Source organism: Thamnophis sirtalis, unplaced genomic scaffold, assembly GCF_051295495.1.
Source record: "Thamnophis sirtalis isolate CommonGarterSnake01/CBP01778 unplaced genomic scaffold, rThaSir2_p1.2 scaffold_12, whole genome shotgun sequence".
Classification (NCBI taxonomy): domain Eukaryota; kingdom Metazoa; phylum Chordata; class Lepidosauria; order Squamata; family Natricidae; genus Thamnophis; species Thamnophis sirtalis.
This window is the reverse complement of record NW_028261392.1, coordinates 34243894-34315982: the sequence shown is the minus strand read 5'-3', so window position 1 is coordinate 34315982 and position 72089 is coordinate 34243894. Positions and strand designations below refer to the sequence as shown.

The 72089-nt window shown below is 39.6% G+C and overlaps 1 protein-coding gene and 1 pseudogene across 2 annotated transcripts; both read left to right on the top strand.

Moving 5' to 3' along the window:
* Positions 1-15570: 15570 nt before the first annotated feature.
* On the top strand, positions 15571-37906 carry LOC148043291 (acetylserotonin O-methyltransferase-like; annotated as a pseudogene).
* An 8791-nt stretch (positions 37907-46697) lies between these two features.
* On the top strand, positions 46698-57742 carry LOC148043290 (acetylserotonin O-methyltransferase-like). Of its 2 annotated transcripts, none has more exons than XM_087726798.1 (8): positions 46698-46805; positions 49281-49455; positions 49842-49971; positions 51670-51738; positions 52439-52557; positions 55250-55390; positions 55556-55678; positions 57534-57742. In XM_087726798.1, the coding sequence occupies exons 1-8, from the start codon at positions 46698-46700 to the stop codon at positions 57740-57742; spliced, it is 1074 nt and encodes a 357-aa protein (XP_087582924.1). The 2 variants fall into 2 exon arrangements, with proteins under 2 accessions (XP_087582924.1, XP_087582923.1); XM_087726797.1 differs by having other exon boundaries at positions 46734-46805; positions 52439-52561; positions 55254-55390.
* Positions 57743-72089: the final 14347 nt, after the last annotated feature.

Sequence of the window (72089 nt, the reverse complement as noted above, 5' to 3'; positions counted from 1 at the left end):
ATTGAGGGAGAGCCTCTTATCAAAAAATATTTGAAAAATGAATCCAATTTCCTCTGAAGATGTAGAGTTAACCTGCAACTTTAAAAGCTTTGTCTCTATACAAGACATGCTTGCAATTCTTCTTTGGATTCCAGTGTACAGAGAAAAAGGATCAGGACCATCCAAGTAAATGGCAGTGTCTCACTTGGGATGGGAAGAGATGAAAAGGACCTGAGAAAGGCTGACAAAGAGTTTGGAAATGAACATGTAATAATATGACTGAGGAGACTCAGATTCATGAGGCCAGGGGGAAGAAAGTGCTATCTATGCTGTCTTGAAGAGATAGATGAACTAGAAATCTAACAATATGAAGAAATAAATATGAGTCTGTCTGAATTTTAATGAAGAAATTCACACTATCATGGAAGGCTATGTTACCAGTTCCTTCAATTAGTGCATTAAATCGCTTCTCTGACATCTCTGATTTTATTTATTTATCGGAATCTTTCACTCCTCTTTATCAAGTATTTCATCAAGTACAAAGTAACTCAGAGCAATGAACATACATAATAGCAATAGCACACACACACACACACACACACACACACACATTTAGTGTCACAACCCCTGGTATGCCCCAATTATGGGAGGAAGCTAACTGCTTCTATTATCTGTCCATCGGCTCGTCACAAGAGTCCATCACGACAGAAACCCAATATTTTTACTGTTGCCTTTGTTATATTTGTGTTATATTTGTGCTGATAAATAAATAAAGGGAGACTAGTATAGATCTATTTCAAGCTATTTAGCTCTCATTAGCTAGCCATACCCTTATTGGGATTCGAACCTGTGGTGTATTGCACCTTAGGCAGATGTCTTAGCCATTAAGCTATGGCTAGTCTCCCTTTATTTATTTATCAGCAGAAATATAACACACACACACACACACACACACACACACACACACATATATATATATATATATATATATATCTGCACAGCTCCCTCTAAGTGGTTTACAGAGTCAGCATAAAATGCATCTTTCTCCTCCTATTTTCTGCACAACAATAATCTCTGAGATGAATTGTACTGAAAAAGAGGACATACCAAATAATTGCCTTAAAGTTGACAGCTAAATATTAATATGATACATATAAGGTAATTGGGGGTCTGATAAATGTGGATCGGACGAGCTTTTCATTAATAAAATATATTTTGGAGGATCTCTGTATATAAACACTCTAGACAGTATCAATGGATACAGGTTGAGCAGCTACTCTATTCTTTCTTTTTCTCCATAACAGATTTTTCTTTTCTAACAAGGAGAAAGCTGCAGCAGATTTATTTCTAATGGGTGGAATTCCAGTGTTGTTTACTACTTGTAAAATATTATTTTTAATGGTAATTGTGCAGTACTGCATTCAGGAGGAGAACATGAATATCCATGGTCTCAGAATGAGTCAAGATCAACTCATGTCTGAAGAACACCATAATTAGTTCACATTGAAATCTTCCTGATTAATATTTTTATTAGATCCCTCCCCCTTTGCTACATTTATCATTGCAGTCTAGGGATCTAGGAGAAGAAAAAGGCAATAGCTTGGCTTGCAGACTGATTTCATTTGAAAAGACAAATGTATTCTAAATAGTTAAACAAGCCTTTTCTAAATTCTATGATTAAAACTCGTCTAATTTTCAGAAATATGTAATTAAATTTCTTCTTAGGGTATTTTATTTTTAAGAACATTCTTAGAATCAATGAGAATATTTTCTTACATCCTTACTTGTCTTTCTGTGAATAGTGGTGATTCTCATTGCCATATATTTAATGAAATATATTGCAGAACTTCCTAAGAACACAATGCATTCCTCTGAAGAAACTGAAAAAATAAAAATGTTCTTTCATCACTAGCATTCATTTATAATTTCACAGGTAAGATATGCAATACTTGCAAATAATGTATCAGATATTCAAACTTACAAAAACATATTCCTTGTCTGTGTAAAATTTCAATGGCTATAAAATATCAATTTAATTTTTTTGGAATTATATACAGGCAATTCTCATCTTATGATCATTATGGAGCCTTGAAATATGGTTGTAAGTCATTAGGGTTGCAAATGAAACTAACTTGCATGACTGGAAGTAAAGTTAGGGCCTTTTTTATGGCAGTTAAGCAAACATCACAGTTATTAATTCAGTGCCACAGATATTAAATGAATGCCCAAAGGCATTAAGTAAATCAGGGGTGGTATTCACTTACCTTCCCTACTGATTCGCAAATATGAGTGTGGGCGCACATGTCAGCATGTCCACACATGTGCACCGCCTTCTGCGCATGTGCCTTGCCTAAAATGGGCCTAAATGGGATGCCCTAGAGCCACGGCAGGTGCGCATGGCCACTCGCTATTTCCACTACTGGTTTGGGTGAACCAATTGCCTTTGGGACAACCATGACCTGGATGACTGAGAATCTCCATAGACATTTTACAGTCCTACACTTACCAAATTTTGGGAGAAAGTAGTGAATTATATAAATATGTACAACAAAAGCTAAAACTTTCACAGAATATTATTTTGAAGCACAAAACTGATAAATAGAATTTGTGAAAAGGACACACAACCCCCCCCCCTAATGCACAGCATTGGGAAGATACAGTAAATGTATGGCTTCATTTATCAGTGAATTGAAGACTTGATAGTACTCTCCACTTATTGAAGATTGAAGAAGACATGGATTTTGCATGGACAAGTATAATGAAATATGGGAGAAATTAATTCAAAATAATATATATTATTTTGAGGTTTAGTATGTAGGTCTCTAGTTATTCGGGTTTTCTCCCGCGTAAAATTGGAGATGTCTTGGCGACGTTTCGACAAAGTCTCATTTGTCATCTTCAGGCTACTTCAGGCTTGGTGCTTCCAGGACCAATGTGAGATCTTGGCTGTTTCTTCCTTTTAACTGCCAGTGGGGGTTTGAACTGATTGGGTGGGATCTTGGCTGTGTCCTGATTGGGTGGAGGTGTGTCCTGATTGGGTGGAGGTGTGTTCTGATTGTTTGGGGGTTTGTGTTTCATGTAAGGATAGGAGGGGTTTAAAGAGGCTAATTGTGCATTTGCATTCTGGCTTCTGGTCCTCGGTCGTGCCTCCTCATCAGTTTGTGTTTTTGTCTGTTTTCTTTGTGGATGTTTGGTGGTGATATTCTGTGTGGCTCTTGTGAGTGTGGGCCTGGTGTCATTCATCATGTTCGGGACTCGTTTATCAATAAGGGCAGGCTTCCAAATGGCTGGCAGGCGGGAGGTATCGTCCCGCCTGTTCATGCTGTGTGGGCGTTTTTCTATTTCAATGGCTTCTCTGATTATTCGGTTGTTGAAATGTTCAGCCTTGGCGATAGTTCTAGTCTTATTAAAATCAATTTTATGTCCTGTGGCTTTAAGGTTTGGACCAGGGAAGAAGTTGGTTCCTCTTTTCTGATTGCGTTTTTGTGTTCTTCAATGCGTGCACTTATTCTTCTGTTGGTTTGTCCGATGTATGTGGTGGGGCAGGTGGTGCATGGGATTTCATATACTCCTTGATTTTCTAACTCAATTTTGTCTTTGGGGTTTCTTAGGATGGTGGATATTTTTCGGTTTGTGCAGAATGCTGTCTTGATGTTGTGTTTGCGGAGAATTTTGCTGATTCTGTCTGTGGTGCCTTTTATGTATGGGAGGAGGGCTTTTCCGTTTTCTTGTTCTCTGTCCTGGATTTTAGTGGGGGTTTCTTTTTGGATTAGGTTGGTGATCTTATTTCTTTGGAATCCATTGGATGTCAGTACGTTAGTGAGAGTGTAGTTCGGTTTTTAGGTGTTGTTCATCAGCTAGGCGTTTTGTTCTAGAGATGTGTGTCTTGGCTACGGAGTTGATCTGGGCTGGGTGGTGGTGTGAGAGTGCGTGCAGATAGCGGTTAGTGTGTGTTTTCTTCAGGTAGATGGTATGTCCTAGGGAGCCATTAGATTTCTTGTAGACTAAAACCCTGCATAGCTGTTTCATGTGCTAACAACAAGCTTTGGCAATATACAAGTACTATGGTTCAGAATTTTGATTGTAGGTGGTTGAAGTCATTAAGCCATACATCACATGACTGCTTCGCTCAACAACTACAATTCCCGTCTCCTTCCCTGAAAGTAAGAGCTCCCTGGATAATAAGCCTAATTGGGCTTTTGCGCGCATGTGCTAAAATAAGCCCTCCCCTGAAAATAAACCCTCCCTGAAAATATTGCAACACAGCAGCAGCCATGAGGTGACCATGCTTGATGCCTTCTGCACATAAAAAATAATAAGACCTCCCCGAAAATAAGGCCAAGTGCTTATTTTGGGGGTCAAAAGAAAATAAGAACCCTGTATTATTTTTGGGGAAACACGGCATTTGTGGCTGTTAAGCAATTGTAGGGGTCATTAAATAGACAGACTGAAAAACTGCCTGCAGGAAGGCAATCTACCCTCTTCCATGCACTGGGCTGGAGAAAAGAAGCTAGAACCCTAAAGGTTTATTTAGTTTACTTTACTTTATTGTCATTGCACCTCATACAACGAAATTAAATGCCATCTTCAGTGTACATTATAACTATAAAAGTAAAAATCAAACATCCTTCACATTCTATACAATTGAATTGAAAATTCGACATTGCATTAATGCACTATACAGTAGAATTCAATATAATTACTGCCCTGGGACCGTAGCTGTTTCTCAGCCTATTTGTCCTTGTTTTTATTATCCTGTACCATCTGCCAGATGGTAATAATTAAAAAGTTGTTGTTTCCCGAGAAGGTAGTATGATTTCTGCTGGGTCCTTTTGACCAGTGCCTGCAATGTGAGTGCTTCAGGCCAGGTCCTCTTTTATAATAATACCCAGAAACTTAAAACTGGCCACTTGCTCCACTCAGTCTCCATTGATAAACAAGGGCTGAATGTCTGATCTATTCCTTCTATAGTCCATTATAAGCTCCTTGGTCTTATTGGTGTTAACTGCTAAGGACTATAAAGAGATAGGCTATAATGGGTCACATTCACAGGAGAGAGGGGATGTGTTCTAGAGATGTAAGCGACAACGCATTTCAGATAGTTTGTGTAAGAGAAAGATGGTGAAGACAGCCTGCCTAATAGTTTCAAAGTATATGATTGATCGGCTTCATTTTGGCAAAATTCTGTCTAAGGGTGTAGAAAAATAAAGAATTCTGCTTGGAAGAATAATTACTTGCGTTTCTTAGGTTTTGGAATCTGACATAATTTTATTTCTTTGGCCCATAGCAGGCCTTTCCCTGCCTTTTATGCATGGAAAAGAACCAATGTGCAGGGCCAGAGAAAGGAAGCTCGGATGTTCAGGATCAAAATTTCCTTTCTCCAGCCCACGCAAGAGTTCCCTCTGCTCCATATGCCTTTTTACACTTCAGAAACATCATGATTGTTAGCTGTTCAGCTCCACCAAGCATGGGCTTGGGATAACTATCAGTAGCTGCACAAAAAAAGCAAATGTAATAAGTAAGGGCATATGGGGGCAAGGAGAAGATCTTGGCCTTCTGGATGTGATGCAGTGCAGAGAGGTAGGGAGGAACAGTCTGAGGCCTCCTGGGCCATGGAAGTTTTGTATGTACTAGAGGGCTAGGTGGGCAACTGGGATGGTGGGGATAGATAAATAGGTGGGAAGGAGTTATTTTAATTTAGTTTCTGAATGTTTTGTTACCAGTACATCATCCCTTTATTATTAAATTAATTACTAAACATAATTCCCTTTGTTTAGCACCATTGTAGTTTTGTACAGTCACTGGTCATAAATTGAAAAAAAACTTATAGTGGGGAACAGAGGTGGTATTCTGCCCGTTCGCCCTGGTTCAGGTGAACCAATAACGGTGGTGGCAGGAGGCTCCACCCACCCACCCAGTTGTCATCACTTATGCTCTGTGGCGTGCATGCTTATGCTTCCAAGTCCAAACTGGTAGCAAAGATAACAGGATTTCATGCCTGATTGGGAAGAAATAATGTTGATTCTAGATTGTGTTGCCAAAATATGTTGTAGCAGATTTGGAGATAGAATAGTGGACGTTTTCTACCTAATAAATTAGAAATTGATCCATTTGCACATAAAATATGTGCTATAACACTTTTCTAAACTTATGATCTCCTGGAGGCAAACTTGATATTTTTTAAGTACAAACAATATTTCTTAGCTATTAAATCTGAACTCTGAGAAGGAATTTTATAATTACATTCTGGGTATGTACATTCTCTAACCAATACTGAATCATGAATCAGTATACTGTGGAAACCACTTGCTCCCTTAGGTGCCTAAACCCTGTATATATTATGAAACCTATTTCTTTCCTACCTTTTTAAAGCAATGAGAGGCCATTTATCATTGCATGTAAGCAAAGTTGAGTTGAGAAAAGATTGCTTAGAATTTCCATGATGGTCCAGTCATGAAGTATAGGCAGTGTCAGAAGCAGTCCTGAGTTAAGTGGGCTAAAATAGTACGTGTTACAAGTTAGAGTTAGACAATGCTGAAGGAGCTGTGACTTGGAATAACATTACAATATCTTTTGGGACCCAAGGAGGCTAAAATAGACCATGGACTTAGGCTAGGAAAAAAGAGCCCAAAACAATGTTGTTAGAAGAGGGGCAAAGTTGTGAGAGAAAGGTCACAATCTCAGCAATGAAAACGAGGCGGTAAGCAAACCACTACTTTTCTAGGCAACTTGTTCCTGAATTAACCAAATTACTTTTGCAACAGGTGCTGGAGTTTTAGTGGTGGAACCAACTGTTGATGAAGAAATATCACCAGAATCTCTTTCTGCTCATTTCTACTGCATTGTAATGTTGCTTAACTCTGAAGGAAAAGCACGGAAAGCATCAGACCATCGTACGCTCTTCAACACAGCTGGCTTTAAAGATGTTCAGTTCAAAAAAGGAAATGTATTCGATGTTATTTTAGCTAGAAAATAATATTCAGCTTGCTTTATTCCTACTGAGTGTTAAAATACAATTGCAATAATAAAATTGCTTTTACTAATGATTCTAACTTGCAAGTCTATAGATGTATCCATTTACTATAGTAAACCTGTTATCTACCTACTAGCCCAACTTTGTATGTACTTTGAAGGAAAGTACCATGTTTTCCCCAAAATACGACCTATTTAAAAAGAAAGGCCTAGCACATTTTTTTGGGGTAGACCTAATATAAGCCCTACCCCAAAAATAAGCTCTATTGAAGTAGGTGGGCATGGCCAGCATAGGAGGCAGTCCTTCCCTTGCCCGGTTACCTCAGGGCTTCTCAGCTCCTTAATTGAGGGCCCTGGATCAGGTAAACCGCTCCGGCTGCAAAAGCAGCCAGTAAGCTTGGCCACTTTTGCAGCCAATTGCATCTGCAAAAGAAGCTGCAGGCCAAGTGACACACTTCGTGCCCTCCTTACCTAATGGTGACAATCACAGCAGGTAATTCCATCAATGGAACAGCTGCTTTGTGGGTGCTGCTCTGGCTGCTGCCACCAGTAAGCATGGTCGCTTTTGCAGTCAATTGCAATTGCTCGGAGACCCTGCCGATGCTGCTGCCTGCAGAGATGCACACAAGCAGAACAAAGTTCATTGAAGACACTTTGGCCATTCCACAAGATGCTCACCCCAGGGTATAAATCAGATGCTTTGCTGGAGAAACTGCCCCATGCCAGCCCAGGCTTCCTAAACCTCACACTCCCCAGATCATCCCCCGTACAAAGAAAGCCCAACCTGATGCAAACACTGCCTCCAGCCACCTCTTCGTTCTGGTGAATCATCTTTGAAAGGACGATCTGCATGTGGGAGGGGGGTAGATTTCCTTCACATCGACAGCAGTCTCCTCGCAGGGCTTCTTCTGATGCCCCAGGTACAAAGCCACCTCCCTTTGCTTCTGAAATACTTTTTTTACTACAGGTTCTTTGGAACCTATAGCCTGAAGCCTGCTAGGCCAAAAATGGGTGGGTGGGGATGGGTGGATCTGCTTTTGCTCCTGGCAGAATTCTCTGAAGCCTGCTAGGCCAAAAACAGGCATGGGGGTGGGTGGGTGGGTGGGAGAGTCCATTTTTGCTCCCAGAAGGCTTCCCTGAGATCTGCTAGGCCAAAAATGGGGGGTGGGGAAGGGTCTATTTTTGCTCCCAGCAGGCTTCCCTGCTGTTACAACGCCACTGAAAAAAGTGACTTGCACTTATGACTGTTGCAGCATTCTCAGTCATGTGATCAAAATACACATGAATTGCTTGGCAACTGATTCATATAACCACACTTGGAATACTGCATTCAGTTTTGGTTGCCACGATGTAAAAAAGATGTTGAGACTGTAGAACAGGGGTGTCAAACTCACAGCCCACAGGCCGGATGCGTCACGTGCTGGCCACGCCCATCTTGGTTTAGTGAAGGAGGAAAAGTCCCGATACATCACATGATGATGACGTGATGATGTGAGTTTGACACCCCTGCTCTAGGAAGAGTGCAGAGAAGGGCAACAAAGATGATTAAGGAACTGGAGGCTAAAACATATAAAGAATGGTTGCTGGAATTGGGTATGACTAGTTAATGAAAAGAGTAGGAGTCATATGATAGCTGTGTTCCAATATCTCAGGGGTTGTCACAAACAAGAGGGGGTCAAGCTGTTTTCAAAAGCACCTGAGGGCAGGACAAGAATCAATGGGTGGAAACTAATCAAGGAGAGAACCAACCTAGAACTAAGAAGAAATTTCCTGACAGATAGAACAATTAATCAGTGGAACAACTTGCCTCCAGAAGTTCTGAAATTTATGAAATATTCTAGCATACAATAATTGAACTGAGTTATTAATTGATTGAATATGATAATGGGAAGACAATTAAATATAGGTTAAAATAAATGAAATATGGATGCACATAGAATTCTTAAGGAGATGAACAAAGTGAGGTGTGTATTGCTTGTTATTTTACGTAGCAGATCAATGGAATTGTAATGAACATCAAGCAGTAAGGATTGTTATTTAAAGACAATTAAATGTAAGCTTAGTTAAGATATGGAAAAATGGAGGGGAAAAATGAAATATACTTATAATGAGATTATAACGACAGAATTAAAAAAATTGGGCGGGTAATGATGTATAACTATACAATATTATGATGAAAATAGCTGGGAGTTGTAATTAGGTCCACATTCTGGCCCACAATATGTTGGTTTTTTAAAAAGAAAAAAATATATAATTGCTATATACATATACTCCCCCCCTTCATTTCTTAAAAAAAAGATGTTAAAATTAAAGATGTATAATGAAATGGAATTATAAATATCATCAACAAAAAATGGAGGCTGAAATACACCAAGTAAATGAGATGAAGAATGTGGAAGAGAGGAGAGAGGTAAGGGAAGAAGAGAGGGTAAGGTGAGAGGGTGGGGGGGAAGAGGAGGAAAGAAAGAAGGAGTGAAAAGGGGAGAGAGAAGAAAAAGAGAGGAAGGGGAAGTAGAGAAGAGAAGGATGACAGAGGGAAGAAAGGAGGTAGGGACAGGAGGAGAGAGTGAGAAGAAAGTGATAGACAGGGTACAAATATGGTGTATGGAGAGCAGAGGAGCCAATAATCATTTTTGGGGATTAATGGTAAAACGAATTATAGCAATAGCAATAGCAGTAGACTTATATACCGCTTCATAGGCCTTTCAGGCCTCTCTAAGCGGTTTACAGAGAGTCAGCATATTGCCCCCAACAATCTGGGTCCTCATTTTACCCACCTCGGAAGGATGGAAGGCTGAGTCAACCCTGAGCCGGTGAGATTTGAACCGCTGACCTGCTGATCTAGCAGTAGCCTGCAGTGCTGCATTTAACCACTGCGCCACCTTGGCTCTTAGAATTGATGTTAATATTTAATAATATAAAATAATGTTAGTTATGTAATAGTATACAGGTGGTTATTTGTTATAAAAATGAAAAAAAAAAAGGTTTAAAAAAAGGAAAAAAAGTCCCACTATGTCACGCGATACTGCTGTGATACAGCGAGTTTGACACCTCTGCTCTAAAAGAAGAAAGTGAGCTTTTTCTAACTTTCTAGGACAAAAGGTATAATTTTCAAAAATTCTTGATTCATTTCCTTCTTAAGGAAATTTGATTTTAAAGAAAATTTTAGAATCAATGAGAATATTCCAAATATATTTCCTGTACTTGTGCTTCTGTGAATAGTAGTAATTCTCATTATCATGTATTTAATGAAATTTCACTACCCTCTTTTCTTTTGTTTTCTTGTATTTTTTGAAACAATTGTTTTAGGACTTTAGTTATTTTTGCAACTTTGACTTTCTGATCTTGGAAGTAACCCATAAATACCTGAAGCTCTGTCCTTGAGAACTGGAGATATTTGATTTAATATGAAAAGAGCTACCGAAGAACTTCCTAAAAACGCAATGAGTTTACTAGAAGAAACTGAAAATATTAAAAGGTTATTTCTTTACCAGTTATTTCTTTAAATAACCTTTAAAAGGTTATTTCTTTACCAGATATCTTTATCAAAGATAAGATATGTAATACTTATAAATAATGTATCAGGTATTAAAACATTCTATTCTTTGTAAAATTCAATGATATTAAGTGTCAATTGAAATATATATTCAGGAATGTATATAATTAATCCTAATATTAAAACTATAATTAAGCCCTGACTTACATAAGTCATTATGTTTGTAAGTCAACACATCTTTGGTGATCAGAATCTTTTTCATGGCAGTTAAGCAAACACCACAATTATTAAGTCAACACTGCAGTTTTAAATGCCCAAGTCATTAAGCAAACTCACTCATTTGAATTGTCATTGTAAAAATAAGACATATGAATGGTGTATTATAATACAAAGTGGATTAAAACAATAATAAATTATTTAAAATCCACAGTTAAAATATGGGGGAAGGCCTTCAAAGCACTAACCAGTCTGCATTTCTGTCATCCCCAAATGAGTCAGCAGAGATTTGAGGTATTTCTGGAAGGGCAGGAGAGTGAGTGCTTGCCTTGTCTCTGGGGGAAATTGAAATATTAATTAAATTAAATATTAATTAATAATTAATTGGAAGTCTACCAAAACTCCCTATTTTGTGAGTGCTCTGGTCTGGTCTAAAGAGAAACCTGCATATTACTGTAACAAATAACAAGTAATTTATATGGCGTTATTTAAATGAGATCAGATAAACCTGGATGGATAAATATTGCAAATATATTTCCTGTACTAATATTTCTGTAAATAATTCTCACTACTCTTCTCTTCTCTTCTCTTCTCTTCTCTTCTCTTCTCTTCTCTTCTCTTCTCTTCTCTTCTCTTCTCTTCTCTTCTCTTCTCTTCTCTTCTCTTCTCTTCTCTCCTCTCCAAAATGAGTATTTCTGGATGGCTTTAGAGGATTCCCCCCCCCCACTTCCAACTTCAATTTCCTGAGTGGGGTACTGTTTCAAGTACTCCTTTATTTGATAATTTCTGTATTCAGTAAACATAACTGAGCTTGTTGAAGAACTGCCTGCACTAATTATAACTTCATGTGGAAAAATGGAAAATATTAAAATGTTCTTTCATCACCAACATTTATTTATAATTTCAAAAATAAGACACATAACCCTTTCAAATAATGAATTAAATATTAAAACTGATAAAAATATTCCATTCTTTGGCTTTCTACAGAGGTTAAATAATTTAAGGCTAAAGTATACACATGTTCCAGTAAAAGTGCTAATTGTTAATGTGCCATTGTATTTTCTGAATAGGCTTCTTTCAATCCACATTAATGGATTATTTAATTATTTTTGGATTGTTGCTGTTGTTCCTTGAAATTAGAAAGAATCAAAACGTTAATACAAAGTTCTGTGTGGGGCTACTTTTCTATAGAGCAATTGGTCCCTGAAACAAATTAGGTTCCTTCCTGAAACTTGTAAGACGTATCTATTCCACATCACCATTGGGATTGACAGGAACATTAACATTTTTTAATTATAATTTGCATTATTGAATATTACTGTATATTACTATTTTATTTTAATCTTAGCAGCTTTTACTTTTGTATGTTACTTAATAATTGACAGAAGTGGGTTATAATTCCTATGTAAAAGCTGAGTTCCTGCTGGTATATCAATATGTCTATACATAAATGGAAACAGGAAAAACATACAGTATTGTCTTTAATATACAAGGAAAGCATTATTCCGCTGATATTTCCATGTTTACAAATAGTGTTCTGTCTTCTGAGAATCGGCTATGTCTGCTAATGAGATAAAGCAGAAGGTGGCTTTCTAAGGTTTTGCAATTGTTCTTCCAGAAATGTAGCTAGTTTCTGTCTAAAAAGCACCAAAGTCAGATACTAGTTGATAAGATGAGATCAGAAGATCCCATTTAAAATATATTTATTGTTTCCTACTGTAATGTGACAGTTCATTTTTCTCTAAGAAACAAGTTTTTAAATATTGTTGTTGTTAGCTGCAAAGTTGTGTCTGACCCATTGCGATCCCAGGGACAACGTTCCTCCAGGCCTTCCTGTCCTCTACCATCCTCTGGTAGGTAGATATGTTGATCTGTCCCTATATGTTACATATAGAAAGATCAATTACTTGAGTTTGCTATTCTTTCTCTTCTATGCTATATCACATAAGCTTTGTGCTCATGTTCACAAGAGAAGAAAGAGTCATTACCAAAAAGTCAACCAGCAAGGCCTGGAAATTATTTCCTTCAAATGAACAATAGAAAGAATCTCAGAAATAATGCATAACAGGAAGAATATCTATCTGGCTACTCTTGGACCTTGAGTTGGAATGACATATTAGCAAAGGAGGGTAAAAGCCTGCTCTCTCATGTATAGAGGTCATTGTGCAATAACAAATCACTCCAAAGAAAATGGTTTTTGTGTGTACGTGTATAAACTATGTATCAAAGTGATAAACCCCTTCAAGGAGAAAGTGAAAAGATTGTTATCTCCTCTTTTCACTTCCCATCTCCTCATCTCAAGGGGGGGGGGGATCCAATGTAGTAAATTGTTTTTGTCCCTTGCCTCAAAATAATTTTAAAAATGCGCCCAAACCTCTTCTGAAGATAGGGAGTTTGCATATTTTAACCAGTTGATCAAACAATGGAGACTATAAAACCCTGTCTCTAGGAAGAAACTTTCCCAGATTCTTCTCTGGAGTCTGAAAGACAGAAGAGAAAGGTATTATGATAAAAAAAATATGTAAAAAAAAACAATTAAAAAAGATGTGGAGACTCTAGAAAGAGTGCAGAGAAGAGCAACAAAGACGATTAGGGACTGGAGACTAAAACTTATGAAGAATGGTTGCAGGAACTGGGTATATCTAGTTTAAAGAAAAGAAGGACTAGGGGAGACATAATAGCAGTGTTCCAATATCTCAGGGGCTGCCACAAAGAAGAGGGAGTCAAACCTTCAAATACCTGAGGGTAGGACAAGAAGCAATGGGTAGAAACTAATCAAGGAGAGAGGCAACTTATAACTAAGGAGAAATATCCTGACAGTTAGAACAATTAATCAGTGGAACAGTTTGCCTCCAGAAATTGTGGATGCTCAAACACTGGAAGTTTTTAAGAAGATGTTGGATAACAATTTGTCTGAAGTGGTGAAGACCTCCAAGGTCCCTTCCAACTATTCCATTCCATTCTATTCTATTCCATTCTATTCTATTCTATTCTATTCATCAGTACAGTGACGATATGCCAAGTGGAGCAGGCAGCACTGAAAAGGGTCTGTGGAAACTAGTATCATCGACCATGGTATCCTTCTGCAACGACTGCGGGAGGTGGGGGTTGGAGGCACTGTTTTGCGGTGGTTCTCCTCTTACCTCTCGGACAGGTCGCAGTTGGTGTTAGTTGGAAGGCAGAGATCGACCCCTAGGCCCCTAACATATGGGGTGCCGCAGGGTTCGGTCCTGTCCCCCCTACTTTTCAACATCTACATGAAACCGCTGGGCGAGATCATTCGGCGGCACGGGATAAAATACCACCAGTATGCGGACGATACTCAGTTGTATCTGTCCGCCCCGTGCCAACTCAATGAAGCGGTGGACGTGATGAACCAGGGTCTTGAAGCTGTTAGGGACTGGATGAGGGCTAACAAACTCGTGCTCAACCCAGATAAGACCGAGTGGCTGTTGTGTTTCCCTCCCACCAATTTGGCAAGTATTCCATCTCTCAGGCTGGGGGGTCAAACACTACACCCCTCAGATAGGGTCCGCAACTTGGGAGTCCTCCTGGACCCACAGCTGACTTTTGAACATCATTTGTCAGCTGTGACCAGGGGGGCATTTGCCCAGGTTCGCCTGGTGCACCAGTTGCGCCCCTACCTGAACCGGGAGGCTCTCACAACAGTCACTCATGCCCTTGTGACCTCTAGGCTGGAGTACTGCAATGTGCTCTACATGGGGCTGCCCTTGAAGAGTATTCAGCGACTTCAGCTAGTCCAGAATGCGGCCGCGCGAGCGATTGTGGGTGCACCTCGCTTCACCCACATAACACCTATCCTCTGCGAGCTGCACTGGCTACCTGTCAATCTCCGGGTACGCTTCAAGGTGCTACTTGTCACCCATAAAGCCCTTCATGGTAGTGGATCTGGGTACTTGAGAGACCGCCTACTGCCAATTACCTCCACGCGACCTATTAGATCTCATCGATTAGGCCTCCTCCGAGTTCCATCTGCCGGTCAATGTCGACTGGCAACCACGCGGAGGAGAGCCTTCTCGGTGGCAGCTCCGACCCTATGGAACGATCTCCCCATGGAAATTCGTACCCTCACCACCCTCCAGACCTTCCGCACAGCCCTCAGAATCTGGCTATCCCCTCAGGCCTGGGGTTAAGACTGTAACCCGCCCGAATGGTATGAATGTTGAGTTTTTAATTATGTATTGTCTTATATGTAAAAGTTTGTCTTCCTCCCCCCCTCCCTTTTAAGTTGTGAGCCGCCCTGAGTCCCCCCAGGGAAAAGGGCGGCATATAAATAAACTTATCTAAATCTAAATAAACTTATCTAAATCTAAATCTAGTAGTATATTGGCATAGTACATGTAATTAATGGGCTTGGTTGTTAATATGTTATAATAGAACTGGTGAGATTCATGTTCAGTGAAGAAAGTTCACTGGGTGTCTTTGATTAAACTCCCTTTACTCACTGAAGCTTACTGTATAGGGTGCTTCTAAACAAAATCATTAGAGGGAGTGTGACTTCAGATAAATATGTCATAAGCTGGGATGTTGAAGGTGCTCTCCCTATGTGAAATGTGTGATTGTGGGGCAGGAAGCCAATGATTTTCTGTTGTGTCTCCATCCCTGGAAACAGATTCCCCTGGATATCTAGGTGGGCTTCCCCTGCTGGTTTTTAAAATGGTGGTCAAGATGGGCTGAAATGTTAGAATTTTAGTAGGTAACCATTGTCAGATTACTTATTGTATAACTACAGACACTGAAATGGGTTGATGAATTTATTTATGTATTTTTTGTGTTTGATACTGTAACCAACGGAAATTTATGTAGATTGCAATGGTATAGAAATATTATGAATGTGGGAGTGAATGAATGAAATAATTTTCTTGTGTGTTTGACAGAGAAAAACAATGGGTTCACCAGAGGAAAAAGAAAATATTAAAATATTATTTCAGCATCAACATTCATTTATAGTTACAAAGGTAAGGCAAAAAAAATAAATAATGGCATTAAAATGTACAATTTTATTTCTTGGGAGTCTTAAGGATGTGAAACAAACCTCCAAATCATGCAGCTTATGCTCCACTATTTTTTTTTAAATTTAAAGTACAAGAGCCTTTGCTGAACTTTCTGAACTGGCTTTTTCATTTTGCTTACAAGATCATACTTTTTGCTCATTCTGTTTTGGAAATGTTGCTTTTTGTTTTGATATGTTTATTATGTATTACAGTAGTTTATAAGGCTACCTAATTTTCAGATGAAGGAAATCAGATTGGAATATGACAAATAAAGAGATTATGTTACCTTTATTATAAAATCTTGCAGTACTATACCACAGATTGTGTTTTAAAATTTGATGGGAAAAGCTTTAATTTTGGACCATGGCTTTTCTACTTGTTTGAACAAAAGAAATCTGTTCAAAACCTGAAATAAACATTTTCCTCTATCTTTTCTTTTTGATGGCATACTACACCACTAGATTTAGTCTATGAAAACCCAGTTGTGATTTTTTTAAAAAAGTAATTTAGTTGCAAGATGAAAAAAATGTTGTACATGCCCTTTGACCTCTTGCTCAACAGCTACAAGTAAAGCTGGTTGCCATAAATTATGGTTCTTAGACTTTATCAGGGATTGAAGAATTAGGGAGCAATGGCCACCCATGGATGAAAGGTATGCCAAATCTAATCAGCACTAAGCAATTCAATTATTAATCAAATAGAGCAATAGTGTCTTCTGACCACAATTCTGTCAGTAGCTTCTATCACAACAGATCTTGTAGCTCTTGTAGCAAGGTGCTTCTTACTACCTACAAAGCCCTTCATGGTAGTGGATCTGCGTACTTGGGAGACCGCCTCCTGCCAATCACCGCCTCTCGACCCATTAGATCTCACAGATTAGGCCTCCTCCAAGTGCCATCTGCCAGCCAGTGCCGGCTGGCAACTACGCGGAGGAGAGCCTTTTCAGCAGTAGCTCCGACTCTCTGGAACGATCTCCCCGTGGAGATCCGTACCCTCACCACCCTTCAGACCTTCCGCACAGCCCTCAAGATCTGGCTATCCCGTCAGGCCTGGGGGTAAAGAGTATAATCCGCCCCCACCCGAATGTTGAATGAATGTTGCTCGATTTTACTATATATTGTGTTTATATGTCATCGTATGTTTCCCCCTCCCATACAAGTTGTTAGCCGCCCTGAGTCCCCTCAGGGAAAAGGGCGGCCTATAAATAAACTCAACTACAACTACTACAACTCTCTTTAGAGAATGCTTGTAAGGAATTTTAACAGATCAGAGAATTGAGCTGTTTATTCCCTCTACTCTCTTTGCATTCATCTGAGAAGTCAAAAGGAATGGTATCCTAATATTTTCTTGAACATGAATAGTTCTCCATGTGATCCGGCACTAAAAAATGTTGAGGACTCAGAAAGTCCTTGACTTACGACGTAGTGGCTAGCAACTAGCCAAGCTGCGCCCTTATTGGCTAAGGTGCGGCTTGGCTAAACGCGGGCCGCTAGGGGGCGTGCTTATTGGCTTTCCCTGCTTGACAGCTCCATATAAATAGCTGTCAAGCAGGGAAGGTGCTGAATCGCCTGTAAATAGTTCTGACCTGTTAATAAACACTTCTGCGTTCTCCAGTCCTGGCTCCTGCCTCGTCCTTCCGCCGATCCTCTAAAAAAAAAGATACAGGTAATCCTCGAGTTATGAATATAATAGAGCCTGCCAATTACATTTGTAATACAAGAATTTATTGGGGTAAATCACGACAAATGAGTGTGATCACTCCCTGCTTTTGCCCAGGCATTCCTTAATAAGTATAAGTATAATCTTTATTGTCATTGTACTTAAATACAACAAAATTGGTTCGATCAAATGTGCAGGTTGTTAAGTGCACATGAGGTATCTCAGGGTAGGGAAGGCCATGCGGGACCTAGCTATGGAACAAGACACCTGCTTCAGACCACCCCAGGCCTCTCCCTCATGCTCCCTCTGCTGGGTCCCAACAATTGCTTTTTGCGCCGAGACTGGAAGCTTCTGGGGGCAGTGATCTGGCATGAGATCATGGCCGCCAGAAGCTTCCAGTCTTGGAGCAAAAGGCTACTGAGCTCACGTGATCTTGCACTACAGTTCTTTAGGCCTTGGTTCTGAATGAACAGAGGCCTGGATGACATCCACGGCAAAGGGCTTTGGAAATGGAGAGAAGGCCTCGCCGTTTGTAAAGCCTTTTGCTGCGGGTCTCATCCAGGCCTCGGTTCCCAGAGAACAGAGGCCTAAAGTAGTGAGAAATCACACAAAATCAGTAGCATGAGACCTTGCATTACTGATTTTGTGTGAGCTCACACTACTTTAGTCCTCTGTTCCCCACAAATGCACCAAAGCAGCTAAAGGAATCGACGGCTCGCTAGATCATTGCAAGGTAAGTGAGTCTCCACAGGCCCAGATCCTGTGAAGACTGGGCCAAGTTGTGTGTGTGGAGGGGCAAAATAGGCAGGGTATATGTTACTGTGTCTCTGCAGTCGCTGATAAGTGTGAATGACTGCCATAGTGCTGCAATATTCATAACTTTGGGACTGTTTCATAAGTACCAGGGGAGGGGGGAATGTTGTAAATTTGGACTCTAACTGTGGTAACTCAAGGTTTACATGTATCCCAAATTACATAGGAAGCTGCACTTATGTTCAAGCAACTCAGATTTCCTCTTGCAGACTTCCTAGATGAGCAAGCAAACATTAAGAAGGGACAGGACTGGAGAAGGCATGCATTCTCCATCCTGAAGAGAGCGTCTAGCTAGAATTATTGACTTTCACTCATCGTTCATAAGCTATCCAGATCTTTTACATATATTTTGGAGGAGACAAAATTAATTAATTAAAGGAAGATCATCCTCTCCCAAACTTTCTTCTGTTGGTACATCTCTCCATTTCTTTTCAGATAATATCTACTTCCTGTGAACTTGGAATATTTGACTTACTGAGAGAGTCAGATGAATCTCTCTCCTCAGCAATTATTGCTGAACGTTTAAACACCAGTCTCACTGGAATGGAGATGCTGCTGAACTGTTGTGTAACTTTAAATCTTCTGAAAAGAGAACTGAAGGCCAACAGAGGTAACTGGGTTGGAAGCAAAAGTGCCTCAAATGATTTCTAATTATTACATATTAATCTATACCACGGATGGGAAATACTTTGGGGTTGATGTGTCACAGGCCCACTCCCAAACAAAAGAGGAACAATCCTCTCTCCCCCACTCCCAATCAAGGTCACCTTGAAAAGCAGCACTTGGTGGCAGCCCAGGGATGGGCTGGAAGTTGAGGCTCAGGCCCAGATCTCAACCTCATCCCTTAGCCCCACCACTGCCACTGAAAAATTCCACCTGATCCTGTTCCCAAACTCTTATCCTCAGGCTTACTTTCCAGCAAATAAATAAATAAATGTCTGTGTGTTTGTCTGTGTGTGTGTGTTTGTGTCTGTCTGTCTGTCTGTCTGTCTGTCTGTCTATATATATATATTTGTGTTTTTTATTTGTGCTGATAAATAAATAAAGCACAAATAAAAAAACACAAATATAACAAAGGCAACAGTAAAAATATTGGGTTTCTGTCGTGATGGACTCTTGTGACGATATATATTTAGTGTCACAACCCCTGGTAAGCCCCAATTATGGGAGGAAGCTAACAGCTTCCATTATCTGTCAATCGGCTCGTCACAAGAGTCCATCACGACAGAAACCCAAATTTTTACTGTTGCCTTTGTTACACATTTTGTGTTATATTTGTGCTGATAAATAGATAATGGAAGCTGTTAGCTTCCTCCCATAATTGGGGCTTACCAGGGTTTGTAACACTAAATATATACCTTCTTCTTCCCTGGCTTCTGCTGATAAGGAGGAGAACTTGTGGCTTAATGGCTAAGACGTTTGCCTAAGATGTAATATAGCACAGGTTCGAATCCCAGTAAGGGTATGGCTAGCTGATGAGAGCTAAATAGCTTGAAATAGATCTATACTAGTCTCCCTTTATTTATTTATCAGCACAAATAAAAAAACACAAATATAACAAAGGCAACAGTAAAAATATTGGGTTTCTGTCATGATGGACTCTTGTGACGAGTGTGTATACACACACACACACACACACACACACACACACACTTAGTGTCCCAACCCCTGGTATGCCCCAATTATGGGAGGAAGCTAACTGCTTCCATTATCTGTCAATCGGCTAGTTTCTTCAATCTCCAAAGACCACAGAAAAGCACATCCTGTTCTTAAATTTTGGAGGCTTTGTATGCCTTGCAAAAACATGGGTCTCCTGGGTAATTTATAGACACTGAGTAAGAGCACACCACATTTTCAAGAACACATGTTGTCAGGAACTGGTGAATGCTGGCGTGTCACATAAAATATTGTAGCCGGTCACTTTTACAAATGTGTCATTGATTTACTATAACCAGTCTATACCATTCAATTCATACTCATACTATACCTAACTATATTTCAAGCACTGTATTTAAGAATGACCTGGCCGTTATGTTGTCCTATTTGTTGTTTTTTAAAAGTGTAGTACTTTAAGATATTTTTGAGATTTTATAATAGAAGGCATGATTGCAATCATTTGAAACATTTGGGGTGATTGATTACATCCCATAAATCATTGAAGACCACAAGTACAGCAGTGGTGGGATTAAATTTTACTACTGGTTATATGGGCGTGGCTTGTTGCACATGGCATGTCTTGGTGGGCATGGTTTGGTGGGCGTGGCAGGGGAAGGATACTGTAAAATCTTCATTCCCATCGCACTCCAGGAGAAGATTACTGCAAAATCTGCATTTTCTCCTGATCAGCTGGGACTTGGGAAGCAGAGAATAGATGGGGATGGGACCAGGCAGAGGTGGTATTTACTGGTTCTCCGAACTACTCTAAATTTCCGCTACTGGTTTTCCAGAACTAGTCACAACCTGCTGAATACCACTTATGAAACATAGATTTGCTTCAGGGGAGAAATCTACAAGTTTTTCAATGCCCATTACGCATTGCCGCTGTAACTGAGTCCATCCACCTTGTTTCTGGTCATTTTCTCTTTCCTCACATCTTTCCCTGCAGTAAAACATTCTAATAATGTGTCCAAAGTAGGGAAATTTAAGCCTGATCATTTGCTCTCTAAGTGAAACCTCTGGGTTGCTTTGTTCAATGATCAATTTGTTTTGGCTGTCTATAATATTCTCAGATGTAATCGCCAGCACCAACATTCAGAAGTATTACCAATCATGTTTAATAACCCATTGGATTTGTTTTTATTCAAAATATAAGAAATAGTAGATTGAGTAATATAGTTTTACATTTTCTTTTTTGTGTTAGCAATAATCTTAATACTCCTTTCCGTTTCCCTTCATTTTAAGATCTTTATGAAAATACAGAATTTGCTAACCTCTACCTGGCAAAATCAAGTCCAAAATCTCAATATTATAGCCTGAAGTTCTTCTCTGATACGATTTACCCAGGAATGAAATATTTGCCTGATGCAGTGAGGTAGGAATATTATTTTTTTAAAAAACAAATATCACACAAAAGCATGTATGGTAGATAAAACAATTTGCTCTTTTTCAAAATCAATTTTTTTCTCCCCATGCTAGAAGACTTAATATGTCATTGTCATATTTTATTCACTTAATTGATACAATGTGTAGAAACATCATTGTCATTCAGCATAAGTATACTATGTCTTTCCTATTGTTCTTTGCAAATTAAAGAAATCCATCTTTAGGAAATTAAACAATAAAAATTCTCTCATCATTTAATTTTTGTATTAGTTGAATTGATCCACAATGAGTTGTCTTGTGGCGACTTGGCCGCAGTGAGTTGGCCATGGCGAGCTGTCCCATTCTGTGGTCTGATACAGTTTGGCTTTCTAAATTAATGTGAAAAATGCATCTTTACATATCTGAAATGCTGATTAAAATTGTCTGAAATCATTTGAGTTCTTCAATTTGTTTTGATACAGAGATTCACATAGTCTCATTCTAGTTAAACTTTGAATCAAAGCTTCTCGTATTTTAGGTAGAGTACAGGGGTGGGTTGCTACCAGTTTGCACCAGTTTAGGTGAACCGGTAGTGACAATTGGGACTGGATTGCTGAACCGGTAGGGATGGCAGGCTGGCTACGCCCCCGAACTGGTTCCTCGGTCACTTATACTGTTGCCGGCATGTGTTTTTTTTTGTCATTTCATAATGTTCTGTGCATGCGCAGAACAATATACAGGCAACCAATTTCATTGTATTTAAGTACAATGACAATAAAGATTATACTGTCCATGCGCAAGCAAAGCGCAAGCACACGTGAAGCAAACCGGCAGTAATGCAACCCACCCCTGGTAGAGTATCTCCTTGGGAGAGGAGCCTTGTAAAGCCCTTGTGTATCAATCTAAACTTTTAGATCAGAGACTGGCTCTATTTCAAGAATCAGTAAAACAGTGAAAATAAGAGTACCTTTTTTCCCTTGAACAAACTTTTAAATCAATTTAGTAGAAATAATCCCTTGAAATATTCACTGAAAGATAAAACAATAAGAATAAAGAATAAAAAAGAATGCTGCCTTGAATAAAATATTTTTTTCTATTTTGAATGCTATATAGATATTTGTATTTTTTTTAAAATGAAACTGATTTCTGATTAGATGTGTATAGTATTGCACTGCACAACAAAAGTAATTTCTGTTTAGCTGTTTATAGGATTGCATTGCAAAATATTTCAGCTTCAAGTGATCAACCATTTAGAGACTAAGCCATTTGAAATGACTTTTGAAAATAACACAGGGACCTGCATAATATACTCAGTATTTCATGATGGGGGAAAAGAATGTGATAGTCTACTTATGCTGCCTAACCATTTGCTTCTAAAATATCTTTTCAGGGAAGGAAAGAATCAGATTTCATCAATACTTGGTTATTCCTCAAACAATGTATTTGAGGCTTTTTACCGGTAAATCTAATATTTCTCAATGTTTTACTTTTCAAAGAATGGGCAACAAATACATATGTCTATCAAATCTTCCTTGTCCAACTTTGTAAAAAAATGATTAATATTTACAGTACCAATGATTTCTCTGTTTTTTTCTTCTATCTTCAACCTCTTTGTGATGTCACTTGGGTACTATAACTGTCTAAGAATTCCTTTGTAGTGTGGATATGTGGGAAGCTAGAACTACATATAAGGATGAAAGACTAGAAGCACCAAGAAGCAGTCTGATTTTTCCACTTTGGTGTCACCTCTTAGGACAGTGGTTTCGTAGTTCTTGCTGGTACTATCTGACTTCCAAAGGGCATCTTACTGATGTTCTAATGCCTGTATGCAAGAGAGTTATGTCTGCCACATTACATGTTTTCTCTCTGATGACTACCAAGTTAAAACATTATTTATTAATTAATTTATTATTTCTGCCTATTCACACATGGCGACACATATATTACATAATATAAAACCTCATTTAAAACAATAAAACTAATAAAAAAGAATCAAATAATAGAAATAATATAATAATAATATAATAATATAATATAATATAATATAATATAATATAATATAATATAATATAATATAATATAATATAATATAATATAATATAATATAATATAATATAATATAATATAATATAATATAATATAATATAATATAATATAATATAATATAATATAATATAATATAATATAATATAATATAATATAATATAATATAATATAATATAATATAATATAATTAATATAATTAATATAATATAATTAATATAATATAATAAAATAAAATAAAATCACCCCCCCCCCCCATACACACACACCTCCTGCCCCGGGGACAGCACATCACACAAGCCATTTAATGGGCTCCATCTCACTCTGGATTCTCCAGGCCTGGAGTGGGGCCATTCTAATCTCTGGGGGGAATGATGTTCCAGAGAGAGGGAGCCACCATGGAGAAAGCCTTTATTCTGGGTCCCACCACGTTATCTCCCATGGGGATGCGACCTGCAACATGCCTCTCCGCTCTGATGGGTTGGGTAGATGTGACTGGCAAGAGAAGGCCCCTCAGATAAACTGGTCCCAAGCCATGAAGGGTTTTAAAGCTGACAACCAGTACCTTGAATTGCACCTGGAAGCAAATTGGCAGCCAATGCAGCTCCCGCAGGAGAGGAGATACATGTGCACACCAGGTCTGCACAAAATCATATGGGCCGCTGCACTTTGCATCAGCTTCCGGATGCTCTTCAAGGGCAGCCCCGTGTAGAACACATTGCAATAGTCAAGACGGGAAGTGATTAGGGCATAAGTGACTGTTAATATATTCGTTAATATAATGTTAATAATATAGCCTTCTATTTAGAATCTAGAGATTTGGTGAACAGAAGATAAAATATATTATAATACAATAAATATATTATATTACATTATATTTATAATAATATAACATAACATAATAATCTATAGCAGTGATGGCTAACTTTTTTGTCCTCACGTGCCAAAAGTGTGCACGTATGTGCAACAATGCATGTGCCCACACACAATAATGCAATAGATGTATAACACCCCCCTATGTGCCCCGTCCCTCTGTATATGCACATGTGACTCTCCTGTGTTCTCCCTGCCACCCACGCATGCGTGCATGGCCCCATCGGGCCGCATTTTGGGCCTAGCAGAGCTGCCTGCGGCCTTCTGGGACCAAAAATTTGTGCATGCAAGAGATGTGCCGCACACACCCCAAAGTGCACATGTGACCACCCCCCCCATGCAGGCGTGTGCATCTTCCACATGCACGGCAGAGACCCGAAAATCAGCTGGCTGGTGGGAGTTGCGCATTCATGCACAGTGGACTGAACTGGGCAATGGCTCGTGTCCCTACAGAGAGAGCTCCGCATGCTACCTGTAGCATGCATGCCATAGGTTCACCACCACGGATCTATAGTATAATATAGTATAATATAATGTATTGTGTAATATAATGCATAGTTTAGTATAGCATAGCATAGCATAGCATAGCGTAGCGTAGCATAGCATAGCGTAGCGCAGCACAGCATAGCATAGCAGTTATGATATTTATGATATTGTTCACCAAATCTAGATTCTAAACAGAAGGCTGTATTATTAACATTATTTTGGCTTGTTAATTATCAGAGAGAATACATGACAGGTGGCAGACACATCTCTCTTGCATACATATAATATTTTATGTATGTTATGTAATATGTATTAATATTTATTATATATCATATCATATCTGTTAGGTAATATTTATCATATTATATGTAATATTACCTGTTCATAACTTGTACAAAGAAATTTAAACCTAAGACTTCAAAAAAGAAAAAAAAACATTATTCTTGCTACCCAAAGTCCTCTGGAGATGAGTGGCCAATAGATTTAAATACATAAATAAATAATAACAATAAAACTCTAGACATCTGGATTACTGTGCATAAAACAGAAGTAAAATATTTAGTGCAAATTCCTCCTTAGCACAAATTCTATATGTATAAATAAAAGTTTTCTGTAGCAAATGAACCCATGTTTCACTTTTCTGGATTTTTCCAGCTTCGTGGAGATTTCCAGAATTCAGAGGCTGTTAGAAATAATGGAAGTATTTCCAGCCTTTCTCTGTCCTTCTTTTCCTAATCCCTTTTTAATGAAAATATTTTTTTATATGAATTTTCTGATAGCAATTTTTTTCTATATCAATATCAGATGGGCTAATCTGAACCCCAACCAGGCCTCAACCCCTGGTCCATGAACCGACACCAGTCTGCAGCATGCCAGCAACCAAGCCGTGCAAACAAATGAAGCCCCATCCACAGGCTGCAGGCTGCATGCAAAACCATACTCCCTCCAGTCTGTGGAAGAACATTTCTCCATGGAACTGGTCCCTGGAGCCCACTGCTTTAGGTGACCGACAGACATCTCTTTCTCCCAGGGATGTGGATTATAAGAAAGTCTGAAATCTGTGTGCAAGCAACATTCACAACACTGTCTAATTGGTTTTTGATCTGAACATGTGAAATCTGCAATGAAAGCTAGCACAGAGACTGTGAAATAGAATTGATTTCCCTTATCACATATTATCAAGTTAATATCAGTATTTGAAGTTGGTGTAGAACAGGGGTAGTCAACCTTTTTATACCTACCGCCCACTTTTGTATCTCTGTTAGTAGTAAAATTTTCTGACCACCCACTGGTTCCACAGTAATGGTAATTTTATGAAAACCTAATGAAAATGTTTAAATAATGCTATGACATTTTTTTAAAAAGTCAATTAAATTTTTTAAAAAAAGGAAAGTGCTTCAGTATTGGACAAAACCCCTACCGTCCACCATGAAAGCTGGAACGCCCACTAGTGGGCGGTAGGGACCAGGTTGACTACTACTGGTGTAGAACATCAAGGCTTCATAATCTTTGGATTCTTCTTGGTAAATTAGAAATTACATTTGTAGAGAGGTGCTCTTTTCTATGTAAAAAAAAATAAGTTTATTGTGTAAATTTCAATCTAGGTCAGAAGAAAACATCGAAGTCGCCTTCAGGTATTTCAATGAGGCTTGGAGTTTGCATGGAAGAGAAGTACTGACTGCATTTGATCTTTCTGAATTTGAATTCATTTGTGATATAGGTGGTAAGTATCACAAATTCTTAGACACTTTGCTTGATTATTAATTAGACTTTTTAACATTTGAAAAGGGGGTTAGGTTCTATGACTTTTTAGATTATTTCACAAATACTATGTTTTCAGGATTGAAAGAGTAGAATTCTTGAGAGGTTAAAAGTTTACTTTGCCAAATAAGTTTTCAGAGCTTTTCTTAAAAAGATTTACTCACAATTATTGGCAAGTTTTAAAGGGCTTAACTAAGCACTATTCGTGGATGCCTCCCATCTTTTTCCCCTGATTTTTCCTCTCTTGCCTGGATTGAAATTATCAAACTTTATGAATATGGAAAAACAAAACAAAAATCTGAAGTCTGGAACAAAGTTGACTAAGGACAGAAAGCGCACAGAATTGCATTTGTCCTGGTAATGCCTTGAGGATGCAGAATGCACTGTTTAAAAGTCTGATACTGGACCACTGGACTTTGGGTGCCTATTCACATATATAATGCATTTATGTGCACAATATATTAATAAAACATTACTAGATACTGTCAATTGCCAGTACATTTGTTGTAAAGATCAAGTACTTCTGCTGACCCTCATCCTTGGAGACTCAAACTTGAAACACTGAATTATCCTGACTATATGGGTGTTTTTGTGTAGCCTTCCCATACATTGTTTATTCCTATACACTAGACAACAATCGCTGATTTTATCACCAAAAAAATTATTTTTTTATTTTAGGTGGGCCAATTTGCTTGGGGGACTGCTAATTTAAGAAGATAAAAGAAGAGGATTAACTTTAAGAAAGCTAATCTTGTATGGGGCTGCAAGCAGTGGCAGTAGGATGGATTAATTTTAATCGTGCTTAGATTTCAATGAGTCCACTGAGAAATGATGGTTTAGGTCAGGAGTGTCAAACTTGATTTCATTGAGGGCCGCATCAGGGTTGTGTTTGATCTTGGTGGCCTGGGGTGGGTGTGGCCAGTGTGGGTGTGGCCAGTTCGATGTCATTCATGTTGGGGGTGCCTGTGGAGGCCTAAGCACTTTGTCAGCAAAAATGAGCTCCCAAGCTCTGTTTTCAGCTGCAATGGGTTCCTGCAATCCTTGGCCAGCGAAAACGGAGGTTGGGAGGGCACTTGTGGCTCTCATGAGCTTCATTTTCACTGGCAGAGGCACCATGAGCCTCTGTTTCCAAGGTGGCCTGTGGGCCAGATTTAAGCACCCTGCAGGCTGGATCTGGCCCCCAGGCCTTGACTTTTACACCTCTGATTTAGGTATCTATTAAAAGAAGGCATGGAAAGGGAAGCCACAGGAAAAGGAATGAGAAATAATAGCTAATAGGATAGATTTTTGAAAAACGGAAAAGCCCATTGAAAAAGACTAAAGGAAATGGGCCTATAGTTTTTAATTTGGGTACGGTCAGCTCCAGCTTTAGGCAAAAGGGTTATATAGGCCTCAGCCCACGATTTCGGTGTGATAGAATCCTAAGGTGACCAGATTTTCAGATTGGAAAAGAGGGACGCCCTTGACGGGGGGGGGGGGGGGGGGGCTTGATTAAAAAAAAATTTTTTTGTCAAAAGGTCACCCCAGGACACTGAAACCAGCATAAATACGAATCTGTTGCCAAACAAAATTTTGATCACGTGACCATGAGGATGCTGCAACGGTCGCTAAGTGTGAAAAATGGTCGCAACGGTCGCTAAGTGTGAAAAATGGTCATCAGTCACTTTTTTCAATGCCATTGTATCTTCCTGATTATTAAAAGTGCAAATTCACTCAGTGTCAATCATGACTCCTGAGTCCATTTCAAAGTATTGTGCATAGAAATTTTAAAAATGGCTTGTTTCAATTTATTTTGGATAGAATCTTTTTTTAAATAGTCTAAGACAATTTAAAAAAAGAATCAACACAGAATACCACTATTTTAAAAAATCATATGCACAATAAATAAAATATTATTTTAAAATACATTAAAAAAATAAAAGAAAAAACCCGGCTCACTTACCAGCAGGCAGGCAGAGTCAGCAGATCTTCGTAGCGATGGATGGAAGCACACAGGCAGCCTATATATACGCAACTGCAGTAACAATGACAATGATGAAGGATTGGATTGAGTTAAAGAATAAAAGAATTCTGATCTTAGAAGGCCATGACCTGCAGGCAGGCTGGCATAATTTCTTATGGAATGAATGACAAACATAAAACGCACAAATACTTTCAAAATCATTTAATTAGAACTTTACTGCAACAATGGCTCAAAATCAAAAAAATCCACTATGTGAAAACCCCAAATTGGCTATCATCAACAGAAAGAATGACACACCCAAATTTTACAGATTGGAACAAAATTCTAAGATACAGAGATCTAATTGACAGACAGGGAAATTTAAAAACAATTGAAGAATTGGCAGATCAGAATATGAAAGGTGATTGGCTAACCTACCTCCAAATTAAAACTAAATACAATAAAGACACTAAAATATATGGTATTGAAACAGAACCACACGAATTGAATAAAATTATTCAAAGTCTGGACAGAAAGATGATAGGGAAAATATACAAATTCCTCTTGAAGTATCAAATGGAAGAGGAAATTGGAAACTGTAAAAGAACCAATGATAAAATGGGCACAGAACTTTGGCTATAACATTGAACTAGACAAATGGGAAAAATTTTGGGGAATAAATTTAAGAATGACACTATCAATCCCATACAAGGAAAACCAGTACAAAATGCTTTATAATATAGATGGCATCTGGCACCGTCAAGGTTGGCCAAAATTTCAACAAATACCTCGCTAAATTGCTGGAAATGTGATTCAATACATCATGGCACATATTATCATTTATGGTGGACTTGTGAAGAGGCAAAAAAATTCTGGAAAAGGATCAAAAATTGGTTGGAAGAAATAACAAAGGTTAAGTTAGATTGGAAACTTGAACTCTTTCTATTAGGAATTATACCGACGAAATACAAAAAAGAAACACAATATCTAATATTACGCATACTTACAGCAGCAAGGATAGCTTTTGCCCAGAAGTGGAAAAATAAACTAAACCTAAATGAAGAAGGGAGCCCCGGAAGCGAGAGGAAGTTCTCTGCGGGCGGCTGCCGCTGCCCCCACCCTCTCCTCCTGCCGTGGCGATCCCATTGATTCACGAACGGACTCCACGGCAGGAGGAGAGGGTGGGGGCAGCGGCAGCCGCCCGCAGAGAACTTCCACGCGGTTCAGGGGCTTCTGCTGGGCGGCGGGAGCCCCGGAAGCGAGAGGAAGTTCTCTGCGGCCGGCTGCCGCTGCCCCCACCCTCTCCTCCTGCCGCGGCGATCCCATTGATTCATGAACGGACTCTGCGGCAGGAGGAGAGGGTGGGGGCAGCGGCAGCCACCCGCAGAGAACTTCCACGCGGTTCAGGGGCTTCTGCCGGGCGGCGGGAGCCCCTGAACCGCGTGGAAGTTCTCTGCGGGCGGCTGCCGCTGCCCCCACCCTCTCCTCCTGCCGCAGAGTCCGTTCGTGATCGTGAATCAATTTGGGATCGCCGCGGCAGGAGGAGTGGGTGGGGGCAGCGGCAGCCGCCTGCAGAGAACTTCCACGCGGTTCAGGGGCTTCTGCCGGGCGGCGGGAGCCCCGGAAGCGAGAGGAAGTTCTCTGTGGGCGGCTGCCCCCTCCCTCTCCTGCCGCGGCGATCCCAAATTGATTCACTCAGCCGGGGCGGGCGGAAAATAAAATTCTCTGATTAGATTAGAATTAGATTACTCACCAGTGAGTAAGCGCAGCTACAACCCCAAAAGACGAAAGGAAATGGAGACTCGCGCAGGCGTGCTCAGCTAAGTGGAGTCCAGCCAATCAGTGAGCTGGTTGGGATGGAAAATTTTCAGCACGTGGTGTGCTGAAAATTTCCCATCCCAGCCAGCTCACTGATTGGCTGGAGTCCAGGCCAATCCAATCAGTGAGCGGCAGGCTGGGCTGGCTTAAATTTGTAGAGAACGGAACGATGAGCCAGCCCAGCGAGCTAGCAGCTGATGGGCGGGGGAGTGAGGGAGTTGCGAGCAGTGCCAAAAAAAGCGTGCTTTTTAAAGAAGCGGGCGGGACGCGGGAAAATGCATGAAAAAGCGGGGCTGTTCTGCCAAATCCGGGACGTCTTGTCACCCTATAGAATCCGTCAAGACAGCATTAAATATTACTATCATCTCTTGTCCTAAGATTTCCAAAAACGTTTTATAGATTTCAACTGGCAAACCATCCATGCCAGGAGTTTTGTTGTTTTCCATTTTTTTGACTGCCTTTTCTAATTCATCTATTGTTATCTTTTGGTTTAGTACCCCTTTCGCTTCATTTGAGATCGTACCCAAATTAAAAACTATAGGCACATTTCACTTTTGAATGTGGATTATAAAATCTTTGCAGCTATACTGGCAGATAGACTTAAATTCTTCCTTAGTAAATTTATACACCCTGATCAGAACGGCTCCCTGCCATCAAGGCAATTGAAAGATAATGTTAGAATTATTTTGGATGCCTTAGAATATTATGAAGCCCGGCCAGATAAACAAGTGGCCTTTATGTTTCTCGACGAACAAAAGGCTTTTGATTGGGTAAATTGGAAGTTTATGTTGTCACAATTAGAAAATATGAAGTTTGGAGAAAACTTCTTAAATGCAGTTCGGACAATTTATGTACGACAAACTGCGACATTATTGGTAAATGGAGAAGAGGCGGGCGATATTGAGATTGGTAAAGGAACAAGACAAGGATGTCCATTATCCCCCCTACTGTTTATCCTTACATTAGAACCCCTTCTTAGAATAGTGAGGAGTGATATACAAATTAAAGGGTTACAAGCTAAAGCTCAAGAATTCAAGGTCCAGGCTTTTGCTGACAACCTTGTTTTTATTCTGGAGGATCCTATGGCTTCTGGGATACAACTTCTATGTAAAATAGAGGAGTACGGTATGATAGCGGGGCTACATATAAATAAAGAGAAGACAAAACTGTTAATTAAGAATATGACTCTGAACCAGAAAAGGGAAGTACAAAGCCTGCTAGGGATTAACATGGCCCATAAAATACAATACTTGGGAATTTGGCTCACGGAGAGATGTTCCTCTATCAAAGTAGATAACTATATGAAATTACTACAACAGGTATCTAAGGACATGACTAATTGGAGTAGTAAACAACTATCTTTGATGGGCAGGATTGCGACAGTTAAGACACATGTACTATCGATTTTTTTTTTTTCAAATGGCACCAACTAAAACAAGTTTTTTTTAAACCCTTGGAGACAATAGTGGCTCGATTTATATGGCAAGGCAAGAAAGCACAAATCAAAGCCCAAATGTTGCAAAAATGTAAAGAACTGGGAGGTTTCGGAGTACCCAACTGGGAAGCATATTATAATGCTGCAATTATGACATGGGTGAAGGATTGGGTGACGTTGAGTAGAAGGCACCTATTGGCTATAGAGGGACACGACCTCCCCCAGGGATGGCACGCCTCCCTCTGGCAAGAAAGAGATACCCCCCATAGGTACTTCATGGGACATTATATTCGGAAGATTTTGATGGGGGTGTGGGAAAAGATGAGGAAAAAATACTATCTTAGGGTTCCGTGCTGGTTGGCACCGTTAGAGGCCTTAACGCATCCCAGTGTATTTAATTGGACAAGAAACATAACATATAAAGACATTATGACAGAAGATGGCAACATGAAAACAAAGATGGAATTAGAGCAGCAGGGCAGGAATCTGGAATGGTGGGAATATTTACAGATTAGAAATCGGTTTAAAAGCAATAAGGTACGGTTTGGGATCTATCCAAACCCTCAGGGGCTAGATAAGATTTTGTTTAGTGGAGATAAGAAAATGTTATTGAAGATTTATCAGTTTTTGACCTGTCAAGATGCTAAAGAAGAGATGGATAAAAGCCTTCTAATAACATGGGAGAGAAACTTTGGTTATGAGATTGAAATGGGCAAATGGTGGGATCTATGGAGTAAGACTATTAAACTTACAATATCTACAGCATTTAAAGAAAACATATACAAGATGGCTTATAGATGGCACCTTCCCCCAACGAGGTTAGCCAAAATGTTTCCTGGGTTATCTCCACTGTGTTGGAAATGTGGAAGAAGGAATGGCACATTCTACCATATTTGGTGGTCTTGTACTGAGGCCACGAAATATTGGAGAAGGATTCAAAATGGCTAAAAGAGGTTACCGGGGCAAGCATGGAATGGAAACCCGAGAATTTTTTACTAAGCATACAACCAGAAAACATAAGTAAATCTATATGGTATTTGAGCCTACATATAATTGTGGCTGCAAGAATAATCTATGCACAATTTTGGAAATCTACTACCATACCGCCGGAAGATGCCATAATTAAAAAGATCTATGAATGTGCAGAAATGGACAGAATGACGGGTTGGCTGAGGGACAAAGGAGAAATGGAACATTATCTTAGCTGGAACCTATGGTATAGGTGGGCGACAAGGAGAACAGCAGGGACTTAAAACGGGGAAAGTTAAATAGCAGTTGTTAACAATGGGAACTAAAAGTGAACATGGGTATTGTAGTAGATCCCTGAACTTTGTAACGAGAAGATGTTGCTTAGAGACTAAACAATGAGGAAGAAAAAAAAAGTTGGGCTGTGAATGACTGTCACCGCGGGGGGGGGGGGGGGGAGGGGGTTGTATGTTTAAAACTGTATTTGTATTTGTATGTTTTATCCTTAAAAAAATGTATAACCAATAAAGACTATTTAAAAAAAAAGACTAAAGGAAAACATTTTACAAAAATGAAGGAGAGAAACTATTTAGGTAATATATTTATTAGAATATATCTTCTGTTTATTGCTGTATGGAAACTAGAAAACAGACTTTAATGTTGTAAGTAAGTGAGGTAGTTGAAGAATCTTAAAACAGCAAAACTGAAAAACTGTTTGAAATATATATTTCTAAATTTTATTTTATATAGTTCTTTCTTTTTATTTTGTCCTTTTTTCAAGGAAGCTGTGGTGCCTTATCTAAGGAACTGATTGCAATGTATCCAAATTGTACTGTGACACTTTTTGACCTCCCTGAAGTAGTGGAAACATCAAAGAAATATAATGCCCTCCCAGCAGCATCGCAGATTACTGTCCATGGAGGTAAACTGGAGTTTATTCTAGCATTTCTGCCAATGTCAGAACATGATGAGATGGAAGAGCTTATTTTGCTTTAAATGGTAGACAGGGAGAATAAAGTATTCTTTCAGGATGATCATATTTTAAAATGTATCTTAATTATTTCATTTCAGGGGATTTTTTTAAAGATCCAATTCTTGAAGCAGATTTGTACATTTTGGCCAGGATCCTGTTTGATTGGAATGATGAAAAGTGTCTGAAGCTGCTAAACAAAGTGTTTAATGCCTGTAAGCCTGGTATGTACCTATGTTGCTATATTTATGAAAACTGCAGACTACGGCAGGGGAGAACAATCCTCTATACTTTTGTATACTATTTTGCATACTTCTACTGTTGAGAGAACAAAGGAATTTAGAAGTAAACCACTGGCTCAGTGGTTACTGCTGCCAAGATTTGGATTCCTTTGGATTCCTAGACCACGGTCTGCATTACCTCCATGAAAGGTTTCTGTCAAGGGATGGGCTGCTGCACCTCACAAAAACGAGGAAGAATGTTTTTGGTAAACCACTGGCTAAACATGTCAGGAGCATACACTAAAAATGAGGGTGGAGGGTTTGATCAGTCTTTAGGATCTTTGAGACTTAATTCCAAAATAAACCTCAACATAATCAAACCACATAATGAAATAGAGAGTGATGGGAAGGATGGAAAACTGAGTTACAAAGTAGGAGATATAAGAAATATATGCAAGATCAGCCCTAAAGAATTGAAATGCCTATATACTAATGCTCAAAGTTTAGGAATTTAGGGAACACACAGGGTGAATTTGAGGCACTAGTACATGAAAGCAAATATGATATAGTTTTCATTACTGAAACTTGATGGGATGAAACCCATTATTGGAATGTACTGATGGAAAGATACAAACTATTCAAAACAAAATAGTCCCAAGAAGGAGTTGCATTATATGTAAATGTTCATTACATCTCTAATGAAATGTACATAACCAAGGATGAAAACCTCCTGGAATGTATATGGGTAAAAGAAAAAAGAATGACATTGCTATAGGCATATACTACAGGCCACCCAATCAAATAGAAGAAATAGATGAACTTTTTACTAACCAATTAATCAATGTATATAGGAAACTCACCACAGGGAGACTTTAACTATCTATGAGATCAATCAGGTAATTTTAAAATTCAGTATAAGGCAAACACATAAAATATAATCCAATCAGTATCTTAAACTACAAAAGAGCTGATTTTGACAAATTCAGAGTGAACCTAGGACAGATTCCCTAGATAAAAATCTTAAAGGGGAAAACAACTCAAGAAGCTTGGAAACTTTGAAAAGTATGATCATAAAAGCCCATGACAGCATAATACCATTGTAAAATAAAAATAAGAAATCCAGGAAGAAGCCAGTATGTTTCACAAATATTCCTTGATAAACTGAAGGACAAAAAGAATAAGTACAAAAAGTGGAAAGAGGGACATATAACTAAGGCAGAATACCAGCACATAGCCTGAATTTGCAAAAATGAAGTCAGGAAATCTAAGGTGCAGGAGTGGTTAGTTGATGGCCACTCTATTTTCTAGTATAACTTCTCAAATCTAAGTTCCTGATTCAGGGCCTCCGGGGCTTGTGAGGTGGTATTTAGACTCTTTGCAATTATGAAAGCGAGGCTGTTAATATTGTGGGCATTGCGAGTGGTTAAACCTGGGACATCAATATTGAGATGGCAAAAGCAACTTATTCGGCTTTGCTTGGTAGAATGGCACTTGAATCACAATTGGAAGTTAGGAGTTGGGGGTCCCTTTTTCTCCAGTCCCAATGATCTGGGGAAGGGGGAAGAATGGTAGCTACACTTCCTTGCACTCTGTAGAGTTGGCAGGAACCTATGAGTATACACATTTCCTGAATAGGTGAAACCACCCTAGGAAAACCTAGAAAAGATGTGGAGACTCTAGAAAGAGTGCAGAGAAGAGCAACAAAGATGATTAGGGGACTAAAACATATGAAGAATGGTTGCAGGAGCTGGGTATGTCTAGTTTAATAGAAAGAAAGACTAGGGGAGACATGATAGCAGTGTTCCAATATCTCAGGGGTTGCCACAAAAAAGAGGGAGTCAAACTATTTTCCAAGACACCTGAGGGTAGAACAAGAAGCAATGGGTGAAAACTAATCAAGGAGAGAAGCAACTTAGAACTGAGGAGAAATTTCCTCACAGTTAGACCAATTAATTAGTGGAACAGCTTGCCTCCAGAAGTTGTGAATGCCCCAACACTGGAAGTCTTTAAAAAGATGTTGAATAGCCATTTGGCTGAAACGGTATGGGGTTTCCTGCCTAGGCAGGGGGTTGGACTAGAAGACCTCCAAGGTCCCTTCCAACTCTGCTATTGTATATCGTAAATCGTAAAACCTGATGTACGGGAAGGAGAAGGGGATCGATGTCTTCACTGTAGTTATAGTACAAAGGGGTGCCCCAGGTTTGCTGGATAGCTTTGCTCCTGCTAGGCAGAACTCTGTGGCATTCATGATTTCTATGATGTCCTGGTTGCATCTCCCCTGTTTTTCATAATTCACTTGTTTGTAGACTAGCGATAGACCTTTTATTTAAAAATAAATTTTATTAATTTTCTATTAATTACATTTCTTAGTGCTTAATAAACATCATATTGTCTGGGTATTTAATTTGTTTAACAATACAGATTCCATTCTTATTCTCCACCCCTTTTTTCCAACCACTGGTAAAAGAAGTTCCATATTTGATAATATTCTGTGTCTTCTTTCTGTTTGATTTTCAATGTAAGTCTATCCATTTCTGCACAGTCTAGCATCTTCTTAATTATTTCTTCATCTTGCGATGTTTCTTCATCTTTTCAATATTGTGCGAAGATAATCCTCGCTGCTGTTAAAACATGTAATACTAAATACATAATTTTCTTATCATTTTTTTCTGAAATAATCCCCAATAAAAATAGTTCAGGTTTAAAATTGACATGTTTCCCTATTATCTTTTATAGCCATCTATGTATTTTTGCCCAAACCTTTTTTTTTAGCACAAGTCCACCACATATGATAAAATGTGCCCGTTTTTTTTAAATTACATTTCCAACATGTGCTAGACATATTTTAAAACATTTTAGCTAACCTAGCAGATGGTAAGTGAAATCTATAAAACATTTTATATAAATTTTCTTTATAAGAAGTTACCATTGTTAATCTATAGTTCCTTTCCCATAAATTTTGCCATTTCTTTAATTCTATGTTATAGCCAAAGTTCCCCCATTGTACCATTATCAAACAGTGTTGGTCCTTTATAAAAGCCATATTTTTCATATCTATATCATCAAGATATAGATAATTTTATATCTATATCATCTAGATATAGATACATATAGATGTATTTGCAATTGAGGCCACCATGATAGTATAATATCCTATTCTTCAAGCTCTTGCTTTGATTTAAATTTCCCTTCAATGTCCAAAATGCCTTTGTATGTTATGATTTTTTCAAGCTTCACCAGATTTGGGATTGTATAGGCTTCTTATACATCACTGAGAACCATTCTGGAATTTTCAAGTATATTCTAGGCTTTATTTTTCCCCATATCGATATTGGTGAGTTTCTTACATAGTGATTTTGAAAGTGTCTATGAATTTTATTTTTCTCATACCATATGAAGGTGTTCCACCCTAATTGTTCAAGTCTGATAAATTTAAAATTTCCAAATAGTGAGGTAGCCCTTTAGATATTGCTCCAAGGACTCCAATTAGAATCAGGACAACACACCATTTCTTTTTCCACAGTCGCTTAACTTCAAGTTGCAAGTCCCGGTACTTTGTGATTTTTTTCTTGCTGTTTATCTTCAATTCGTGTATCTCCAGGTATTGCAATGTCAATGAACCATACTTTTTTCTTTTCAACTATTGTTATGTCAGCTGTGTTGTGGGCCAAGTGCCTGTCAGTCTGAATTCTGAAGTCCCACAAGATCTTGACTTTCTCATTCTCTAAAACCTTCTGATTATTATTATTATTATTTACATTTTGACAGGTGGTGGAGTATTAATAGTGGAACCAACATTAGATAAAGACAAGATTCTACCTTTTCCTATTGCCATGTAGTCCATCATAGTGCTGCTTATTACTGAAGGAAAAGTACGGACCCCATCAGAGTACCGTTCATTCCTCAGCACAGCTGGCTTCAGAGATATACAGTTAAAGAAAGGAAATATATATGATGTCATTTTTGCCAGAAAATAGTGTTGCTGAAGTTGCTTCATGCCTGCCAAATGTTGAAAGAAAATTATTCCAATATACTGTACAGTGTGTACTGACTTTGATTATATAGTGATATGACTGTTTACTTTCATCTTGCCTGAAGTTATCAAAGTAAATTGGAGATCCCTGTCTTAGATGTTATATGTGGAGGTTTAAGGAATATGAAATGTAATGTTTGGAATTTTGACTTCACTTTCATGACAATATCTGATCTGGAATTTCACTATCTATTATTTTTTGGTATTAGCCTTAGAAAGGGGATGACATTTTTGATAAGAGATGTCCAGAATTAGAATATTTGACATCAAAGCTATATAAGTAATTTATACTACTTTTAAATATTTTACATTGATTTCTAGTGCACAGAGATATTTAGTGGAGCAGGTTGACATTTTTTTTATAAAGGACATATCTCATATGCATTCAATGATAATATTGCAGGAGGCATTTGATACAATTTACTCTTTGAAATTTGCCCACTTGACTTCATAAGATTGATGTAAAAGCATACAGAGCTCAATCTTTCTCATCCCTCTCCTCTTCTCCCCTTTCCCTTTGTAAGATTTTGATTCCTAGCATCTGTCTGGAGAAGCCCCTGGGTTTGCATCTGAGATGGGACTAGGACGTAGGGTCTTCAGTTCCTAACCTTCATGACTTAACTATTGCACCAAACTGTCTCTCTCCGATAAAATTAGAATATGTAATGAGCCTTTAGAAAAGGGGACTTGTTCCCACATCATATGTGAGGCTTATGTAATGATGTTTTTAGAGCTAGTACTTAACTTATAGACTGAATAAGTTATTGCTTGCTATCGTTCCTAAATATAGATGAAACGATCTTAACTACAATTCTCACAGGAGGATTAAAGAAGAGATTATCAACAAAAATAATTTCTGTATGTTCTTTTCTCTCTAACAAATGCCAAGTTTCTGTTAACATTGGAGTATTTAGAGTTTTTTTAGCAACATATATTCTGTATAATATGAAATAACTAAGGTGGCCTTGGATATAGGAAAAACTTTTGATATGATGATAAACAATTAATAAAATAAAAGATAAAAGCAATTAATAAACGATAAAAATCCATTTGCATCCTGTTTAATTTTATTTAATTTTTTGGATTAAAATGTATTATTCCAGTCCTGATTGAATATTTAGTAATAGTATTTTTGATATACAGAGGAACTCATCAAATATGGCAACAATCTTCTTTTATAATTAATTTGGATTTGGAAACTTATTAGGCAATCTTGTAATATTCAAGGTATATAAGGAATTGACCTATTTTTATTGTAGCTCTCTATTAAGGTTTGTGGAAACTGCCAAGCAATAGAGGAAATATTGTGAGTATATATTAAATTGATATAAATGTAATATTTTGGTAAATGAGATTACTAATGATATATGGTACCTAGCAAGGTTTTGTTAGAATTTTGTTACACTCTATTATTATCTTAATTTACAGTTTTTAGAGACAGCTAAAACTGAATTTATGATATAAATGCTGGCTCAAACTATTTGTGTCTAACCATGAAATACCAGAATAAAAACAAAGAATGTATGAAAACAAACAACTTCCATGTTATTTTTTCAAAATAAATTTTAAGATTGTTTTAGCACCTTTAAATTAAAACAAAGTAAAACATGGCTTTGGTACACAAACCACTCTTTGGATCTTCCAGAGAAGATTCTGCTAATGGAAAGAAGCTTCAGTAACCAGTGCTTCTAAAGCAAGTATCCTTTTTTTCTCTCAACAACAGCACCTAACAATGAACCTTGATTTCATTTCACTTTGTCTCTTGCTTCTTGTTCAGAAGCCGAGGTGCCGAGGTGGCGCAGTGGTTAGGGTGCAGTACTGCAGGCCACTTCAGCTGACTGTTATCTGCAGTTCAGCGGTTGTGATCTCACCGGCTCAAGGTTGACTCAGCCTTCCATCCTTCCGAGGTGGGTGAAATGAGGACCCAGACTGTGGGGGCGATATGCTGACTCTGTAAACCGCTTAGAGAGGGCTGAAAGCCCTATGAAGCGGTATATAAGTCTAACTGCTATTGCTATTGCTATAGATTAAGATCTAATATCTGCAGCTCCTTTGAAAAGTATTAAAAGGTGACAGGACAGTTTGAATCTTGGTGTAACCTGATGAAATGAGAATAGACTATGCTAGTTCCACAATGTCCTTTCAATGGATTTCTGACAAGCTGAAGGGTCATGATGCAGCATTTTTCCTTTTCCTTTTTAACTCTCTTAATCTAGACTCAAAAATAATTTCTCTCTTTCAGTAATCTGTGGCTTTCAACTTGTAGAATTTACTGTATCCACTACTGGCTGGGCATTGGTGTAAATATAAATAACATCCTCATTTCTTTCCTTTTGTTTTCTGATTAAAAGTATCTTGCCTACATAGTGAAATAAGCCAAATTAGATAAGCAGAAATAATAGATGCTGGTGATACAAAGTTATCAAAAAGAATATGATCAAATATTTGGGGATTTTTTAAATAACTAGATGTAGTACTCTCAAAGAGGATAACTATTTTAGATTGAAGCAACAAATCGCAACGGACTTGATGAAATGGGAAAATCTACATTTATGAACGATTGGGAGAATCTCAACAATTAAAATGAACATTTTACCTAGAATCTTATACTTGTTCCAGACAATCCCAATTAGGTTGGGAAAAGACTATTTGAAGATCTAAATAAAATGGTGTTGAAATTTATATGGCAGGGGAAAAAAGCAAGAATAAAACTTAAAGTGTTGCAAGACGCTAAAACAAGAGGAGGGTTGGTCTTACCAGACTGGGAGCTATATTACCAGGCAATAAGTCTGATGTGGATTAAGGAATGGATAATGTTAAGAAATGTTAGGCTTTTGAACTTAGAGGGTCACGACTTGCTGCTGGGATGGCATGCATTCTTATGGTATAAGGGAAACAAGGCACATGGTTACTTTAGAAGACATTATATAAGAGAGGCTTTGTTATTAAACTGGGAGAAGATTAAGAAATTGCATTATTTAAAAATTACAGTCTGGATATCAACCATTGAAGCCTTTTCATATTCAATAATATACAAAAAGGAACAAACTGTTAGATATGCTGAACTATTAAATACAGAGGATGAACTTAAATCCATTCAAGATTTGAAACAGGAAGGAATTGAAATTAATTGATATTCATATGTGCAAAAACATTCTAGATACAATGAAGATTGAAAAATGGAGGGTTTTTATGATAAAATGACTGGATTAGATAAAATCTTAACAGCTACTGATGAAAAAGTAATTAAAAAACTTTATGGGTACCTATTAGAGGTGAAGCTACAGGAAGAAGAAGTTAAAGAAACTATGTTAGCTTGGGGGGGAAATTTTGGGCATGGGATTGACCTAGAGAAATGGCAAAAACTGTGGTCTCAAAACTATAAAATGACAATGTCAACTGCATATAAAGAGAATTTGTATAAGATGTTTTACAGGTGGCACTTATCCCCAACGAGAATAGCAAGAATGTCTAAGAACAAATCCCAAAAATGCTGGAAATGTCATCAGACGCCGGGCTCATACTACCACATGTGGTGGACTTGTACTGAAGCTAAAAGATATTGGACTAAAATTCACATGTGGTTGGAGAAAATGATACATAAACACATAGTCTTAAAACCAGAACTTTTTTTATTGGGAATCATACCAGAAACATACAATAAAGACTTGAAATATTTGATTGTAAATGTTTTAACAGCTGCTAGAATTGTATTTGCAAAAAATTGGAAAAATGAGAAAACACCAACACAGGAAGAAACTATTCGGAAAATAATAGAATGTGCTGAAATGAGTAAACTTACATTTGAAATTAGAGAAAAGGAGGATGAGCAATTTTATAAGGTTTGGGATTTGTTTTACCAATGGTTAGATAAAAAAACCTGGAAATGAAATTGTTTATTTATGTACTACCAGAAAGTTATAGTCATTGTTCTGAAAGTGTTTTGCTATGAAATAGAGTGTTTGATCATATGATTTATAAAGGACAATAATGTATTTAATGTATAAGAGTGGGATGATTTGAACCCTATGTATAATTGAAATATGCTGAAAAGAATTTTATATGTTAAATGGACTAATGATGATGTAATGAATAATTGATACATATATGAATTGAAATGTTCAATAACTACTTGGATTAACAATAGAAAACTATTTCTGAAGGTGAATATGCCACACTATAAGTATTGTATACTCTATGGATGATTAATATTAGTGGTAACCTGAACACATAATGCTCAACGATAATGATGCATTTAGTTATGTTTGATGGATAACCAATGATCTTATTTTTAATTGCACAAAAGTTTGTAACCAAACGAAATGCTTGATGAAATTGAGGAAAGTTTTTTGTATGTGTTGTTTTGTTTTTGTTTGTTTGTTTGTTTGTTTGTGTATATATAAAGAATATGAAACAAAACAAAATTGTTAGAGGATAAAATGCCAGGCAATTGCTAGAAGGAAGCCAGCTTAGAACCATGAAAGTTAACTTATAAAAAATAGCCTACAGAACTTTGGAAACAAAGCAATATTTCGCAATGCTTTTTTTTAACTGAAAGTATTTCCCAAGGGGAATTAGTTTAATTTGAACTCATGCTGTTCCTGAATCTGTAATGACAATACGACAAGATTAGAACTGTTTTGGCAGATTGATTAGGTAACATTTGCGGGACACACCTATGCTCTGCAAATATATACCCCCTCTCTGCCTTTTTTGGGAGTTGTGTACAGATGAGATTTAGCCTGAGCATCTCACGAATTTATCATTGAAAGACCAACTTGTAACCTTCACTTCTCAATTATCATGTGGAGAAGACTTCAACCACTAAAGTAAGAAGTACCTGTGAAGAACTGCTGCATTACCTGTAAGAAGCTACTAATTTACTATCCAGTGATGTAGCCTCTTTTGATTACAATGTAGTGCGACTCATCCTTTTGGTTTGGTGCTGCTCCTGTTGAACAGATCGTATAACACATACACTGTAATTAAGTTAACCGTGAATCTGAATGAAACACCTTTTGGAATTAAGATCAATTCAAAGCCCAAAGGCCTTGATTGTTCATAAACAATTTTTAAGATATTTTTAATTCTTTTAAAGGTGAGCTTTTTAGAACCAGGGATACCATAGGAAATACTGGGTCAAAGTCAATTGCATCATCAAAAGGTTACCTCACTGTGTGTTGTGAGTAGGAACATGGCCTTAGTCCCCTTCCCTTAGAGTGGGCTAAACAAACTGCACACAGTTGCCAATTATCTCCTCTGCCTTTGTATGAATTCCATTAACCTATCAACTAATTATTCTGTTTCTTCATGACTTTAGCTGTGTAGTTGTATAGTTTTGTAGCTATTTGGGTGAAAACCCGGAGCGGGCTCAATGCTACTATCAGCTTGTATGATAGAACATACTGTAAGTATGCAGTTCTGTGAGAACTGCATATTCTGCCTTGCATCAGGCATTCTTTGCTGCCTCCTCACCCTGCTGATGAAGCTAGTATCACCCCAGTAAAATTTATAGTATGTATTAAAATTGGGTGTATCTTTTAAACCCTCTCTTAGCTTCATTGTTACTATTGTGGAAAAACAGACAGTCTTCATCTGCCCAGTTTTCCAAGAACAGATCTGAACTGCCTTAGTGAACTGGGGGATGCAACTGCACAGATAGCTTTAACCTATTGCTCAGTCAATAGTTGATTGGCCCATTTAATTTAACCTGAGCAAGCTATATTTTTTTCTGATTTACTCATCTTCTTCTCAGCTGCAATCTGCATATTATCAGCATAGTATCACCCCAGTAAAATTTATAGTATGTATTAAAATTGGGTGTATCTTTTAAACCCTCTCTTAGCTTCATTGTTACTATTGTGGAAAAACAGACAGTCTTCATCTGCCCAGTTTTCCAAGAACAGATCTGAACTGCCTTAGTGAACTGGGGGATGCAACTGCACAGATAGCTTTAACCTATTGCTCAGTCAATAGTTGATTGGCCCATTTAATTTAACCTGAGCAAGCTATATTTTTTTCTGATTTACTCATCTTCTTCTCAGCTGCAATCTGCATATTATCAGCATACAGATTTTTGTAAGAGGCATTCAGCTGTCATTGTCTGGCAAGTCCCTCCATTGTTACATGCTATCAAAAGTTGAATGATTAGAGACCCAGGTCAGCCTGTCTCAGTTTAGAAAGAAGCAAAGGTCTGCTGAGATCAGACATACAGAAGATGGAATGTCACACAAATTCCTCCATATATCCCTGAAAGATATTCACCGAGTCCTCCTTACCCCAGAAGATCCATGTCACAAAAAACATAGTTAACAAAATTGTTACTTTGTTTTTCCTTATTGCACAATTTGAGTCACAACCAATTAGTCAAAGTGCATGTGCGTATATATGCATTATAAAATTCACAAACCTCTTCATATGAGTTCTGGAAAGATTTCTGTCTGTACTTTTGAACTCATATTTTAACAAAAGATCAACACAGAAAACTACATTGAGGGAGAGCCTCTTATCAAAAAATATTTGAAAAATGAATCCAATTTCCTCTGAAGATGTAGAGTTAACCTGCAACTTTAAAAGCTTTGTCTCCATACAAGACATGCTTGCAATTCTTCTTTGGACTCCAGTGTACAGAGAAAAAGGATCAGGACCATCCAAGTAAATGGCAGTGTCTCACTTGGGATGGGAAGAGATGAAAAGGACCTGAGAAAGGCTGACAAAGAGTTTGGAAATGAACATGTAATAATATGACTGAGGAGACTCAGATTCATGAGGCCAGGGGGAAGAAAGTGCTAACTATGCTGTCTTGAGGAGAGAGATGAACTAGAAATCTAACAATATGAAGAAATAAATATGAGTCTGTCTGAATTTTAATGAAGAAATTCACACTATCATGGAAGGCTATGTTACCAGTTCCTTCAATTAGTGCATTAAATCGCTTCTCTGACATCTCTGATTTATTTATTTATCAGAATCTTTCACTCCTCTTTATCAAGTACTTTATCAAGTACAAAGTATATATAGTGTCACAACCCCTGGTATGCCCCAATTGTGGGAGGAAGCTAACTGCTTCTATTATCTGTCAATCGGCTCGTCACAAGAGTCCATCATGACAGAAACCCAATATTTTTTTACTGTTGCCTTTGTTATATTTGTGTTATATCTGTGCTGATAAATAAATAAAGGGAGACTAGTATAGATCTATTTCAAGCTATTTAGCTCTCATCAACTAGCCATACCCTTACTGGGATTTGAACCTGGGCTATATTACATACTAGGCAGACTTCTTAGCCATTAGGCCACAGGCTCTTATCCGTTATCAGCGAAGCCAGGGTGAAAGGTATCTATTAGATTTTTACAACCCCTGGTAAGCCCCAATTATGTGAGGAAGCTAACTGCTTCCATCATCTGTCAATCGGCTCGTCACAAGAGTCCATCACGACAGAAACCCAATGTTTTTTTTTGTTTTTTTTGTTTTTTTTGTTTTTTTTTACTGTTGTCTTTGTTATATTTGTGTTTTTTATTTGTGCTGATAAATAAATAAAGGGAGACTAGTATAGATCTATTTCAAGCTATTTAGCTCTCATCAGCTAGCCATACCCTTACTGGGATTTGAACCTGGGCTATATTACATACTAGGCAGACTTCTTAGCCATTAGGCCACAGGCTCTTATCCGTTATCAGCGAAGCCAGGGTGAAAGGTATCTATTAGATTTTTACAACCCCTGGTAAGCCCCAATTATGGGAGGAAGCTAACTGCTTCCATCATCTGTCAATCGGCTCGTCACAAGAGTCCATCACGACAGAAACCCAACGTTGTTTTTTTTTACTGTTGCCTTTGTTATATTTGTGTTTTTTTATTTGTGCTGATAAATAAATAAAGGGAGACTAGTATAGATCTATTTCAAGCTATTTAGCTCTCATCAGCTAGCCATACCCTTACTGGGATTTGAACCTGGGCTATATTACATACTAGGCAGACTTCTTAGCCATATATATATATGCACAGCTCCCTCTAAGTGGTTTACAGAGTCAGCATAAAATGCATCTTTCTCCTCCTATTTTCTGCACAACAATAATCTCTGAGATGAGTTGTACTGAAAAAGAGGACATACCAAATAATTGCCTTAAAGTTGACAGCTAAATATTAATATGATACATATAAGGTAATTTGGGTCAGATAAATGTGGATCGGATGAGCTATTCATTAATAAAATATATTTTGGAGGATCTCTGGATATAAACACTCTAGAGAGTATCAATGGATACAGGTTGAGCAGCTACTCTATTCTTTCTTTTTCTCCATAACAGATTTTTCTTTTCTAACAAGGAGAAAGCTGCAGCAGATTTATTTCTAATGGGTGGAATTCCAGTGTTGTTTACTACTTGTAAAATATTATTTTTAATGGTAATTGTGCAGTACTGCATTCAGGAGGAGAACATGAATATCCATGGTCTCAGAATGAGTCAAGATCAACTCATGTCTGAAGAACACCATAATTAGTTCACATTGAAATCTTCCTGATTAATATTTTTATTAAATCCCTCCCCCTTTGCTACATTTATCATTGCAGTCTAGGGATCTAGGAGAAGAAAAAGGCAATAGCTTGGCTTGCAGACTGATTTCATTTGAAAAGACAAATGTATTCTAAATAGTTAAATAAGCTTTTTCTAAATTCTATGATTAAAACTCATCTAATTTTCAGAAATATGTAATTAAATTTCTTCTTAGGGTATTTTATTTTTAAGAACATTCTTAGAATCAATGAGAATATTTTCTTACGTCCTTACTTGTCTTTCTGTGAATAGTGGTGATTCTCATTGCCATATATTTAATGAAATTTCCCTTCCCTCTTTCCTTTTGCTTTATTTAAAACAATTCCTTTAAGGCTTTATTTATTGACTTTCTGATTGTGGCATCAAATCATAAAAATCTAAAGTGCTGGCCTAGAGAACTGAAGATTTAATATTTTTGATTTAATATGAAGAGGACTATTGCAGAACTTCCTAAGAACACAATGCATTCCTCTGAAGAAACTGAAAAAATAAAAATGTTCTTTCATCACCAGCATTCATTTATAATTTCACAGGTAAGATATGCAATACTTGCAAATGATGTATCAGATATTTAAACTTACAAAAACATATTTCTTGTCTGTGTAAAATTTCAATGGCTATAAAATATCAATTTAATTTTTTGGGGAATTATATACAGGCAATTCTCATCTTATGATCATTATAGAGCCTTGAAATATGGTTGTAAGTCATTAGGGTTGTAAATGAAAGTACTTGCATGACTGGAAGTAAAGTTAGGGCCTTTTTTATGGCAGTTAAGCAAACATCACAGTTATTAAGTCAGTGCCACAGATATTAAATGAATGCCCAAAGGCATTAAGTAAATCAGGGGTGGTATTCACTTACCTTCCCTACTGGTTCGCAAATGTGAGTGTGGGCACACATGTCAGCACGTCCACACATGTGCACCGCCTTCTGCGCATGTGCCTTGCCTAAAATGGGCCTAAATGGGATGCCCTAGAGCCACGGCAGGTGCGCATGGCCACTCGCTATTTCCACTACTGGTTTGGGTGAACCAATTGCCTTTGGGACAACCATGACCTGGATGACTGAGAATCTCCATAGACATTTTACAGTCCTACACTTACCAAATTTTGGGAGAAAGTAGTGAATTATATAAATATGTACAACAAAAGCTAAAACTTTCGCAGAATATTATCTTGAAGCACAAAACTGATAAATAGAATTTGTGAAAAGGACACATATTTTAGCCCTATTATGGCAAAAAAAAAAAAAACCCCTAATGCACAGCATTGGGAAGATACAGTAAATGTATGGCTTAATTTATCAGTGAATTGAAGACTTGATAGTACTCTCCACTTATTGAAGATTGAAGAAGGCATGGATTTTGCATGGACAAGTATAATGAAATATGGGAGAAATTAATTCAAAATAATTTATACAAAATTAGGTTATGGATAAATAATAATATTTGCACATTATATATATATACATACATACATACATACATACATACATACATACATACATACATACATACATACATACATACATACATACACATATATATATATATATATATATATATATATATATATATATATATATATGTTCTATTTGTGCTGATAAATAAATAAAGGGAGACTAGTATAGATCTATTTCAAGCTATTTAGCTCTCATCAGCTAGCCAGACCCTTACTGGGATTTGAACCTGGGCTGCCTAGTATGTATATGTATGTATGTGTATGTATGTATGTATGTATATATATATGTATGTATGTATGCATGTATGTATATATGCATATATGTGTATATGTGTATATGTGTATATGTGTATATGTGTATATGTGTATATGTGTATATGTGTATATGTGTATATGTGTATATATGTATATATGTATATATGTACATATGTATATATGTATATTTAAAGTCACAACCCCTGGTATGCCCAAATATGGGAGGAAGTTCACTGCTTCCATTCTCTGTCCATCGGCTCGTCACAAGAGACCATCCAGACAGAAACCCAATATTTTTACTGTTGCCTTTTGTTACATTTGTGTGTATTTATTTATTTATCAGCACAAATATATATATACTGAAATATACTATTTTTGGATGTATTTCACAAATTTTGGTTGTATTTCACCAATACTCCCCCCCTTTTTTGGCAAAGTATATATTTCTATCATTATTATTTTTGTGCTTTGTCTGCTTTCTTTCTCTTTTTTGTTTATCAGCTAAAAACAATTAAAAAAGTAAACATATTTGCACAATCCTTAATCACTGAACTTTTTTTTTCCTAATGCAAATATGGCTCCTCCCAACTGTTTCCCCAGAAATAAGTTAAATAAACCCAGCACTCAAGAGAGATCCTACTAGTTGCAATAATGTTGCTCCATTTAATTTTTATTTATTTATAACATTTATAAGACATAAATCTTGCTGTTGAGTGCCTCTAGGCTGTTAATCACTCTATTCTGAAGTGAGAATGTGGTGCAAATAAATAGATCTATGAGCCCATTTTTTCCCCTCTTACTCATTAAACAGTAGCAGTGGGACAGGTTGGTTGCATAGGTGGTATTCAGCTGGTTGTGACCAGTTCTGGAGAACCAGTAGCAGAAATTTTGAGTAGTTTGGAGAACCGGTAAATACCATCTCTGACTAGCCCTGCCCCCATCTATTATCTGCCTCCTGAGTCCCAGCTGATTGGGAAAAAATGGGGATTTTGCAATAACCTTCCACTGGGGTGGGGAGGGAATGGAGATTTTACAGTATCCTTCCTCTGCCATGCCCACCAAGCCATGCCCACCAAGCCATGCCATGCCCACCAGCCATGCCCACAGAACCGGTAGTAAAAAAAATTGAATCCCGCCACCGGTTGGTCGCCATATATAATATTTCCTGATTCCTAGAGTGTATCATTCTCTGAAGTGCAAGTATGGTTCTCTGTGTTATTTGAAACCCTAAAAAGCTTAAATCTATATTCACGCTTTTTCTTTTTTGTACATCTGCCCATTTCTTCCAAGGTCATATTTACTGCCAGTCAGTTGGGTGTCTTCGATCTTCTGAGAGAGTCAGGGAAATTGCTATCATCTGCAACTGTGGCCGAGTGCTTGAAGACCAGTCTCACCGGGATGCAGACACTGCTGGGGGCCTGTGTGGAGATAAAGGTTTTGAAAGTGGAATGGAAGGATGGCAAAGGTGATTCCGTTAGCAGGGAGAAGCAATAACAGTTGTTTAAAAATTATCACATAGCATTATTTTTCATGGAGTTAGCAATTTCTGGCGATTCTTTTCTCATTCTTCTTTTAATTTGAAATGGTTATTCATAGTTATGAGTTTTGCTAACTAATTTGTTACATTATAAAGCTTATGTCCAGAGAACTCAGCCACTTTGCCAGCCTGTGACTTGTTTCAACATCATCAGGAACACTTTTTGGGATGCCAGATCAAATGATTTGGGTTTTGTGACTGAAATAAACTGAAATGTAATAATTTATAATGAACCTTATGCTTTGCTCATCTCAAAAGTATATGGAATTCAACAATGGCATTTTGAAGCAATTGTTTTATGCTTTCATTTTCAGATCTTTATGGAAACACAGAGTTTGCTGATGTCTTTCTGGCTAAATCAAGCCCAAAGTCTCAATATTATACCATGAAGTTTTTCTCAGAATGTGCATACTCATCACTGCAATACTTGCCTGAAGCTGTAAGGTAAGAAAGGAGCATTGGTGAAATAACAATCTTTTTACCAAGAGCATGTTAGAGAGATATCATAATTCAGAGAGCACAATAGAATAGAATAGAGTTGGAAGCGACCTTGGAGGTCTTCTAGTCCAACCCCCTGCTTAGGCAGGAAACCCTACACCTCTTCAGACAAATGGTTATCCAACATCTTCTTAAAAACGTCCAGTGTTGGAGTCAGGAAATTTCTCCTAAGTTGCTTTTCTCGTTGAGTAGTTTCCACCTATTGCTTCTTGTCCTACCCTCAGGTGCTTTGGAGAATAGCTTGATTCCCTCTTCTATGTGGCAGCCGCTCAGATATTGGAACACGCCTATCATGTCTCCCCTAGTCCTTCTTTTAATTAAACTAGGCATACCGAGTTCCTGCAGCCGTTCTTCATATGTTTTAGCCTTCAGTCCCCTAATCATCTTTGTCGCTCTTCTCTGCACTCTTTCTAGAGTCTTAACATCTTTTTTACATTGTGGTAACCAAAACTGGATCCAGTATTCCAAGTGTGGCATTACAAAGGCATTATGAAGTGGTATTAACATTTCACGTGATCTTGATTCTATCCCTGTGTTTATGCAGCCTAGAACTGTGTTGGCTTTTTTGACAGCTGTTGCACACTGCTGGCTCATATTTAAATGGTGGTCCACTAAAACTCCAAGATCCCTTTCACAGTTACTATTATTGAGCAAGGTACCACATATACTGTACCTGTGCATTTTGTTTTTCTTCCCTAAATGTAGAACTTTACTTTTTTTTAACCATTGAATTTCATTTTGTTAGATAGCGCCCAATGTCCAAGTCTGTCAAGATCCTTCTGATTCTTAAGCCTGTCTTCTAGAGTGTTGGCTATTCCTGCCAGCTTGTTGTCATCTGCCAATTTGATGAGTTCCCCATCTATCCCCTCGTCCAGTCATTGATGAAGACGTTGAAGAGTACTCGCCCTAAAACAGAGCCTTGAGATACTCCACTGCATACTTTCCTCCATGTAGATGCAGTTCCATTGAGGACTACATGTTGAGTGCGGTTGGTCAGCCAGTTATGCATCCATCTGGTGGTGATACTGTCTAACACACATTTTTCTATTTTATCTAGTAGTAGGTTATGGTCTACTTTATCAAATGCCTTACTGAAGTCCAAGTAAATTATATCAACAGTATTCCTCTGGTCCACTAATTTTGTCACTTTGTGAAAGAATGCAATAAGATTAGTCTGGCATGATCTGTTTTTGAAAAACCCATGTTGGCTTTTGGTTATAACTTTGCTTCTAGGTGTTTGCTGATTCATTGCTTGATTATCTTTTCCAGAATCTTCCCTGGTATTGAGGTCAAGCTGATATGTCTGTAGTTTTCTGGATCTATTTGTTTCCCTGGATCTATTTTTTATTCAAAGTTTAAAAAAGCCTTCAAAAGAATTGATTAAAGGAATTTATTTGATCTTCATGCTATTTAATAATAAAGAAGTAGAGAAACTAGATGGACATAAAGATTTAATTTCAGTTTACTCACTTCACAGGATTCTAGTACTGTTTAGAGCCTGTATTATTTTTACAGTAATGTTCGCAAGCAATATGATTCACTATTTGAATATAAGTACTATTTGATGCTGGAGACAAAAAAAATGTAATCATTAATGGTATTTTTGTTGCTTTCAATTTAAAAAAAAACTAAAAATATCTGCAGGGACGGGAAACCTCAGATTCTATCAATATATGGCATTTCTTCAAAGGAATTTTATGGACCTGTGTACAGGTAAAAGCATTTTTATAAATTTCATGGAAGTTTTTAATAAGACAGAAAGACTACATTAGCAATGCTACCCACCAACACTGATTTTGGCCAATATGCCGTAAGCAGAGCCAAAGCCTAGCTTTGCTCTAACTGGGCTCATATTCCATCCAAGCTACAATCAGAAATTTTGAGACTAGATTGCAAACTGTCTACGGACAATTTATCACCAGTTAATGGAAATTGTGGAAGATGGTTTGCAACGAGAAGAAGTGTGGAGAGATGTGCTGAATAGGATTGTCATAATATTGTCTTTTTTCTCATTAACCTCTGTTCCAAAACTCATCTGATCATTTTTTTCCTGGCTTGGAAATAATTCAAACTTCCTGAAGTTTGGACTATTTTTGAGATTTTTCAAAAACAGCTGACCCTGAGGCACATATTGGCATATTCAGCAGTTCTGGCCAGGAATTCCTCAGGCATAAACTGAATGGAAATAGCAATAATCCATTCAGCCTTCAAACAGGCACCTAATGCCATTTTACTTCAATCCAGATATTAAGCAACCTGCTCTTTAAAACTAAAGTATTAACACAAAAACCTGCAAAAAATGAATAGAATAATGAAAAGTGCAATTCTAGCTTCATGATCAAATGCTGCTCATGTTGTATTGTGTTTAGTTGTAGCTCTGTTAATCATCTGCCAGTACAAATTTCAATTCTAGATCAAAGGAAAGCATTGAAACCTTTTTCAGGTACATGGATGAGGCTTGGAGTCTGCATGGAAAAGAAGTGGTCTCTGCCTTTGATCTTTCTGGTTTTCAGCTCATTTGTGATCTGGGTGGTAAGTACTTGAAAGTATCATCATGCATATTACTAGCAATTTAATTCCATGCCATACTCTGGAGATCTTATAATTCTCCAATTGCAAAAGTAGAATTGCAAGATCCCATCCTGTGATCTTGTTTTTTCTAGAGGTTTGAATTTTATTTATAAATAACTATTTTTAATTTTTTTTATCAGAATTACTGGATGTCTCAAAGTAACTACTGTGTTTTCCCGAAAATATGACATGTCCTGATAATAAGGCCATGCCACATTTTTCTGGTGGGCAAAAATATAAGCCCGCCCCTGCAAATAAGGCCCCTGGACAACCGCCCAGCTCCGGCCAGGCAGAGCACTGCTCACCTAGCGGTATCCTGAAGTTGCCAAGCTGCAGGAACCGGGGGGAAGCAAAGGTGATCACGTTGCTTGGTGCCTTCAGGATACCTCTAGGTTGGTGAGCAGCACTGTGCCCAGCTGAAGAGGGGGATTGCCGGGCAGCTGCTCTCTTGCGAGCGGGCTCCCAAAGAGCTGGGCACAGACTCAGGGGTGAACGGTTGTGTTGCGCTGTTGCAGCAGCTCAACACAACAGCCATGAAGCAACCATGCTCATGAGCAGCCACCTGGCAAACCCCCTTTCCAGCCAGGCACAGCGCCATTCACTGATCTAGGGGTATCGCCAAGCCGCGTAAGCGTCTGTTTGCCGCCGCCTGGCTCCCGCAGCTTGGCGCCTTCAAAATGCCAGTGAATGACACTCTGCACAGCTGGAGAGGGGGATTGCATGAGTGGCTGTTCCGCTCTTGCTCATACACCTCCCAACCTCACGATGCCCTGGCCCAGCTCTCCCTGCAGAGCCAGGGCACCGCCGCTGCCACCACCACTGCCACCACCATCCCAGCATGGCTTTTTTGGCGGCTTCCAAACTGAGTCTTCCAGCAGTGGCCACTCTGGGTGTATGCTCTATGGTTGTATGCTCTGCTGGCATCTGGCCCACAAACATAGAGCGTACACCCAGAGCAGCCACTGCTGGAAGACTCAGTTTGGAAGCCACCAAAAAAGCCATGCTGGGATGGCGGCGGCGGCAGTGGAGGTGCCCTGGCTATGCAGGGAGAGCTGGGCCATGGCTCGCACAACCCCCCTCTCCAGCCTGCAGGACACCATTCACTGGCATTTCGAAGGTGCCAAACCGCGGGTGCCGGGAGCTCACGCGGCTTGGCGATACCCCTAGGTCAGTGAATGCTGCTGTCCCTGGCTGGAAAGGGGGTTTGCCAGGTGGCTGCTCATGAGCGTGGTCACTTCATGGCTGTTGTGTTGCATTGCTGCGACAGCGCAACACAGTCATTCGCCCATGAGGCTGTGCCCAGCTCTTTGGAAGCCTGCTCGCAAGAGAACAGCTACCCGGTAACCCCAAAACAACAAACCCTCCCCTCATAATAAGGCCCAAGCCATATTTTGTGGGTAAAAAGAAAATAAGACCCTGTCTTATTTTCGGGGAAACACGGTAGCAACAGTCCTGTTTGGAAAGAAGTGGGAGAAAATTTATAGATGAAAGCACTCTTCTCCTTCTTTTTTCCTCCCTTGCCTGGTTGAGTTATTGCCATGATGCATAATATGAAAAGAGAACCAGGTGGTGTAGTGAGTAAAAACCAGGACACTGTGAGTACTAATCATGCATTAGGCATAAAGCCAGTTGGGTGACCTTGGGCCAGTCTCTCTCTCAGTCCTAGGAAGGGGACAATGGCAAACCAGTTCTGAAATCTTGACAAGAAAACAGTAGGAACTTATCCAGGCAGTTGCCAGGATTCAAGACTTAATTGAAGGCACACAAAGAAAAAAAATGTATGAAAACAATTACAGAATGCATCACAGTTCTACATTTACTGTTGTGGAGTTTTTAGGGTAAAAGATGCTCAAACAAAACACCTGATGTGCATACAATGGACTTTTACAGATACAATATTTGCTTTGCTAACCATGTATCTTAATATGACAAAGTAGTACTCCCTATCAATATCCAGTGAACACATTGAAAAACTGAGCTGCTTTTGAAGAAATTTTGGAAAATTCTCACAATTGGACCTGGGATGACCATAACAATATGAAAATCATAGAACTATCTTTTCCAACATCAAGCTCTGAAATTATGTTGGATTAGAATTATCCTCACCATCAAACAGTTATCCTATTTTATATAACTGGTATTAAGTTTTAAAAATGGTTTCGTAGGATGGAAAAAGGCAAAAGCTGATTTTAAACAGATACTATTGCATGGAATTATAACAATAGTGTAGAAAAAAGATTGGATTAACTACACTAATTTCACTGCAGCCACTTAGAATAAAATGGTGGTCTTTAGTTTTGATAAAGCAAAGTAATGAAAGAAAAAGTGATGCAAAGAGTCACTGGATAGGAGTGGAATGAGAAGTAATATTTAGTAAATAGGTTTTCAAAGAAATGGAAAAAAATGTCTATAGCAAAAGGACAGCAATAAAAATGCAACAATGTAGGAGAAGAAATCAGACAATTCTTAATGAATATATTTGTTTAAATCACAATATTATACGCCTGATTACTTCAAATGGATAAAAACAACCAATGAGCTGTTTTTCTAAAAAAGTAATCATAAATATTCTAGTAAATTGTTAAAAATGTTGACATGCAGGATATTTTTTCTTACATCGTTCCTTTTTTTTGCATTTTTTTCTTTTTTTAAGGAAGTAGCGGTGGCTTAGCTAAAGAATTGATTTCAAAATACCCAAATTGTACTGTGAAACTTTTTGATCTTCTTGAAGTTGTGGAAATATCTAAAAAATTTAATGCATTTTCAGATGACTCCCAGATCACTTTCCAAGAAGGTAATATGTGTTTGGAATCAATATTTCTGCCATTTCAAAAAACACTATTGAAAGAAGCTAGTGGCACTGTCAAATCAAGCTTTGTGAAAGGGAGAATAAATTCTGTTTCCAAAGTGATAATAGACTTTGATTTCTACCTTATTAAATGAATTATTCTTTTTGCAGGGGATTTCTTTAAAGATCCAATTCCTGAAGCAGATCTTTACATCTTATCAAGAGTCCTGTTTAATTGGAGTGATAAAAAGTGTATCCAGCTACTTACAAAAGTATTTACGGCCTGTAAGCCAGGTAGGCATATTTGCATTGTCAGAAAGAGAAAAACTGCCATTTTGAATGGGAAGAGAAGCAAGCCAATCAGGGTCCTCCATGGCTTTTTTCTGTACTTGCAACAACCTTTGACAAAATATAGATAGTGCTCAATCTGTGCACACTCACATTTGCAAACCGGTAGCGAAGGTAAGTTGAATTCATCCCTGGAGCAGACTAAGGCCTCCAATTGGTTAAAATTGGACTAAAGTAATATGTGTTATGAGTTAGGAAATGCAAAAGTAGCTGTGGATTGGCAAAACATTTTGAGATCACTTAGGACTCTGAGGAGACTAAAATAGACCATGGATTTGACGTAGGGAAAAATAGACCAAAACAATGTTTTTGGAAGATGGGGAAAGAAGTGGGAAAAGTTGAGTGATGGGATTCAAATAATTTAACAACTGGTTTGCCCAGGATCAGGTTGGCTGTTGTGCGAGGCATGGCCCATCTGTGTGTTTCAGCTCTGCCATACATGTGGGACAATTCTCCTATGACAGGCAACCTGACCCTGGTAAAACAGGCTGCTAAATTTCCACCCTTTGGCAAAAGGTTGTTTCTGAGGGTGCTTGTCTGCATGTTGGTCTTGAGGCTGTTTCAGCCTTCTGGACGTGGCCCCTTTAAGAGATGAGGTTTCTGAAGAATGAGGAGGAAGGGTTACCATAGAGACAAGGAGTTGATGCTCTTTGAGAGCTCACACAGGAAGGTGAAGAATTGGGGGGAGGGAAGTGGAGGGAGGGATTTTCCCCCTCCTTGTGGAGTTGCATGCAGGGGGTGTTGGTCAGTCTGCGAGCAAAAGTGAGAGGAGTGAGGAGTTAAGTTGGCAGCACAATCGTAGCTGGGCCCAATGTGGGGCAGATTGTGGGTCAAAGTGGATCCTGGGCGCTGCACTGCAATGGAGAAATGGGCAATGGAGCAACTGGCAAGAGGGAAGGAGGAGGAGCAGGGAAAGAGGGAAAGCTGCCTCGTGCCAGTTGCAGTAATTGTCCATTTCTCCTTTGCACTGCCGTAGTGCAGAGCTTGGCCCACCCACCACCACCCAGATGCCCTTGCTTCCCCTAAGCATTTCTTTGTCTACCTGATATCCAGCTACCTCACATTTCCTAATCACGTTTCTCACAATCATGTGCAGGGAAACAAGTTTATTGCACTCAATCAATTCCAACTTCACAAGGTTTTTTTTAACAAGAAGTTCAAATTGATTAATTGATTTTTTTTTAATCCAGAGGCTAAAGAATGCAATGGAGCTGGAAATCGGGTAGGCCAAAAAATGCTTGAGGGAAGCAAGGGCATCTGGACAGTGGTGGGTGGGGCAAGCTCTTCTGCCCACAAAAATCTTGTCTTTGATGGCCGACACTGAAAGGTAGAGAAAGCTCTGCTGGGAAGAAGTCAGTCAGCCCAGAAGTTGGGAATACTCTTCCTTCCTTGTCCCACCCCTCCCCACCTGCCACCCCCAAATTGTATTGATAAAGGGTATGGCTGGCTACATGAGATGCAGGAAGCCCTGCCATGCTGGTGAGGTGGGGGAGACGAGACAGCAAGAGGAACCCCTATCTCATTCCACATGCCCCAATGAAAGGGAGCCATGCCCGGTGAGGGTGGGGAGGGAAAAGAGACGGCAAGATATGAATGGGTGACTGAGTATGCGGCTCAGAGTTGGCTTCCAGTGCCGGAGACTGAGCAAAAATTTAGCTACTGGTTCCATTGAATTGGTGGGAACCAGCTGAATCTCACTATTGAAGAAAGGCCACAGTCAGAGGAATGAAAGTGAGATGCATGGACACTTTTTCTTTTCTAGAGAACCTATTCCTGAGTTAGTAAATTATTTTTGCAACAGGTGGTGGAGTCTTAGTAGTGGAACCAACTATTGATGAAGAAATATCTGGGTCTTTTCCTGCTCATATGTACTGCATCATAATGTTGCTTCATTCTGAAGGAAAAGCACGGACAACATCAGAGCATCGTATACTCTTCAAAACAGCTGGCTTTAAAAATATTCAGTTCAAGAAAGGAAATATCTTTGATGTCATTTTGGTCAAAAAATAGTATTCAATATGCTTCATTCCTAGTGAGTGTTAAAAAAATATAATAATAATAAAGTTGCTCTTACTATTGTATTATAACTTGTGAGTGTATAATGTATTTATTTACTATGCAAAGAACCTTACAAAAATGAGTTACCTTCTCTCTCCTATACTAAGGTGACCAGATTTTCAGATTGGTAAAGAGGGACACCTTTGACCGGGGAGGGGGGGGGCTTGATTAAAAATTTTATATGGAAAAATTATACCGAAAAATTATGGACTGTGCCGAAATGGATAAATTAACGAAAGAAATACAGCTGGGTGAGCTCTCCGGTGCCCCGCGCTTTCCTGCCTCCTTCCATCACGAACCAGATCACAGACAGTGGTCACATTGAGGAAATGGGGATTTTATAGTATCCTTTCCCTGGAGTGGGGAGGGAATGGGGATTTTATAGTATCCTTCCCCTGGAGTGGGGAGGGAATGGGGATTTTATTGTATCCTTCCCCTGGAGGGGAGAGGAAATGGGGATTTTGCAGTATCCTACCCCTGGAGGGGAGAGGGAATGGGGATTTTATAGTATCCTTCCCCTGGAGGGGAGAGGAAATGGGGATTTTGCAGTATCCTACCCCTGGAGTGGGGAGGGAATGGGGATTTTGCAGTATCCTACCCCTGGAGTGGGGAGGGAATAGGGATTTTATAGTATCCTTCCCCTGGAGGGGAGAGGAAATGGGGATTTTGCAATATCCTACCCCTTGAGGGGGGAGGGAATGGGGATTTTGCAGTATCCTACCCCTGGAGTGGGGAGGGAATGGGGATTTTATAGTATCCTTCCCCTGGAGGGGAGAGGAAATGGGGATTTTGCAGTATCCTACCCCTGGAGGGGGGAGGGAATGGGGATTTTGCAGTATCCTACCCCTGGAGTGGGGAGGGAATAGGGATTTTATAGTATCCTTCCCCTGGAGGGGAGAGGAAATGGGGATTTTGCAGTATCCTACCCCTGGAGGGGGGAGGGAATGGGGATTTTGCAGTATCCTACCCCTGGAGTGGGGAGGGAATGGGGATTTTAAGGGTGCGGAGGACGTGCCGGCTCACTGATTCTCCCCAACCACGCGATTTTCCTCCTTTCCAGCTGGGTGGCGGGAACGCCTGGGATCTCCCTAGGTCAAAGCCGAGAGGAAGGGGGGAGATTCCATATGAAGGCATCCCGAGGCTCTACTTTAACCCATGTGGGAAGTTTGGGGGGGTGCATCTTTTCCCTGGCTTCTCCGAGCTTCGTTCCTCCCGCTTCCGCTCCTTCAGCTGGAGACAATTACACACACACACACCCCCAAAGAATCCCAGGCACACAAACAAGCAGCTTCCCCACCGTGGGCTTTGTTCTTAACCGACAGCGGGCAAAGGGAATAGAGAGAGGCGGCGACGAGGCTACCTTTTGCGGGGAGAGCAGGAGCTTGGCCAACCATGGAAAGGTGCCCTGGGGCTGGGATCCACGGCGCTCTTAACTAGGCGAGGAACTTGTGCAGACCCACCACAGCGTGGGAACTGAGGAAAAGAATAGAGGGGGGCGTGTGGAGAAGAAGAAGCCTGCCGAGCTGTCATCGGGGCTGCTGAAGCTTGCGAGGGAGATCTAGAAGCAGATGGGATGGGACTTGGAGTCCTACGATCTTGTCAAGTGGGGATTCCTGTGATGGGATTTGGAGTCCTAAGACACTGGCCATTGGGGGCTGCTGCGATGGGATTTGGTGTCCGATGCCCCTGGCGATTGGGGGTTCCTGCAAGGAGATGCGGGAATAGGGGGGAAGGGGTCTGCACAAGCCCCCCTGACCCCCTTCTTTAGAAGAGCCGGAAGCATTAGAGGAGGGGGCTTTGCACATCCCCCCTCCCCCGAAGTCCAGCGCCTGCTTACAGCAGCCCCAGATCGCCAGTGTCTTAGGACTCGGCACGCTTCTTCTTCTCCATACGGCCCTCTGTCTATTCTTTTCCATACTTTTCCAGGTCTACTTTACGCATTTCCCCCCCTTCCCCGCATTCCCGGGGTTCTGAGGAGGCTAGTGTCAGAGGGGGCAGAGATGATTCTAGTACCTCCCTTCTGGCCATGCTGCCCCTGGCTAGTAGACCTGGTGGAGCTGTCCTCAGCTCCCCACTGGAGGATCCCCCCCGGGGGAGGTGTCCCTACATCAGGGATCTCTGGAGCATCCGGATCCGGAGTGGCTCCATCTGACCGCCTGGCGATTGAGCGGGAACAGCTAAGAGAGGCCCAATACTCCTCCAAGGTCATTAGGACTGTTGAGGCGTCCAGGAGGCAATCCACCACTCGCATTTATAACGCCTCCTGGGTGACCTTTGCTGACTGGTGTAAAGCAAAGGACATTCAACCTGCTGTGGCTTCAGTTCCTCAGGTCCTGGACTTCCTGCAGGAAGGTCTGGAGAAGGGCCTCACCCCCAGCACTCTTAGGAGACAGGTCTCGGCCCTCTCCACCATTCTAGGGGGTGGTGGATGCTCCACCCTTATCCCAACATCCAGTCCTTAAGCGTTTCCTCAAAGGAGCCGCGAATCTTAAGCCCCCAGCGGTCCATCGTTTCCCCTCCTGGGACCTACCTACGGTCCTCCAGGCCTTGATGGAGGCACCATTCGAACCCTTGAGGGATGTTCCCCTCCAATTTCTGACCATTAAGGTTGTCTTCCTGGTCGCCATCACCTCGGCCAGGAGAGTTTCTGAGATCAATGCTCTCTCCAGCAGAGCTGACCTCTACACATTCCTAGAGAACTGAGTAATCCTCAGGTTGGACCCCGCGTTCATTCCCAAGGTCAATTCCCCCTTCCCCAGGGCTCTAGAGATAGTTCTGCTGGACTTCTGTCCGCAGCCCTCCGGGGATAGGGAAAGATCGTGGCACAGGTTAGACCAGGGGTGGGTTTCAAAAATTGTTCGAACCTACTCTGTGGGCATGGCCTCCTTTGTGGGAGTGGCTTGCCACCCATGTGACCGGATGGGAGTGGCCTGCCACCCATGTGACCTGGTGGGAGTGGCCAAGACGATGTTATTACTAGATATTACTAATTACTAGATATTATTAATATTACTAGATCATTATTAATGCATAGATAACTGTGGGACATTACACACCCACCCACACCCACAAACTATGACAGTGCTAGGAAAACACCAAAAAAATAAAAATCCCCCCCCCCCAAAAGAAAGACTGCCAATGAAACCAGTTTTTTTTTCCTAAGCCTAAGAACAGGAAAGACAAAGTCACTGGAATAAAAACCATCAAGGCAATGTGGAAAATTATAAAGGACAGGCACTCACAGAACCATCAACCACCTCAGAATTACCTAAACAAGTAAGGTGACCAGATTTTCAGATTGGTAAAGAGGGACACCATTGACCGGGGGGGGGGGGGGAGCTAGGCCGCGGCAGTTACTGCCAGCCCGCGACCTCGCTAGGGACGTCTGGTCACCTTAATTATATACATCCTCTCTCTCTCTATCCATCCATCCATCTGTCTGTCTATCTGCCTGCCTATCTAGTTATGGTATCCCTCTCCCTCTTTCCCCCTCTCTTTCTCCATCCATCTATCTGCTTGCCTACCTATCTCTCTCTCTTTCTCTCTATCCATCCGTCTATCTGCCTGCCTATCTGTCTATCTAGTTATGGTCTCTCTCTCCCTCTCCCTCCCTCATTATCATCTATCTCAGTGTTTCTCCACCTTTTTATAAAAATTATTTTTTTATTTTTTTTTGTTACATAGACGACACATACCCACAACAATAAAAACAAAACAAAACAAAAAGAAAAAAACCCATCATCACATATAGCATGTCGTTTGGTTACAAGTGTTTTAACATTTATCATTCTTATACATTTATTATTTCATTTAATAGGTTATAATATACAGTTTGGGTTGCTTTGTTTACCATCCCTTCCTCCTGTTATAACACCACCTTATTTTCCCTTTCTTTTCTCCCTCCTCCCTTCTCTACTTTCTTCCTTCCTGCTCTCCTTTCCCTTCCTTCTTCCTGTACCTTTCTCCTACTCCTGCTCTTCCTCATCCCCTTCCTACCCTCGCTCCTCCTCTTTCTCTCCTTTCCATCCTCCTCTCCTTACCTCTTTCTTTTCACCCTCCCTCCCTTCTCTACTTTCCTCCTTCTTCCTCTCCTTCCCCTTCCTTCTTCCCTTACCTTTCTCCTACTCCTGCTCTTCCTCTTCCCCTTTCTACCCTCTCTCCCCCTCTTTCTCTCCTTTCCATCCTCCTCTCCTTACCTCTTTCTTCTTTCCCCCATCTTCCTTTCATTCTCTCCTCCTTTCTCCCTTTCTCCCAACTCCCTTTCTGGGAGTTGAAGTCCACACACTTTCAAGTCTCCAAGGTGGAGAAAGACTGATCTATCTAATTAATATAATTATTTATCCCTCTCTTTTTCACTCTCTTTCCAGCGCACACACGCAAATGCATAGGGCAGCCCACCTCACACACAAGTAACTCTGGGCGGCTTACGGGAAGAGGACAGCCGACCACTCACCCACGCAGGGGGGGGGGGGCAGGATTTCGCCAAGAAAAGTTAACTTTCCTGCGAAAGGGGCCGGCAGCCTCTCAGCTCTTCCCGGCCGGGAAGACCTCCCCCCACTTCCACTCCTGCGACCCTCCTCCCGCCTCCTCGGAGCTTCAAGCAAGCTAACTGGGAAGGCCGGGGAAGAAGAAGAAGCGGCGGCGCGAGGTCAGCGGTTCTTGGGCGCGCGGCGGAAGCCCTGCAAAAGCGCTCCTTTCCCGGCTCAGCTGCCATTGCTGCTGCTGCGGGCAGAAGGGGAGGAGGAGGAGGAAGAAGATAAAGCGGCGGGGCGGTCCCTGCAGCCGCCGACGCGGGAAAGGTGCGCTTTGACAGGGCTTCCACAGCCCTGCAAAAGCGCTCCTTTCCTGGCTCGGCTGCCGTTGCTGCTGCTGCGGGCGGAAGGGGAGGAGGAGGAGGAAGAAGATAAAGCGGCGGGGCGGTCCCTGCAGCCACCGACATGGGAAAGGTGCGCTTTGACAGGGCTTCCACAGCCCTGCCAAAGCGCCCATTTCCCGGCTCGGCTGCCGCTGCTCAGGGCAGAAGGGGAGGAGGAGGAGGAAGAAGATAAAGCAGCGGGGCGGTCCCTGCAGCCGCCGACGCGGGAAAGGTGCGCTTTTGCAGGGCTGTGGAAGGCCTGCCAAAGCGCACCTTTCCCGGCTCGGCTGCCGCTGCCGCTGCTCAGAGCAAAAGGGGAGGAGGAGGAGGAAGAAGATAAAGCGGCGGGGCGGTCCCTGCAGCCGCCGACGCGGGAAAGGTGCGCTTTGACAGGGCTTCCACAGCCCTGCCAAAGCGCCCATTTCCCGGCTCGGCTGCCGCTGCCGCTGCTCAGAGCAGAAGGGGAGGAGGAGGAGGAAGAAGATAAAGCGGTGGGGCGGTCCCTGCAGCCGCCGACACGGGAAAGGTGCGCTTTGACAGGGCTTCCACAGCCCTGCCAAAGCACCCATTTCCTGGCTCGGCTGCCGCTGCCGCTGCTCAGGGCAGAAGGGGAGGAGGAGGAGGAAGATAAAGTGGTGGGGTGGTCCCTGCAGCCGCCGAGGCGGGAAAGGTGCACTTTGACAGGGCTTCCTCTCTGGAGAGGCGTTTTTTTAAAAGAAAAACCCTGCAGGCACCCAGCGACAGGGGCTAGGAGCTAGGAACCCGGAAGTTAATTACTTCCGGGTTCACTGACGAACTGGATCGCAAGAACCGGTGCGAACCGGGAGGAACCCACCCCTGGGTTAGACGTCAGAAGAGCCTTGCACATTTACATTAAGCGCACGGCTCCCTTTAGGCGCTCAGAAGCCCTCTTCGTGTCATATCAACCTTCCACCAGAGGTGCTAAGGTCTCCCCAGTTACCAGCAGCAGGTGGATAAGGGTGGCCATTTCACAGGCCTACCAGGCACAGGGTATTCAGGTTCCAGAGGGCATCATAGCGCACTCCACCAGGAGTGCGGCCACCTCATCAGCCTGGGCCACCCAGGCCCCCATAAAGGAGATCTGCCGGGCTGCCACCTGGGCGTCTCCTTCCCCATTCATTAGACATTACCATCTAGATGCCTATGCCTCCACGGAGGCAGCCTTCGGTAGGAGGGTGCTGCAGGGAGTCCTAGACTCTCGAGGGGCTCAGGCCCAATAATCCCTCCCTAGGACATCTAGCTTTGGTATGTCCCAATGGTTACTCCTCCCACACCTCACTCTGGAAACTGGCAGTTGGTCTTACCTGAACTGCATGTTTAAGAGTAGGTGTGGGAGGAGTCACTTCCCCCCCTTGTTTAGGGTGCCCCGCGCCAGGGGCCTGAGTTAGCTCCGTGGCCATTCAAGGTCAATAGGAAGGATATGTGCTTGCGCTGTTCTGTGTTCTTCCCTTCCAGGACTCTGCTACGACTATCGGTTAATCTGAGAGAGCAAGAGGAGAAACCGTCAGATACAGTACAGATGGGATGCACCATTTGGTATTATATGTACATTTGACAGGCAAAGATATCGTCTCAACTCCATATGGAAAGATCAAGATTTTTATCACAATATTTTGAAGGCGGGACATCCTGTACCATCTGGATCCGGAGAAAGACCACAAGAAGGACAAGACAGACAGCAAACCACACAACTACCAGACAAGATGTACCATCTCCCCTCCCTAGAAGGGCAAGGTGTTATGGAACAAAGACCTAGCCGTATGACTACCAGACGAATGGAAAAACAAGCTAAAAGGCAACAACCTCAACAATCACCGGCCATCGATCAAGGAGTTACAGCAACAAGCTCAGAAGCCATGGGAGGAGCTAGGCCAAAGGTTAAACAGGCCATGCAGGAGGCTCTAAAAAAGCTTCAGGTAACCAAAGATGACAATTAAGATTCTAACATGGAATGTCAACGGATTAAATTCTCCACAGAAGAGAAAGAAAATATTTCATTATCTTAAACAGTTTAAGAATGATATAATTTGTTTGCAAGAAACTCATATCAAATCAACTGATCAAAAATATTTGATTAACCCAAAACTTGGTCAACATTTTGTAGTTTCTGCTATGGAAAAGAAACATGGTATAGTTGTATACTTAAGAAAAGACATCAAAGCTGAATTAATTGAAGCAGATCCCTTTGGAAGATATATTGAGTTAGATCTAATCTTAGAAGGGAAAAAGACATTACTTTTGGGAATTTATGCTCCTAATCAACAGCAAGATGGATTCTATAGAAATCTTCATGCTAAATTAGTACAGTGGGACTATAGGTCTTGTATACTATTGGGTGATTGGAATCGTGTGATAGACACTAAAAGAGATAAGAAGACTTCTCGCCCAAATACTAAGATGCGAGCAAAGCTACCCAAACCTTTTTTTGACATGATGGACGACTTTGAATTGAGGGATATTTGGTGAGAAAGAAATGCAGAGGAATATGATTTCACTTTCTTTTCTGATAGACATCAATCCCTTTCAAGGATTGATTTTATACTAATCACTAATGATTTGCTTTCTAGGGTGAAGAAGACAAAGATTGCAGCGAGGGTCCTCTCAGATCATAACCCAGTTTGGATGGAATTGGGAAGGGCAGTGCAGGCAAGAAGGTCTTGGAGGCTGAATGAAAACTTATTCAGATATGAAAAGTACATTAATGACTGTAAAAAATTGTTATCTGAATACTTTGTTCTGAATATGAATAAGGGTACACCTATGGAATTCGTATGGGATGCAAGCAAAGCGTATATGAGAGGAGTGTTGATGAATATAAACAAAACACATAGATATAAACAAGGGCTACAACGAACAGAATTGGAAGAAGAAATTAAGAGGAAAGAGTTGGAATTAATAATGAATCCAGGCGATACAAAGGTTAAGGAAGCAATCACCATATTAAAATCTCAATTTGACATGTTGATCTCTGACAAGTTAGCCACTAGTTTATTATATGCAAAACACAATACTTTCTGTAACGCAAACAAACCTGGCAGATGGTTAGCTTATCAGATTAGGAAAAAAAGGAAAACTCGAAATATATCTAAACTGACTTACAGAGGGAAGGAGGTGTTTCAACAGGAAGAGATTCAAAAGGCATTTTGGGAATTTTTTACAGAATTGTATAAAGGGGATAAAATTAATGGTTTAGATATAGACAAATATTTAGATAAAGAGAAAATACCCTCAGTTAGAGAAGAGCACAGGCAAAAATTGAACCAACCAATAACCTCGGGGGAAATTTTGCAGGTAATTAAGCATTTAAAGTTAGGGAAGGCACCAGGTACAGATGGTTTGACAGCGGTTTACTATAAAAATTTACAGTTAGAAATGGTAGAACCTCTTAGAGAAATATTTAATAAGATTCAAACAGAAGGTAAGGTGCCTCCATCTTGGAAGACAGCGTTTATATCTTTGATACCCAAAGAAGATCAAGATACTACCCAACCAAAAAATTATAGACCTATCTTATTACTTAATGTAGATTATAAAATTTTTACTAAAATACTAGCAAATAGGTTAATGCTGGTTATTCAACAATTGATACACACCGACCAAACAGGTTTTATACAGGGGAGACAGATGAAAAGTAATGTTAGATTAATTATTAATGCATTAGAATATTTGGGAAAGAACAACCAAATTCCTGCTGCGTTCATATTTTTGGATGCTGAGAAGGCCTTTGATCGAGTTAACTGGCAATTTCTGTTGAAGATATTGCAAAAAATGCAGATAGGAGATAGCTTTTTACAGTCAATTAAAGCAATATACCAACAGCAAACAGCACAAATCATAGTCAATGGAAGTTTAACATACTCTTTTCAAATTGGAAAAGGTACAAGACAGGGCTGTCCTTTGTCCCCACTATTGTTTATTATAACTTTGGAAGTATTGTTGAATAAAATATGGGGCTTGGATGGTCTAAAAGGGATCAAGATTAGGCAGCAAGAATACAGAGTGCGCGCTTTTGCGGATGATTTGGTCATAATATTGGAACAACCGCAGGAATCCAGTATGGTTTTAATGAATACGATTAATCAATATGGTCAAGTGTCTGGTTTTAAAATAAATTTAGGAAAAACAAAAATATTAGCTATAAATATGAATACTAAACAAAAGGAAGAACTAGGAGGGATGCTAGGATGTGAGGTAGTCAAAAAAGTCAAATATCTTGGAGTTAATATTTTAACTTCAAATGGGAAACTATATAAGCATAATTATGAACCACTTTGGCATAGTATACAGATAGAGATGAAAAAATGGGAGAAATTGCACTTATCCTTGCTGGGTAGGATAGCGGCAGTGAAAATGAATATCTTACCAAAAATTTTATTTCTCTTCCAAATGTTACCTATACTTAAAAAAGATGTGAATCTTTTAGAATGGCAGAAGGGTATCAACAAATTTGTATGGGCAGGAAAGAAGCCGAGGGTAAAGATGAAAATAATGCAAGATGTACGCGAGAGAGGAGGCTTGAAATTACCTAACCTAAAACTATATTATGATGCAGCGGCGCTATCTGTAATTAGTGATTGGACTCATTTAACTAATGATAGAATATTGAATATTGAGGGATACGATCTGGTATATGGTTGGCATGCTTACCTGTTATTCAACAAAAAATTGGACAAGAATTTTAAAAATCATATTTTAAGAAATGCTTTACTGCGGGTCTGGAAAAAATACCGATATAAATTAAATGACAAGATACCCATGTGGGCAATTCCTAGACATCCAATCGAAAATATGAATATAGCACAAAAACAGGATAGAATTACCTACAGACAGCTTCTCATTTTGGATAAGGGGGTACTACAACTAAAATCTTTAGAGGTATTAAAAGAGGAGAAGGTAGTTCAAACATGGTTCCAGTATGGGCAATTACAGGCCAGGTGGAAAATAGATCAAAAAATTGGTTTTATCCAAGTTGAGGATAATCTGTTTAAACAAATAAGAGATCAAAGCTTAATGCATATAAAGAGGATATATAATGTATTAATACAGATAGATTCGGAAACAGAATTAGTTAAAGATTGTATGATAAAGTGGGCTCAAAATATTGAAGAACCAATAATGTTGGATACATGGGAAAGAATCTGGGTAAGAAATGTGAAATTTACACAAGCTCAAAACCTGAGAGAAAATTTTTATAAGATGTTCTATAGATGGCATTTAGATCCTAAAAAGCTGGCTTCTATGTATCCGAATTTACAGCCTAAATGTTGGAGATGTGGTTCTCTCGATGCTACATATTTTCATATATGGTGGACCTGCCAAAAGGTTAAGGCATTTTGGATAAAAATATGGTGGATTATGCAAAATATCTTTAAAAGAAGGATAAAGTTTACTCCTCAGTTATTTTTATTAAGTATAAGTACTGACTTTACAGTGGTAGAGACTAACTTGATTCTGCACTTAATAACGGCAGCAAGACTGTTGGTGGCGCAATACTGGAAGAAGGAAGACTTGCCTACAACTCAAGAATGGACATTGAAAGTTACAAATTTAGCCGAGATGGCTAAAATATCGGCATATCTTAAAGATCATTCAAATGAGAGATATAAATGAGACTGGAAAAAATGGATGACTATATACAAAATAAATATGGGACTAAGAAATTCCAGATAGCCTATGCTTAAGATCAGGAATGATTTAAACTGTTCAAAGTTAGCGTAGCAAGAAGAAGCTAAGATCAATGTAGAGATGTTGTTAACCCCCTTTTTTATTTCTTTTTTCTCAATATATTTTAGATTGTGTTTGTTAAAAATCTATACTGTGTACGGGCTCTGGGAAGTCGGGGGGGGAGGGAGGTGGGGTGTTGGGGGGAGGAGGTTGGGGGGAGGGAGGGATATATACTAGGTTAGACACGATGTCTTAGATTTCAATGTAATGCGACTTCACATGTATACTGTTTTTCTTTAATTTCTCTGTAAAAATAGGATAAGTTAAGTACATTGACATATACTGGAAATACACCAAGGGGAGGAGGAGTGGGATAGAAGAAAGATGGGTAGAGAGGACGGGAGAGAGGATGGGAGGGAGGGTGAGAAGGAAGGGAGGGAGTGGATTGGGAGAGAGGAGTGGTAGAGGGGGAGGGGAAGTAGGGTAGAGGGGGATGATGGAGGGAAGATAGAAAGTTGGAGGGGGGTGGAAGAAAGAGGTGTACGGAGAGTGGAAGAGGTATATTGGGTTTCTATTTTTTGGGGTATTGTTGACAAGAGGAATTGTTACGATTATTGTTTAATGCTGTATGGCTCCGGCTATGCACAGTATATATGTGAGTGTATGAAAATGAAAAAATGGAAAATAAAAACCTTTTTCAATAAAAACCAGACTTTAAAAGCAGAGAGGACCTATGGAAAGCTTCAAAAAATCAATGCTGGATGGAACCAAAGCTGCTCTGCCGCCCCGGCGCTAGAGGCAAAAGCCGCCCTGCTGCTATGTCCAAATTAAAGCCCTGACCTGCTGCTATGTCCAAAAGCCCTGCCGGCCACTATGTCCCACATAAAAAATAAATGCCAGCCCGTGCGCCAGCAGAGGCAGGTAAAACACACAAACACAAATTACTTACAATAATACAATTACTTACAAATTACATTAATTTTGAATTCCTCCCCCCTCCCTCCAACCCACATACCTTTTCCAGCTGTGTCACAGAGGATTTCAACTTTGCTCTTGTCTGCCATGATGAAAATGTAAAAAATGTAAAAAGAAAAAGACAAGAGCTGCTGAGGTCAGGCTGGGTTAGCTGCTGCCAGAGGTTCCAATGGATGACTCTGCTTAACTGTTTAAAAAAAGCCTCTAAAAAAAGTGCCCTCTACAGGAGGAGGCAAGAGAACTACGTGCCTCATCTACATAAGGAATTTTTCGGCTTTTAACCCTTGCTTAACTCTGCTCAAGTGATTATAAAGATAGACTAAATGAGGCACGTGGTTCTCTCGCCTCCTCCTGCAGAGGGCACTTTTTTTAGAGGCTTTTTTAAACAGTTAAGCACTAAGCAGAGTCATCTACTGTGACTCTGGCAGCAACTACCTCAGCCTTTTTCCTTTTAATTTTTTTTCTTTTCATGATGACAGTGGTGAGGCCCTGCCTCCCCTGCCTCCCCTGACTGCACGTCACTGCCTTTCTTCCTCTCCCCTTTCCACTTCATCTCTTTGCTTTCTTCTGTTCTCTAAAATGAGTATTTTATTCATTTTATTTTTTCTTCTATTCTTTAAACCATCTCTGGATGGTTTTAGAGGTCCCCCCCTCAACTTTGATTTCCTGACTGGATTAGTGTATCAAGTACTACTTTCTGAAAAGTTGGAATTTTAGTAGATAAAAGTTATCGGACTATTACCCTGTTTTCACCAAAATAAGACCTCCCTGGATAATAAGCCCAATTCTGTGCTGTATCTAAAGTTTGTAGCCCACATTATCATGGTCTCTTTCACTACTTCTTCTTCCATTTTAAATCATAATAGATAATGGTATATTTTTTAAATCAATTTTTCTTCAATCCCCTGTAAAATTTTATCTAGTTCTTGTGGTTCTTCATAAAATCCATCTGTTCTTGGTCTTTCTTGTACCTAGTCTGTATCTGTATATACGGCCACCAGTCTATCTCTATTCCCTAATTTTTTAATTCTTGTCTTGTTTTTAATTTCTCCTGGTTAACCAATAAATCTTTATATCTTATTATTTTGTTGATATCTAGTATGTTTGGGTAGACTAGTGCTTCCATAGTCGATAGCCAGATTGGAATTTTATTATAGTGTTTTCTTTTAATTTTTAACCAGGTTTGCAGTAAGGCATTTGATGCTTTTGAAAATGCTATGTTTTTTATTCTTCCTCTCCCAAATGAAAGCATGCCAGCCTATTTCAAGATCGTGCCATTCTATTGTTAATATTCTTTTATTCCTTAAATTTATCCAGTCCTTTATCCATGTAAGAGCTGCTGCCTGATAATAGAGCTCCCAGTCTGGGAGTCCTTTCTCTCTACTGTTGTAGTAATTTTAACTTTGCTACTTCTTGACATACTATTTAGAAATATGTCAGCAATCACAGCAGCAGCAGCAGCAGCAGCAGCAGCAGCAGCAACAACAACAACGACAAAGTGATCTGGGTTGACCATGAGCATGAATGAATATATCAGTATCATATCTGAAAGAAGTATTCAGATAAATTGGGATGTGTTCAAAATATTATGCAATATTCATTGGTCTTTTCAAATAAGTAATAGTATTTTCTCACCTCTAAATCATTGAAATATGTTTTGAAACAGGTGGTGGTGTCTTAATAGTGGAAGTTCTTAATGAAGACAAAGAAGGACCTTTCACCGCCTGCATCTACTCCTTGTTAATTTCTGAAGGGGAGAATGGTTAACAACCAAGTTTAATGTGCTCTTCTGCAAATCTGGTTTCCAAGCTGAGTTGGGTTAAGGAAAGGAAACCACTTAGATATTCTAGGAATAAAATAACTGCCAGTTCTCTGCCATCTTCAGCTTGGCACCTCACTGGTTTCCTTCCATTAAAAGCTAGACACACTCAACAAATTGTGATCTACAAATTTGGTACACATAATATCTTGTCAAATGACAAATGTACATGGTACGTGGTACATATACTTTTCCTTGCCCCTGTACCAAAGAATGATTACCATTTGCTAGGCTTACATATTCCAGATTAGCTGGTTCCAGACTGGGAAAAAGTTCTGGGTTATTGACAATGTGCCCCATCTTCCAAAATTCAAATGACTTTAGTGTCTTTGCTGGTTGCCTTTGCCACAGAAATGTTTGTGCCTTCATTCTTCTGTCCTTGTGCTGTTTCTCTCCTGTTTGTATCTTTTAATCCTCTGATTGGGCAATTTCTCTGGATATGTTGAGTATATACACAAGCAAAACAGTGTTTTACTACATAGACTTTATCTCCCACCTTGTTATCTTCTTTCAGTCTGAGCTTCAACTGCATGCAATGTTTTTATCTAATCTTTTCTGTTCTTCCTTCAAAAGCCTCCTGATTACATAACTCATTGACACCTCATGCATGTCCATGGATTCAAGGCTTGCTATTAACACATCCCATGTATCATCAAGAGAACTTAGCATAACATATTCTTTGTGTGCTTCTGAAAACACCATTCCTCACTCTTCTAAATCAAGAAAGGTTTTTCTTATGAATCCGACAAACTTTCTCCAGACTGTAGCCTTGGTGTTTAGAGGGTTTTTTTTGTGAGAGTTACTTTACTGCTTTCCATCTCTCTTACATAAATTCTGTGTAAGACAAGCCAGCATTCTCCAGCAGATGTCAGCCAACACACATGCATTAGATGTCTATCTTCTAAGCATAAAATTATGCTGGGTAGTGTTTTTTCATTTTATTTTTGCTCTTCCTCATTGAGATC

What these genes read in the sequence shown, in the direction of transcription:
- LOC148043290 (XM_087726798.1), top strand. Translation starts at nt 46,698, where the DNA reads ATGAAGAGGACTATTGCAGAACTTCCTAAGAACACAATGCATTCCTCT. An exon ending in GGAATGGAAGGATGGCAAAG is followed by an intron (nt 49,456 to 49,841) that starts GTGATTCCGTTA and finishes TTTCATTTTCAG; the next exon opens with ATCTTTATGGAAACACAGAG. An exon ending in CCAGATCACTTTCCAAGAAG is followed by an intron (nt 55,391 to 55,555) that starts GTAATATGTGTT and finishes TTCTTTTTGCAG; the next exon opens with GGGATTTCTTTAAAGATCCA.